Source organism: Hibiscus syriacus, unplaced genomic scaffold (genome assembly GCF_006381635.1).
Source record: "Hibiscus syriacus cultivar Baekdansim isolate YM2019G1 unplaced genomic scaffold, ASM638163v2 tig00007099_pilon, whole genome shotgun sequence".
Classification (NCBI taxonomy): domain Eukaryota; kingdom Viridiplantae; phylum Streptophyta; class Magnoliopsida; order Malvales; family Malvaceae; genus Hibiscus; species Hibiscus syriacus.
Genome location: NW_024062127.1, coordinates 131,966 through 195,279, shown reverse-complemented (window position 1 = coordinate 195,279; position 63,314 = coordinate 131,966). Strand labels below are relative to the sequence as shown.

Sequence of the window (63,314 nt, the reverse complement as noted above, 5' to 3'; positions counted from 1 at the left end):
CCGATCGACCCCGACTATACACCTCTAGAACGAGAGCTTCACCTATCCCGTCACATCATCGAGCCTCTTCTCCACCACCTCATGATAGGCGACCGGCAAAGATGCCACGACTCCTATCTCCCTGTTCTCCACCTCACCTCCACGGGATGAGTCAAGGGAGTTACGTGATGAGGTCAATGCCTTGCGTGAGGAGATCGGTAACTCTACGCGATAACGATGGTGCATGGCGTGGAGGTGTCAACTTTACGTGGTGAGGTTGCCGCTCTACGTGAGATGATAGTATCGTTGCAGAATGGTTCATACTCTACGCAACGAGGGTAAGTTTTAGATTTTCCATATTTAACTTAATGATAAATTTACTCGTATTTTCACTTAGATTAGCCATTTCACTTAGATTGCTTAGTAAATTTATTCGGTTGCTGCCAATTCTGCTAAACTGTGTATTCTTTAACACTGTGAAATAGTATTTGTCTTTGTTTTGTTTTGGTTGAAAGTAAATTTGTTCGGTTGCTGCCAATTCTGCTAACTGTGTATTCTTTAAACACTGTGAAATAGTATTTGTCTTTGTTTTGTCTTTGGTTGAAAGTAAATTTGTTCGGTTGCTGCCAATTCTGCTAAACTGTATTCTTTAACACTGTGAATAGTATTTGTCTTTGTTTTGTCTTTTGGTTGAAAGTAAATTTGTTCGGTTTGCCAATTCTGCTAATGTGTATTCTTTAACACTGTGAAATAGTATTTGTCTTTGTTTTTGTCTTTTGGTTGAAAGTAAATTTGTTCGGTTGCTGCCATTCTGCTAAACTGTGTATTCTTTAACACTGTGAAATAGTTTTGTCTTTGTTTTGTCTTTTGTTGTTGAAAGTAAATTTGTTCGTTGCTGCCAATTCTGCTAACGTGTATTCTTAACACTGTGAAATAGTATTTGTCTTTGTTTTGTCTTTTGGTTGAAGTAATGCAATCCATTCAAGTTTCAATTTGCAGAAGAAGAAATAGTTTACTTCGCAACACGAAACTTAAAATCGCAACGCGAAACCAAAATCGCAACGCGAAATGAAAATCGATAGAACAGAATCGCAACGCGAAACCAAAATCGCAACGACAAGATCGCAACGCGAAACCAAAATCGCATTGCGATTTTCATTTCGCGTTGCGATTCTTCGTTGCGATTTTCATTTCGCATTGCGATTCTGTCGTTGCGATTTTCATTTCGCGTTGCGATTTTGGTTTCGTGTTGCGAAAGTAACTATTTCTTCTTCTGCAAATTGAAACTTGAATGGATTGTATTACTTCAACCAATAGACAAAACAAAGACAATACTAACTTCAGGGTATTAGTTTGAAACATATTTTTTCTTTGTTATCTGATGCATTTTGTGAACTATGATAGAATAATGACTTGGTTGAATACAATGCAAGTTTGAAACATATTTGTCTTTGTTTCACTGTTTAAAATATCTGTATGTTTATTTACTGATTTTTGTATTTAATTATTTAGCGGCCCGATAGAGTGGATGCTTTACGTCGGGTTTGCTTGCACGACGGAGTTCACGCATCAGACAGCGTGCACGGCTATTAAGTCTCCGTACACCCAATAGTGCGAAGACACCGCAAGAAGAACCCGACTCGCCTGTCATCCCTCAAGAGTCCACTCCTATCGTTGAGAGGCCCCCCCTATCATTCCTCGAGAGTCCCCTCCCACCGATCAGAGGCCACTGTCATCATTGAAGAGGTCCCTCCCACCATTCAAGAGCCCGATTCACATGGCGTCATATGTAGGCTTCTTGAGAAACCCTCTGACGTGCCGGACATGATGGATTCAAGTTGGCTCTCGTATGAGTTACCGGCCAGTACCATACCGGTATCTGAAGAGGGAGGGAACAACTACCGGACACAATTGGATAACACCCTTTGGGCTAAGACCGCTGTTGATTTTTATCTACATGAGCGGAGCCAGGGGTGTTTCACTGACATATGCAAGCTCACCGATGATATCTATTTGTTGCTTGATCGGTCTTGGTGGGGTGTATTATTAGGGGTCGAAGACAATGGCTATTTCGATGGGGGTAAGTCTTATATTTTTCTTATATTTCAATTTGATTAATTTTTTTTTTAATTTATGTAAGTCCACTAATATATGTCTTTTTTTGTAAAACAGCATATCGATGCGGGGTGACACGTCTTCTAATAATAAGAAAACTAAGAAAAATAAAAATATACGATATACAATTATGCCGACGTCTTTTCACGCCGTTCACTTGAAGAATGCACGATAATCATTTGATTTGGGCAATGGACAAGCTAAACTTTATCCTGCATGGTGGGAGGTCGATAAGGTTAGTATTTATTTTAGATTGAGTTTAAAGGTTTTATGAAATAAGTGCGCAAATGAATGAATTATTACTTATGATTGCAGGTGTTTATCCCTGTTTTGGAACGTAAACATTGGATTCTCGTCGAGCTTCAGCTCCCATCCCTTAAGACAATAGTGTATACAACATGAATTACATATCATTGGCTGATTTAAGAGATGTTATTAAGGGATGGAGCTCTCATTTGGCTAAATTCTTGGATGCGATCATTATTGGACTCGTTCTGGAAACAAGAGCCAAAGAGCTCATATTACAGTATTAGAGACGAGACCGCGCCACAACAAACGAGCGAGCCAGAGGAGATTGTGGTCCTCTCGTATGCTTGGCGTTGGAGCGTTTGACGACGGGAAAGCATCAAGTATCTACCTCCCACCGATAGAGATAGAGCTGCAGTAGGCTTGTGGTTTCGGCATTATATGGCTAAATCGATATATACGACCTGCCTACCTGCATCCGCGTTATAAAAAGGTCCATAAACAATTGGTAAGTTTATATACTTTTGGTTTGAAAATGTTTGGTTAAGTACCTAGAATTCAATAATTTGCTGTTTGTAGGTTTTAGATGTAGAAAGTGTTGTTTGAGCAAATGTTTGGTTTCTGCAGGTTAATCTCAGAAGTGAACTGCGTGAAAATGATGTATGGCTGCAAAAGTTGATTCAATAGTTTAATTGATTGTTTTTTGATTGTTTAATTGATTTGTAAAAGTTGATTCAATAGTAGATGATCGGAAATAAGAATTATTGCTTATTTTTGATTGTTTAATTGATTTGTAAAAGATGATTTGTATAAGTTGATTTGTGTAATTGATGCGAACATAATTCTTATTTGTGCTTGTTTAATTGATTGAAATGTAATGGTTGATTTTGTTGATTTCAATCTGCATGTTGAAGGCAAAAATGACTATCGCAATGCGAAATGAAAATCGCAACGAGAGAATCGCAATGCGAAATGAAATCGCAATGCGGAAATGAAAATCGCAACGAGAGAATCGCAATGCGTTTATAATTTCGCATTGCGATTCTCTCGTTGCGATTTTCATTTCGCATTGCGATTTTCATTTCGCATGGCGATTCTCTCGTTGCGATTTTAATTTCGCATTGCGATTTTCATTTCGCATTGCGATTCTCTCGTTGCGATTTTCATTTCCGCATTGCGATTTTCATGTTGGGATTTTCATTTCGCATTGCGATTCTCTCGTTGCGATTGTAATTTCCGTGTTGCGATAGTCAATGCATGCCTAATAGTGATAACAACTGAATAACAAGAGTTGGTTAAGTCAAAATGGTTGACCTGAGTCATTAATTCAACTGAAAATGTTAAAAGTTCACACATAAAATCCACATAATACAACGTTTGCATTTAAAAATCACCTAAGTTAACAGTCCCAAAAGGTGAAGCCAATTGTGATTGGGATTTTAAAGATGATTGCCTTTTGCTTGACACCATATGAGCTTTGGATTTTGATGAGGATCCATATTTTGGTAGAGGAAAAGATGATTTTGATGGCACTGGTGATCCACATGTCAACCTTGTATGACCACTTTCCTTGCACCGACTACATGTCGATCTCTTCTTCTTCACCCTTAGACGGTATACGATCGTGACTTTTTGGTCGGCCAGGTAGCCTTCTGTCCATGGCTGGTGGCAAAACTGTTTGTAAGTCATCTGGTATGTCCCACTCAGAAGGATGTGGAATAGGGTAGACAATCTCGGCATAAGTCTGTCGATAAACTTCTGTATGTAGCAATCCATAGCGTATGCGCTTGAATCATCTTGGTTTAAATGAAGAGCAACTTTATAACATGGCCACACGGATAACCAGATGTTTGCCATTTCATACAACTACACGTCTTTGCATTTAGATCGACTAGCCCATTTAAGTTATTATCCAGTACTTGAAACAAAGTGTTTGAACATGGTTCAACTCTCCATGACGTTGACTTCACAACACGTTTCGTTATCTTTTTTTCAGTCCATGGTGTAACACGATGTTCCAATGTTCCTGTAATTTAAATAAACAATACTTAGTAAATATATAAATATGATAAGTTACGAATTCAAAGAAATAATACCTGCATGGTTTCTTTCTTGTAGTACCACTGTTGAATAGAGGCTCGAAAAAACTCCATTAACATAGTAATGGGTAATTTCCGGGAATGACGACTTAGAGCGTGATTGATTCTGCACTATTAGACGTCATGAAACCATATCTTGCTCCAAGTGATGTACTCTTGACCATCTTTCAAACCCGACATCTTCTAGTGTTGAGCACACTGAGGCAAAACACGTCTTAAACAATTTATATGCTTATTGAAATCCACTTCCCGATAAGCTTTTACAGCCTTCCAGTATGTCCATTTGTGCTTTTTATACCAGCAGACCTGATTTTAGATTTCTATACAAATGAACACCACAAAGTCCATGAAAGCATCTGGGAAACACCTTCTAACAGCGTTGTCAATTGAGTTTGCCCTATCGGATATGATGTCAGATTGCTAATAGGACCTATGCAATCCCTAAGATGCCCCATAAACCATGTCCATGAATCAGAGGTTTCAGATTTGCCAACCCCGTAAGCTATTGGCAATATCCCATTGTTAGCATCCATGGCTACTGCTAATAAGTTTACTCCAAGGTATCGACCTTTCAAATGTGCTCCGTCAACTATAATAACTGGGCGCATGCAAGTAATAAACGAACGAATCTACAAAATAATATACACAAGAAATATAATCATTTAAATGTGAAATGCATGTAACTAACAAAAATGAGTCAACAAAATTATATTGATTTACTAACCGTAGCACCAATGGCGATAAACAGCAACTCAAAGCGTCATCTCTATCTGTTTTGATATAAGTTACCGACCCAGGATTTTTCAGCTTTAAATTGTGACAATAAGCCGGCAGTTGGGCAAACGATGCTTCTGGCGACCCCCTCAACAATTCCAAGGCATAACATTTGGCTCTCCAAGCTTGAGAATATGATATACTAATCTTGAACCGAGCATTCATGTCAGTCATAATTTCATGTCCCCGATATACCCTGCCATTCAAAAACATTAACTCAGCCAGAAAACCACCCAACACCTTTTTGTTTGCCTGTCTATGGTGAGGAAAAACTTGGGTTCTTGAACATGTATGTTTATCAATAAAAGTCCTAACTTGAAACATTTCGCAATCTTTTATTCTCTTTGCAATCATACGCCACGTACAGTTTTTGTCAATCATACACCTTGTTTCGAAACGATCTTTGCTTGATTTGTTAACTTTTAGTTGATAGCCATCTTCCACACATTTCGTATACAAAGCTATCTTCAAGTCTTCCTTTGTATCAAAACAATCATCTTTCTTGATACGAATAACTTTTGTGTAACAATCAACTGCTTTCTTTACCAACTCTTCTTCCGGTATCTGAAGTAATTCTGGCATATTCCAGTTATACGCCCGTGGCATTTTCTTTTCTTCGGGGACTTTTTCTTCTTCTTTTTCTTCTTCAGGATTATATGAATTACAGAATGGATGTTCAACATGTTCATTCACAGTCGTAACTTCCTCCTCATTATCATCAACAATACATTCTTCGACAACGGCTGTTTCATCATCAAATTCGGGTATTGACCAATATCAAAATCATTACACGCAGGGTCTGTTTCTTCTTCTGAAACATCATCAAAATCCGTGTATGACCAATATCAAAGTCCGGATATTGACCAAGACCAAATTTCGAATACTGACTAGTACTCACAATTTTTTCTGTTGGCTCATCATCGTCTAACTGGTCATACGAAAACCGGAATTTGGTGCTGAAAGTTGATTGGGATTTGGATTAGAGAAAGGTTGTGGGTTTTGAGAAAACTTAGTTGATTACTACCCGCTACTGACCCAACAATACTACTTCTAGGTTCAACAACATACAATGTAACATCATCTTGTGAAACACTAATGTAAGCAATGAATCGTTCAACATCTTCATTGTCGGTTAACAAATAAACTTTACCATTTCTCTGATAAGATAGCCTAAATCCACTTAGGGGCTCTAAATTCAATTTATTTGAAACACGTAGCATTAGAGTTTCATAAGTTAACTTTTGTAAAGATAATTTTAGTTGAAGATTCATGGGTAAAGGCATATATTGTAAAACACCATGAACATTATCCCATGACCCTCCAAAACACAAATCTATCCAAACATGATCAACATTAGATGATTTCATGGTTGTAAATTAATTTACTAAACAGACGAGCTGCGAAACTAAAACCTGTTGCCGGATTGGGAAGGATGTCGTTGGATATAGGAACGGATGTCGCCGGAGAGAGTGATAGATGGAGATGGAATGAGTTGCGATTTAGGGATTTAGTTTATGATTTCAGTGTTATATACCCAAAATTTCAGTGTTGTGATTTACAGATTCTCGTTGCGATTTACGGATTATCGTTGCGATTTACAGATTCTCGTTGCGATTTACGGATACGCGTTGCGATATACGGATACGCATTGCGATTTACCCATACGCGTTGCGATTTACGGATACACGTTGCGATTTACGGATACGCGTTGCGATTTATGTGTTCGCGTTGCGATTTTCATATTCGCGTTGCGATTTTGGAAAATCGCAATGCGAATTTGTACTATCGCATTGCGATTTTCAAGAATCGCGTTGCGATTTTGGAAACTGATTTGCGATTCTGGGGATCGCGTTGCGATTTTTATTTCGCGTTGCGATTTTGTTGGTCATTTTGGCAAATCCAAAAAAAGTTGGTTAAAATCGTATATTATAACTTTTTTTTGGTCACTGAGGCGATTTTCTCTTGTTATAATGACGAGTTATTGCACTCTTACCCGAAACTAAACACTGTTTAAACAAATCTATCCATTGTACGGAATCAAAAATTTATACATCTTTCAATTATTAATAAAATTTATACAAAATTTTCTTTACCATTAGTGATTAAGTGATATTGATTATTATTTTATTTATACAAACTTTTAATTGTTCCAATTATTATAATTAAAATTTGACTTTATATGTCACTGGATTGTTAAAATTTAAACGGTACGAAGACATAGATAAAACAACCTTATTTTAGACATTAAAGTTTGGAGGTGTCTATTTTACCACTAAATTTCAAACTGTTCACTTTTAGGCACTACATTTATCATGGTAATGAATCATTATTGTTATATTCTAACAGTTATCATGGTAATGTCAATATCAAAATGTTTGTATTTCACTCATTTTTTTTCTTATAGGATTGCTTTTCCACGAACACACTCAAAATCGACGAGAATAAACAAAAAAAGATCCATCATTTTTAGGGGGTTTGGAGCTTTCTCAGATTTGAGACTTTGGATGTTTGTTCATAAATTCGAACGATAAGAAGCACTATTTTGAGAAGATGAACAACATACCACAAAACTAGCCTCACCAGACGACCATTTGAGGAGATCGAAGCATTAGTACATCAAATATTTATATGGATTTTTGTCAATTTTGAGTGGATTTCATGAAAATCTAATTCGTTGAGAAGAAATATGAACATTTGATGTTGATATTGTCACAAAAAGTGATCAGTGACTGACGACTATTAGCTTCCAACGATGGTCGAAAAAGTTTAATGCCTAAAATTGAATATTTTTAAAGTTTAGTGACAAAATTGATATATTTCTAGAGTTCAATGCCTAAAATAACATCATTTTAAACATCAATAACTGGCGCCAAAATGATGTTTTATCCACATCATCATAGTGACAGAGATATCCATCCATATCAAAATCGACGAGAATAAACAAAAAAATCCATCATTTTTAGGGGGTTTGGAGCTTTCTCAGATTTGAGACTTTGGATATTTGTTCATAAATTTGAACGATAAGAAGCACTATTTTGAGAAGATGACCAACATACCATAAAACTAGCCTCACCAGACGACCATTTGAGGAGATCGAAGCATTAATACATCAAATATTAATATGGATTTTTGTCAATTTTGAGTGGATTTCATGAAAATCTAATTCGTTGAGAAGAAATATGAACATTTTGATGTTGATATTGTCACAAAAAGTGATCAGTGACTGACGACTATTAGCTTCCAACGTTGGTCGAAAAAGTTTAATGCCTAAAATTGAATATTTTTTAAGTTTAGTGACAAAATTGATATACTTCTAGAGTTCAGTGCCTAAAATAACATCATTTTAAACATCAATAACTGGCGCCAAAATGATGTTTTGTCCACATCATCATAGTGACAGAGATATCCATCCACATCATTATGTCATTAAAACTTAACAATCCAATGGTATAATTGAAGACAAAGTCAAAGTTAAATGTTATAATTGAATTAAGGCTTAAGGATTACTGTTGCCCCTGTAGTAAACCCAATTTATCAATTTTGTCCCTATCGTTTTTGCATCAATTTAGCCCTCGAAGTTATTTAGGGTGTTCATCCTAACCCTCGAAGTTCGTTTTGAATAACAGAACTATTAGTCTTCTGTGTTTATCAACACCATCAATTTCCAGATCAACCAATATTATTGATGTGGCTTGATGATGATGTGACATGTATTAAAAATAAATAATGAAATATTTACTAAATACAACAGTTAGAAAAATATCCAAAATTTTTAACTAATCCCTTAATCTCACTGAAATAAATAATAAATTTTGAGAATTTGTTCTAATCATTGTGTTTAATAAATATTTTAACCTAATTACTTAGTCCACAAACGCATAAGCCTCACAGTTATGTTAGTCAAAACGGTCAACGAACTTTGAGAGCTATGATCAATACCCTAAACAACTTCAAGGGCTAAATCGATGCAAAAAAAAACGATAGGGGAGAAATTGATAAATTGAGTTTACTATAGGGGCAACAGTGATCCTTAAGCCTTGAATTAAATGAAAGTTTAGTGGTATAAACAAATACACTCTCTAAAGTTTGGTTGTATGTGATGTATTTTGTCCTTTTATATATTTATGGTTTGAACCTCCTTAATTATAAAAATAGGGGAAATTACATTGTTAGTCACCATACTATTATAATTTTCTACTTTTACTATCAAACTATTATGTTCCTCTTATTTAGTCACTAACATTAGATTTTTCTTTTCTATTTTGATCATTGATCGATAAACTTTTCTTAATACTTAATAGAGATAATGATGTGACATGATATAATAATAGTTTTAATCCTTAAAATTTGTACATTTTATTAATCTGATCAAAAACATTATTTTTATCAATCATCTAATACTTATTTAGCTTGATACGAATGGTCTTATCCTAAATTCCAAGTTTAATCCACTCCAAACTCAATTCACATTTTCCTTAAAAATTTTGTATCAACCACAACTTAACCTATTTTTTTTAACCATGAAAGAATTGGTTAGCTTGATATAATGGTTAATGTGTTGCTAATATTAGGTCCTATGTTCAATCCCCCTCTAAATCTAATTAAAGTTTCTTTATTTTCATCAATACGATAGTAACATATGTTAAATTTCTTAAAGGGTAAATTACACCGTTCCTCACTGAACTATTCACTCTCTCCTATTTTCTTCACCCAACTTTCAATTTGATCAATTTGCTCACTAAACTTTACAATCGAATAATTTTGCTCACTCGATCGTTTTCTCTCTAAAACCTAATGATGTGGCATTTTATTATTATTATTTAATATAAAATATTTTTTAAAAAAAAAATAAAATAGAAGGTGGTCGAATTCCACCACCGACCACCATCGACTGCTGTAGATGGTGGTCGTTCGGTCCTAAAATGGGATGGGTCGCTTCGACTCGACACCTTGAGTTCGAATCCGACCTTCATTTTGTCGGAACTTGCTCCGAAGTCCACAAATTTGAGATTGAAAGTGAGGAAACCAAAATGTTTTAGTCCAAATTCACGGGTTTTGGGACATTTTTCGGTGAAACAACCACCAGATTCAGACTCAGGGGGTCGAGATAAACTGACCCAAGAAATTTGGGAGACGGTGGCCGAAATGAAAATGACGTGGTGGCTGGCGGAGAGAAAATGAAGAAGAGAAGGGAAAAGGGTAAATTATACCATGAGTTACTTAACTTTACTCTATCTCCTATTTTACTCATCGAAAAACTTTACAATCGAATCATTTTGCTCAGTCGATCGTTTTCTCTCTAGCACCTGATGATATGTTATTTTTTATCATTATTTAATATAAAATAATTTAAAAAATGAAATTAAAACATAAGATGGTCGGATGCCACTGTCGGCCACCGTTGACTGTCGTATATGGTGGTTTCGGTCCTGAAATGGGATGGGTTAATTCATCTAGACACATTGAGTTCGAATCTGACCTCCATTTTGTCAGAACTTGTTTCGAAGTCCACAAATTTGAGATTGAAAGTGAGGAAACCGAAACGTTTCAGTCCAAATTCACGGGTTTGGGACATTTTCCAGTGAAACAACCACCAGATCCGGACTCAGGGGGTCGAGACAAACCGACCCATGAAATTTGGGACCGAATGACCACCATCTACGACGGTCGACGGTGGCCGAAATGAAAATGATATGGTGACTAGCGGAGAGAAAATGAAGAAGAGAATGAAAAAGGGTAAATTACACCATGAGTCAATTAACTTTACTCTCTCTCATATTTTACTCATCGAAACGACGTCGTTTTGGAGTATATTTGAGTTTTTCAACACGACGTCATTTTGATCCATGTGCCACGTGATAACGCCGTTAAATAGTTAACGACAGAGTGAGAAAAATGATTTTATATGTAAAGTTAAGTGAGCAAATTGATCAAATTGAAAGTTGGGTGAGGAAAATAGGAGAGAGAATAAAGTTCAGTGAAGAAAGGTGTAATTTACCCTTTATTGAATTATTTATGAATTAGGATCTAATTGATAAAGTTTATAGATTTTAAGGACTAAAATTATTATTATACCATATTATAATACTATATTTATTATTGGCCAATGATCAAAATAGGGAAAATACAAGTGTTGGAGAGCAAGTTCATCTAATTAAACACCCAAATGCACCGTAACAACAGAAGCTGTCCCCTACCAACTTTCTTATCTTAATAATTCAGGAACTTAATAAACCAGTTCGAAATCCACATTTATTATTAATTTAATATTATTTTTAACAACAATTTTTATATTAATTTTAAATAAAAGATTAATTAGTAAGTGGCGTTTAAGTCAAACCGAACTGATCCGATGTCAATTTTACTTTATTCAAGCCTAACTAGATTAAATCTATTGGTTGGGACAGCAGGTTTAGTTGATGGTTAGATCTAGTAATTTATGCATTTATTTATAATCAGATGTAACCTTGTTTAGTCCCTGTACTTCTGTCCTATGTGAAATTTAGTCTCTTTACTTTCAATTTTAAGAACTTAGCTTCTCTAATCTCTTGATTTAGTAATTAAACTCCAAACAATAATACGGTAAACTGGATACGTAACACTTTAGAATCATTCTACTGATTTAAAGCAGCGTAGAAGTCATGAAAATACGAAAGAAATGCGAGAATAGATAGGGTATCGTAGTCTAATTTAAGGTTAAAGAACGATAGAAAATCAACGCCGTTGAAAATATTATAAAAATCATAATATTTTCGATTATCAACCGAAAATGTTATGAAAAAAGTTTTCAATATAAAAATGTTAAGAAAAATTAACATTTTGGTTTGCGACAAACTTAAAATGTTATGATTTTTATAACAATTTTAGCAACGTTTTTTCTTAACCTGAAATTGGATTACCTTTCATTAGACTTCCACGCGTTAATCATGAATCATGTAGTCTACTTCCACGTGTTAATCGGAAAGCAAAAGCAAGACAATGCCATGTTTTTATTATTAATAAAGCTATTCCAATTGTTTGTGTTTTTTAGCGACAAATTAGTCATTAGCAGAGCATGCATGTATCGTGTAATGTTTTTATCCTTTCCCCAATAATAGCAGCTGCTTGTTTCTCCTATTCATTCATACATGTTAATCAATGTGTTTTTGTTTGAATTTCAGGCTCTAATGTTTTTCTTCGGTTCACATTCATATTTCTTTTATAATTATTAACATCTTCTCAATTAATCGATTAATATAACGTCGCATTAGAATCATGTAAACGATTTTCTTTACTAACTTTAAAATGTTAGGGTGTGAGCGTTTAATGTCGAGAGATTAAGAATTATCTTATAACAGATAAAAGAAATTCATGAACCAAGACTGGACTAGACAATCACAGATTAAAAGGACAATTAGGTTAAAACGTGGGTAAGAGAGGGATGGTTTGGTCGGGTCCTTTCCTAATGGTCTGTTTTTGTCTTTTTATGTCCTTGTTCTTCAATCATGCCTTTTTATTTAGAATCCAAGGAACGAATCTAATGCCATGATTCATTAAAGATTAGTAGAGTAGAGAGGCGTCAAGATGAAGTCTCTTAACTTGTACAACTTTGACATGATCACACTAATTAAATCCCCCAAGCCCCAGAGGATGCGAGTCTTAATCACGTTCACGGCACGAAAAATGACAAGACTTTAGTTCTAAATATGATTTCAATGTTCAGAGACACTAAGATTAAACGATGTCTGATCACAATCATGTCAGCCTCGACGGTTGGATTGAAACAAAAATTACCTTAAGTTACTCGGCGAACGTGTACTGATTCGATAAATTTCCTTTAAAGTACTTGGATTTGATTAGCTAAATAACTTGAACCGGATTAATTCGAATCAAATTAACCTTTTTTTCCTCCTTGAAGCAGCACCTGCAACTGGTGTTTATCAGAACAACCAACAAGAGGATTATTTGTTAAAATGTCCCAACTGGGGGGTTGGTTTTAAGTACTCAAAGTGCCCAAATTCAGTGCCCATGACAGCAAATGGAAGTAGGAGAAGGAGCCCTTAATTTCCTTGCAGAAACTCCTCGTGTTGTATCAATCATCACCACTCATTTTCAATCTATAGAACCAGATTCCATGGTCCACAGCCATTTATCTTTTTAAGTGATTGGGACGCCCCTGTTTTCTATTATGTATACTTATCATCACAATTTACAAAGTCTTTTATTTTGGGGATTCTGGGTGGTTCATCACCATCCACCTAATTGCATTTATGTACTTCTTTCGAATATTTGCATGCAAACATAAGTATTAGGTTAATAAGACATATATCTAATATAACATTATTGGTTAACTATTTTAATAAAATTATTCAATTAAATTAAGGTTAAAGTACACAAATGATCCCTCGACTATAACGTATTGCTTTATTGAGTCCTCCAAATATTAAAAGTTACAATTTGACCCCTGACTAAAAGTCGTTGCTTTTTTAACTTCTCCAACTATTAAAAATTACAAAATGATCATTGAACTATTCATTGTGATTCAAACTTGTCCTTTTTTCGTTAAAAAATTGATGGTAGTTTGAGTTGGACGTTAAAGTTGTTGACTGGGATATGATAGTCGGTTGAAATTCTGGATTCATATTATATCATATCTATGTCAGCAGGTTACCATCCAACTCAAACTGTCATCAACTTTTTAACAAGAAATGACTAGTTTGGAACATAATAAAAAGTTAATCGACCATTTTGTAACTTTTAATAGCAAGAGGACTTAAAAAATAGCGTTCTATAGTCAAATGACCATTTTGTAACTTTTAATAGTCAGAGAACTCAATAAAACATCACCCTATTGTTTGGGACCATTTATATACTTTACCCTTAAATTAATATTAGTTCAATGTTCTTGTAATATTGAAAAATAGCACTGATAGTCCTTTGATTTTTTAAAAAGATATTTTTCAACATTATTTAAATACGACTATAATACAATAATTTCAATTGCTAACATATGAGTTTTTCACTTATTCCTTTTTGTGAGTATCCTTATTAAATCAAAATTGAGAACGAATTCGAGTACATCCTACTAGGTTTCGGGCTTCGGGTTTCGGCGCCTCTACACACGCCCGTTGATGCAAACTCGACTCGAACTCACAAGTCATTCAATGGCTAGAGCTGAAGTACTGTGACAAGATGAAGCAAAATTTTACAACAACGCATTAAAACAGGAAATGGTAAAGCTCCAAATCATTCTCGACAATCTATTTGGGCATAACAAAAAAAGTATATAAAAGGAAATAAATTAACGGCTTTTACACAAGTTCTTTGATAGGGGGCAACTGTCCTCGTTTGCTCATAAACTATCAACGTAATATAATGTCAGTGCAGGACTTCATAGTGGTTTCCTGTAAGTTAAACGTTTTCCAGGTAGGGAGTCGCCGCAGGTCCCGGTGCTATGGCAAAATGCATGCCCCTACTTTGCCCAGATTGTAGTACAAAAGCGACCTGGGTTGCGGCCAACGCCGCTGCTTCCTGGTACGGATAACGTAGGAGTTTCGATAACAAGGTCCGAAGAAAAGCAAGAAGGATAGATGAAATTTTAAAAAAAAAGAGTCTTTGTGAAGTAATGGGATGATAACCTGTCTTTGCCTTCGTTGTTGTAATATACTGATCGCCCAAGCCATGATGTAGCATGGTAACAGAAAGCCGACGGCTCGAAGCAAGAAGAACTGTAAGAAACCAAGCAGTTTTAAGAAATAAATGTCTCTATGGTATGATAACGGTAAGCTAAATGCTTAAGAAGTACATAGGTGAAAATACAACTCTTTAAGTATAAACTTACAGAGAAAAATGAAGGCACGTTCTCATCCGAATCAGCATCGGGGACAGTCACTGCATGCCGCAACAGCAGAAGTGCCATTAACTGGAATAATGGAAAAAAAACAACTCTTAGTTTTAACTGGGTCTTGTCATGTAACAAATGAACTCTTTTTTTTTCCAATTATCTTTTAAGAAAGAACCAAAAGAAAGTTATTGACATGAAAATTTTCAAAGGAGAGTGCTTAAGGCTGAGGTAGAATCTGGATGGTTTTCCATCAGACAGCGAAGCAATGAAAAGGAAAGTTGTTGACATGAAAATCAACTAAGAATGCCACAGCCATTGTGGCCCAAGTGGAATAGCACCACCGCTGTTATGGCTCAAATTTACCATGATGAGAGGAGGGAAATTAGGAGCTAAATCCAAAAAATATACATAAAACTGTAATACTAAGTTTCCCCTCTGTTTCCAAACGGGGAAAAATGAGAGCAGAAATTTCTCCTAAGAACATAAAGATCTTCCAGTTAAAAGCTAATACACCTTAGCAGAGCTCTTTTCTCCAAATTAATTTATCAAAACGATTCCTTGAACATGATTATATGTATTTCTAAATTAAATTGATGGTGGTCCAACTTTACGCAAAAATGTTAAAACTCGCTTAAATGAGGTGTTTTAGAGTCCGTGCTAAACATGATTTGAATGAAATTCAGTATGTTCAGATGATTGATTTGTAACTAAATGCTTACAATTACAGCAGCTGAACGGCAGAAGGCAGCTCCAGTGGCACTTGATGCAGCATATTCATCATACCCGGTTTCCAAAAATTGGCGTTCTGCCTCCTCAATGGCCAAAATGCGAGGATCATGCAAATCCAGAGGGGTGCCAGAGATTGTCCAGCCTCTACAAGACAGATATGCAATCATTATGATGGAATCTTCCAAACAGATCATAGAAAATTGCTTTCTAACAAGTTTAGATCAAAATTTCTAGTGGACATCATACTTTGTAAATCGAATGGCATACACTCAATTTTACCAATAGGAAAGGTCCACCCAAAATCATTTCATAAAGAAACTGATACATGTGAGAAAATCAAACTTACCCAATATCAATAGCTGTTTCTTCAGTTCGGCGACAAGGTACAGCAGTGTAATCAGGTTGATAAGGCTGCACAGTAAATTAAAGGCAGACCATATCAACAAGGAGCCACAACAACCAAGTACCAACTATAGCATTTGTAAGTAATAGATAATCTCCTAAATACACAAGCTTAACTCACAACTCTTCCATTTTTTCCCGTCTATTATCATTCAAATTCGGAATGAATCATTTTTATGCATTAGGAGAAGAATAAATATCTTTCCTACAAAACACACTCCAAAATTCATATTCTTTGCCTTTTTTTTCACTCTGCCAGACTTCATCATAAAAGCAAACGATTCGCCCTCTTCGAGAGTCATTCACAACTACTTACTCAAAATTGGCGAACTTCCAATTCTTTAAGGAAAAGAGTAGCAAGTAAGCTCATGCGTATTTCTCATAGAATATGTATGTATGTATGTGTGTGCGTGTATATATATACATATAGGATTGACGGAAGTAGATACCTGATGACATATCTCGCAAACTATATCTCCTTTTTCGTTGCACCAATGCTGCACGCACTTCCTATGCGCATACTGCAATTCAGAACATATAAAACTGAGAAATTACCTTAAAGAAACGCTGATTGAGAAATTAGCATAATTTATAAGGTCTGCTAAACTGAGAGCCAAAAAACGATCAATTTAACAACAAAATAAAAGAAACGAATTACCTTGAGGCTGCCATTGCAGGCACAAGGAGTCTCAAGATTCTTAATGGAATCTTCCTCCTGACAAATGCGACACTCCACCGCCTGAATAAGCGGGTCCTCCTCCTCTCCCTCGTCCTCGTCATCTTCGCCTCCTTGGACAACTTCCTTATCTTTCTCCTTCTCCTTTTCCTCCGCCGAAATCTCCGTCGAGGGACCAGCCTCCGATTCCACTTGGTGCACGGGCACCGGCCTCACCAGACGATCCACATATAACACCAAGTGATCACTCATAATTTCTACAAATTTAACAAAAAAAAATATTTTTCCCAATTTCTTTCAGCTACTTCAACGATTCAACCAAAAATAAATCTTCAATATGATATGGAAAACATAATTGTAAAGGGAGACCCGGGATCGCACTGAGAAAGAGCGGCGGGTCGGAGGTTTCCGAACAAATGAGAGAATAGAAAGAAAAAGAAAGGAATCTGATAAGAGGGCAACAAAAAAATGAACCAAATCCTCAAAACATTTACCTTTCAGCTAAAAAATGGGGAATTCGCGTTTCCTAGAGGAACCAAGAAAAATAGGATAGAAAATTTTCTAATTAAGCTTCTTTCGACTGCAAACGCGTTTTTGCTTGAATTTTTTTATTTATTTATTATGATAAAGTAATATATATATATATATATATATATATATTTAAGAATAAACTAACTAGATTTTAGTCCTTACATCATTGACTTTCAATTGTTGTAATGATGACATTAAACTTTAATTTTAACTTTAATTATATTACGAGTTTTACTTTAATTATATTACATGATCGTTAAATTTTAACATTATAATGATGTAGATTAATCTTTTTATCACAATGATGATGTTGATAATAAAATATTATTTTAAAATTAAACTCTAAGAATGTATCAAGTTTGTCGTTAAACATTAAAATGATTCAATTTTAAGCAATTAATATTTTTAGCTTATTCTTGCATTCAATCTTTACCCATCATTGATCACCATTTGTGGTAAGGTAAATATCAAAATATTCATATTTCAGTCATTTTTCTTTTCATCGAAATATGTTTCTACAAAATTTATTTAAAATTGAAAAAAAATCATCTATAGGTTCGTAATGCTAATACTCTCATCTTTTTCGAGGACCTTCCAATTAATCTAGTTTTGAGATTTGTTTTTCTTCTCGAAATAATGCTTCTTATCATTTGAGTTTTTGAACGAATATTCTAATCCTCTCAAATTTGAGAAGTCTCTTAAACCTATAAAATGATTATATTTTGATTTAATTTTTTCAATTTTGAGTATGTTTCGTAGAAAATTAATTATAGGATAAAGAAAGGAAGTGAAATACAAAAATTTTAATATCAATCTTATTGTGAATAACAACTAGTGACGGACAATAATTCACTACTAGTGACAATAAAAAAAATATAGTGTCTAAAAATGAATTATTTAAAAGTTTAATGACAAAATTTATAGACACTTAAACTTTATGCTTAAAACAATATCGTCTTCAACATCAATAGTTTCACCAAAAACAATATTGTTTTGTCCATATTATTAGGCCATTTGGATTTTATAACCCTAATGATATAATTGAAGTCAAAACTAAAATTCATGCTATAATTAGAACAATTAAAAATTCAATAATATAAATGATACACCTAAAATTTAACAGTATATGATGTAGTTTATCGTATATTTAAATTTGAAGTTCACACCCGTATAGGTAAATATATTTTTTAATAATTTATGAGAAAAGGTTAAATTGCAATTAAATAAATAAGCTCATTTTGTTCAAATAAATTCTAACAAAAATTTATAAATACCATTAATCATGGGAGAAAGTTGATTATGAAAATAAATTCATATCCTATACATTAAACATTTAGGATAATCATCTATACTTTGGTGGGAATGTTATTTTTTTGGTCACATCTTAGCACATAAGTTGATGTTATTTTTCATGAATTAGCAATAAAAGAATTTTACTTAATAATGTAACATTTATTTGTGAAATATATTTAGACAGATAAGTTAGAATGTGATGGTTCAAATATATTAAAAATAAACATGCACTTACTTTGTCCACTTCGCCATATTCATCACTCACCTAAGTCGAGACAGCACAAGGAAACTCACCCTGCAACTGACCCATCATACTCCTTACAATTACATCTTCCTATAGAATAGGCAAGTGGTAATAAAATAAGGGTTTTGGTTCCGGTTGATACAAATTGGAAATCTAAAATAATCTTTTATCCTAGTTCCCCGGCCATGAATATGTTACAATAAAGTTTCATATGTTGGAACTCCATGGTATTGTGATCTTACATGTCCCACTGCCATGATGATGCCCTTAAGGTGGGGCAGAAACCAAGGAAGCGTAAAAAGTAATACCCTCAAAAAAGGAACTCTCCTCCTTGGATTCAAAAAATCATAGGGTTCAATCCTGTCCAGACTATGATAGATCAGCTTCGATTGATACGTGTAACTATATATCTTCCTTTCTCGAGATCATACACGGTCTTCAGCTGGGGTTTCCTCCATTTTGATATAGACCAAACACTGAACATCAATATTACGGAGATGGCAATGACAGAAAATATTGTCGAATCACTGTTGATAATATTCGTTATCCAGTTGGTGTGCAGCACATCCAAGTTGGTTGCGCTTTGCAATATGAAAGCTCCCAAGGCCCAATCTAATGGTATATCATTGACCTGATTAGCAAAGCTGAGCCTGTTCCAGATTGAATTTCTGTTCAGAGAACAAATAAAACTATAGACGGACTGCCAATTTAATATTTTCATATGGAGGAAAGCCATGGTTCCCGTTTCCTTTTGAGTACAGTTAACTAGCAGAGTAGAAAAGATACCTTTCATCATCCAAAGCAATTTCAAGGCTATCGTGAAGTAAAGCCACAATATATGCTGAAGAAAAACAGTAGCGCAACAGATCTTCCTCATCGAGTGATGGGTGTTTCTTCTTCAATTTTGACCAATCTTCTTCACAGAAACGTTGCCCGCCATTATTAGATCAGAAAGAGAGCCCTTTTGGTGCAACCTAAAGAACTACTCCAGCAGGAGGATACAAAGAAAGAAATATAAGGCATGCACCCCAAGCATATATTACACAGCTTTAGGATGTCATGTAAAATCATCCAAGTTCGGCATAAAAGAATTGGGAGAAAGGGAAAGAGGGGGAAGGTGGGGTCAAGAAGCATAACGCTGAAGAAAAGGACTGATTATAATCATACCTTTGAGGTATAGAAGAAATTTTCTGTAGCCAAAATTTGCCTTGAAGCTTGGGCATGAAAACTGATCCCAAGTAACACAGACCAGAGGAACATTTCTCTGCATGACAGAATATACATAGTGATTATTATCCAATGGCATAATGTAATGTAATAAATGTGGTGGTTCTAAGATAGTTTGTAACCTTTTCCTTTTTGTAATAGCATTAGTGCAGCAGATCTGCACTCAGAGAAGTTACCCCTAGCTTGAAATTCAGAAACATATTTACTTTTTTCAGCCTTAGAACCTAACGAAAGGTTTGATGAATCGGGCAAGTATCCTTTTGGTGTACAAGGATCTATATGTTTCCTTATGAATAGACTCGGCAGCTGCATAGAGGTAAGAATAACAAATGAACAATAAAGACATAATAACTTAACTAACTAGTAACTCCACACCATCTCTATAATGGCTAAATACTCAAAACTGTAATATACAAGCAGTGTCCATACTCAAATTTTGATCTCTTCCTCAAGCTTTAACATTGCGAGACTCGAAGAGATGATTTAAGAACAACTAGGTGATTAAAATTCCTAATTTGAGTTCAAAGCACAATTAAAAAACTCTAAGACTTCTTCGAGCACTTCTAAGCCCGCAAATTTTAAGAGAAAGCAAATTCCTTGAAACATACCTGGACTGAAATCTCCTTTAATAAGTGATTCCCTCAATGAATTGCGCGCAACATTCTGTAAAGATCACAAAAGTTAAAAACTCCTAGATTAACTTCGGATTTCTCACATAATCTGTAATGAGATACTGCAAAAATAAATTGTAAAACCATATTGAAATAGTATCAACATTAATTAGAAGTTAGATAATCTGCAAATTTTTTTAAGGATTGAAGAAAAACACTTGGCAGAAGGACAGTCAATCATTACTATCTACTTTCAGAAATATATATTCTCATTCCATTTAATTTTAACTAAGCCGTTCTTGTTGAATAAGATGCCTGCATATAGAAGACATGTGCATAGCAACCATAACCAGAAAAATAAATAAATAAAAGAATCTAATGCATGCTAAAGTTACCTGACCAAAGTGAAGAAAGCTGTGGCTATAGAGACTGTAAGTGAAATTCCCGAACTTGATGGAGCGTGAGAATTCAGAAGGCATAGGCTCAGTTGAGAAAAAGGTCACCTGAAATATAAGTCGAGCAGCTAATTCAATGATAATCTTAAGCAAAGGGCATATATGCCCTTAAATGCATTTGAAATTAATCAAAAAGTATTGCTTCTAGAATCTTTTAACCTTTTTTCCCTCTTCTTAATATTCGAATAATTTTGTTGTTTCAAGTATACACAAGAAATAGCTTCAAGGAACACTAGTAAGTAATGTCACTAATTAGAAGCTCGGATGACTTGCAAATTCTGGCATGGAAAAATTCATTTCAACTATATCCCAACAATAAAGAAAGATTCAAAAAAAAAAACTAGAAGCAATGAAGATTAAAGATTAAAAACAAACCTGAGCAGATGCCCCGCCAAGTTCAATTATTCCAGTAGTATGCTGAGGATTACCTCCAAGAGTACCAAAGACATAGTTTGCAACAACCCAAGCATACACTCCCTCATCAGAGCCTAAACCAATCAAACATCCAAACTTAGCTTCAAATATGGGTCAGAAACTACAACCATTTGGACTGTAAAAATTCCAGCATTGATACTACAAGAGCCGATTCAACGAGCAATTATACTACCTGAATCCGATTAGCATTTCTAGGCCTGTTCATACAACATGTAAGCTTCCAACTCCAAGTATACTACCTTTTACTACTTACCCACTGCTGTTCCATTCTGAATAATATCAAAATTTTCCCCACATTGTCTCAATAAAATAACTCAAAGCAAAGCACAATATATTACCTGTAATAACCGAAGCCCAGACGTCGCGAAACTTAAAACCAGACAGCCTAAGCACCTTCCTGCACTGCTCCAAAATCCTCTCCTGCACCTCATCGTCCAACAATCTCAACCCCGCCGTCGCCATTAACCTAATCTCCGTCTCTCCCCATTGGCTTTCCGGAACCTTACTTCTCCCGAACTCCAAAAGCTCTTTCAACAAATCCGCAGCTCCTTCCAGATCCTCAGAGTACGCCGACAATCCCGGATTGACCTTCAAGCTCTCCAATCCTTCTTTAAAATCGAAAACCGGGTTTCTGTCTCCGTCAATGTTGTACCTAAACACGTGAATCCTCGTCCCCGTGCTTCCCCCATCGATTATGATGCTGTACTTGACGGAATCCTTGGACGAGAAAAAGAATATGTAAACAAAAACAAACAACGCAATGGATATGGCGATTGAAACCGCGATGAAAGAAGGGAGTGGCTTGGTTTGACGAGGATTTCGGGAGAAGAGAGCAGTGGATCGGGAACTGGATCGGATTTGGAGCTTAATCGGGTCCATATTTTGGTAGCTGGTGGTCGATTTGGATGTGGATTTGGTTTCGGGCATGCGCTGGAGAAGGAGCATATGGTTATTAACACTGCGCAAACTCAGTTCTCTTGCAATAAAAACAAAATTGAAAATTTAATAGAAATTGCATAAAAGAAAGGGATATAATGGAAAGAATCATGAAAATTTTTAGGATTATTTTCCCTTCGAAATGGGGATGAACCTGTAGAGGGAGAGAGCAGGTTTGAGCCCTCTCTCTCCGATCTGAAAATTTCTTCTGATGTTTTTTTTTTTAGTTTTTGATTTTGTGTCTGTGTTTCAACACCTTTTACGCCTTGCAGGAGCAGGGAAACATCTTCTGTTCGGGCCAAAAATGGGCCCAACATTAATTATGTCTAAACTGACCCTAGTCTTATTTTAATATTAAGGCCCAAACCCATCGTAGTATGATACTGTTCTATTGAGTCTCTTGACTATTAAATGTTACAAATATAAAATAGTTCCTCGGGAATTTCTTTATTGAGTCCCACAATTATTAAATAAATGATCACTCGACTATTCATTATGTTTAAAACTCGTCCTTTTTCACTAAAAAATTAACGGTAGTCTGAGGTGGACGTTAACATAATGACTAAGATATGATAGTCATTTGAGATTATGAGATCATATTTATCATATCTCATTCAGTAGGTTAACGTACAACTCGGAATGTCGTAAAAAATTTAACAGAAAATGAAGAGTTTGGAACATAATTAATAGTCGAGTGATCATTTTATAACTTTGAATAGTCGAGGGACTCAACAAATCAACTTCTTATAGTCGGTGACCATTTTGTAACATTTAATAGTTAAGGCACTCAATAAAATAATATCTTATATTCAGGAGACTATTTGTGTACTTTACCCTAAATTCTAATATATTGTAATTAAAACTTTTTAATTATACCATAAATTGGAATGAAAAATAGATTATAAATATTAAAATTTATTAGGATGAACAAGTCTCTTTTATTGAGTTCTTGACTATGCTTGTCAAACAGGTCTGGCGCCTCATTACAAATCCTATTTGTCTGCTACGGGGGAAATATCATCCTGATGGCGACATCCTAAATGTATCTCGGGGGATAAAAACTCTTACGCTTGGAAAGGCATCCACAAAACAATTCAAGCCTTTGATGGAGTAATATATTAGAGAATTAGTGTGAATAGTAAGCTCAACTTAGTACATGACAAATGGAGCGACTCTAAATTAGTCATACTTCAAGGTGACTATTCCTCCCACCCTCCACAGCATTTAACTGCTTCGCTGTTTATGCATATAGGTTGTAACAGATGGAATGAAGCAAGGGTTCGTGCCAACTTTAATGTTGACGATGCGACACTGATCCTTGCAACCTCCATTGCACCTTGTCAGGAGGAGGTACTCTTGTGGGGCAACCACAATTCAGATACCTATTATGTTCGGTCTGGGTACTGGTGGCTCTGTCGAGCCAGCTTCTAGAGTTTGGCAATCTATACATAGAGGTCTTCCTGTCAGTAGTCGTCTTCGTGCGACAGGCATAAGTGATGGCGTCTGTCCAATGTGCCGTTTGGAGGAGGAGACTATTCTTCATTCACTGGGAGCTTCCTTTTTGCACGTTTGCTCTAGCAGGAGTAACAGGTACGTTCCTTTAAATAGTAGTACCATCCCAATACGCTGGCTTGAGACTGTGATATCTGCACTTGGTTTGAAAGGCTTTGCAGGTTTAATTGTTTTACTTTGGAACATATAAAACGGTCTTAATACAGAAGTTCATGATGATAAAGTTCAACCCGCTTGGCTTCTCGTCCATAATGCTCGGATGCTTCAAAAAGAATACTTGATGGCCAGGTCCCATACTGAGGGAAGGACACAACAGTTACGTCAACATCTAGCTTCCGCGGTTGACGTGAAGAAGGAAAGCTAGCATCCACTGGATCCGGGTTATATCAAAGTCAATGTTGATGGTGCCTTTGATCCTCAATGCTATTATTTTCGGTTTGAAGTTTGTTCAGGAGAACCGATGGCTCAAAGTGATTTTTGAGTCTGACTCTGCTTTGGTCATTAGTAAGTTAAACAACACCGTTCCTGACTTGTCCACTCTTGGTTTCTATTTATCAGAGGCTCGATCTATTTTTGCACTCTAATGTATTCTTTCATATTTTGTTTGCTCTCCAGGTTTATAATCAGGTAGCCCATAAGCTAGCTTCACGGGTCCTTCGTTTGGGAGTGTTTTGTTTTTTTGACTCGGTTAGTCCCGAGGTTATTGTCTCTGATATATTCAAAAATTTGGTGGGTGATTATATTTTTTTTCTTCAAAAATCAAAATTTAGACTTTAAATTAGAATAAAAATCAGAAACAAACCTAGAGAATGCTGACCACAGGCTCCCAGGAATTGCTTTGCGCCATTATAATTGGAGTTATGTACGTGGGGATGACTAGATACACACATGACGATCATAGTTGAGTTTACTTATATTCCTATAAATTTGAGTTTCCTTTTGATTTAATTCAAAAAAATTATTATAAAATTATATTTTTAAGTAAACAAAAAATTAGTGATTTGTATATAATATTTTTAAAATTGTTTTATTATTTTTAAGTATATTTTTATTATAAAATTAATATAAATTAAATAAAACATTTAATTTAATTTAAATAATTATAATTTTTAAATTTATAAGCTATGAATCATCTAAACCTTACTAATAGGTGGTTTTAGAAAGGATTTGTCCTCTCATGTTATTGAGTGCACCATACTTTTGTGGCATATCAATTCTACAGGCTTCTCTTAATTGTCAATTTAATTTAAAATACATTTAGTAAAGTTTTTTAAAAGAACATTTGGTTAAAAAAAATCGTTTTGATCGTGAAATCAATATCAAACGGGTAAAAGATAAAAAAAATTACGGCAGAAACGGTAATTTTAAATCAACCGTAAAAGTTGGTATTTATAGATTTTTCATTTTTAACTTTATGTTTAGAAATAAATTATAATTTTATTCATACAGATGCATGAGTTTCACTCAATTATGTATTTACATTTTATTTTAATAATTTAATATAATTTATTTTAATTATTTAAAAATAAATACAATTTATGATTTATATACTAAAATATGAATAATAAATTATATAAAAGAAATCCTTTTTATGAGAAAAAGAAATAGCCTGCTCAGCTTAAGCTTGGTTAATATGGTCCCTAGCTTCCTCATGTAGTAGATTGATTACTTCCTCCGGTGGATCGTAGTTTATATTAATATAATTCACGTATGATAATTATTTTTAAAATTTATTATAGTTTAAATTAATATAATTTATATATAAGTGTAAATATAACTTAAATATTATATTTTTAATTTATAACATAATATATAATAAATATTTTATCTTTTTAAACTCGATTTTTAATAACAATCTCAAACAATTAAATTTTAAATTGCGTTTTTGTATAAAACTTTTGAAAATTCGTTTCTACATTACTTTTAATTGGTTCAAGTGGTAAGCAGCTTGATTTCGCTTAAACAAGTCTCGAGTTCGAGTTCTTGTGAATACATAAAATCCTCATTAAGAGACTCACTTACCAAAATTAAGTGTATAACTCGAATTTATCTTAATTAATTGAGGTGAAACCTTATAAACCGGAATTTCAACCAAATAAAACTCACTTTTTAATGTTATACCGAACTTTTACCATGTCTTTTCATTGTATGGGTCCATCTGATTTTGCTTTATCAACGCAAATGTCGTTTAAAAAGGTGATTACTTAAATAATTTCATTCTTTATTTGATTTGAACGCGCCATTATAGTAAAGTTCTATATTTCCCTTAATCCATTTTTAGTGCTAAATCTAATTATATATACGGGTCGGGTTTGGGTCAGGTTTCGACCAACCCAGACCCGACCTAAAATGTTTATATCCTTCAACCGACCTGATTTGAGCTGAAAAATATATACCCTCCACCCGACCCAATTTTTTAGATAAAATCTGAAATCGATCCGATCGTACCCGAAATAATAAAAAATATTATTTTTATACAATAAAAACAGTGATTTAATTAAAAATAATAATATATAAAGGGATATTATTGTAATTATTCCTAAATATATAAGGTAAAATTATATTTTTTTCTGGGTCGAGTATTTTTCACCCTAAACCCAAATCTGACTCGATCTGAACATCACTTTTAAAAAACTTGACCCGAACCAGAACCCGAATTTTTTTAAAAACCCGACTTGGGTCGGATTCGGGTTTCATGCCCATCCCTAATATATATATATATATATATATATATAAAGGGTAGAATCAATTACATTTGATAAAATTATTTAATTTTATATTAATTTTAAAAATTAAATAAATATAAATAAATAGTAATTGAAATTAAAAATTAAATGGTAAAAAGAATTTATTGATAAAAAATCATCCACATATTCAATAATTTTAAATCGGAATAAAGTTTATAAATTGGGTAAAGTACATAAATAGTTTCCAACTATAGGATATTGTTTTATTGAGTCATCTGATTCTTAAAAGTTACAAAGTAGTCTCTTGACTACATGAGTTGCTTTGTTGAGTCCATCTACTATTGAAAGTTACAAATTACCACTCAACTATTCATTATGTTCCAAATTCGTCATTTTTCATTAAAAAATTAATATTCATCTGAGTTAGGCGTTAACATACTGATTAAGATATGATAGTCGTTTGAGATTATGAGATCAGATTTTATTATATCACAGTCAGTAGGTTAAAGTACAACTCAAACTGCAATCAATTTTTTAACGGAACTAGACGAGTTTGGAACATAATGAATAGTAGGATGACCATTTTGTAACTTTTAATAGTCAAGAGACTTAACAAAGCAACTCTTTATAGTCGGAGAACCATTTATGCATTTTACCCTTATAAATTTTACAACTTATAAATAGATCATACACACTTCAATATTCTAAGAGAGAAATGTGTATTTAGAAAGTATTTTTTTTACCAACAGACTGATTCAAGTGGTAAGTAGCTTGATGTCGCTTAAGCAAGGTCTCGAGCTCGAGTCCTTATGTATGTAGAAAATCTCACCAAAGTCAGATGTGTGATGCAGGTTGATCTGGATAAGTCACTCACCAAAGCCATATGTGCGACGCGGGTCGATCTGGATAAGTTAAGGGGAAACCTTGAAACCGAGATGACAATAAAAGAAAAGTCTTTTTTTTATTAATTAAGGATAAGTACAAGATAACATTAGTTCAAAAATAACCTCTAATATCTATGGTGTTTAAACTTATATCCTTAAAAATAACGACAATTTTACCACAAAATTTATTTGTTTCACGCTGTATTATTTAGAAAGTAGTTTACTAGTTTTAGCCTCGTAACATGAAGAGAGAGAGAACATTGAAATAAATGTGAAAAAACATGGCACCAGGGTTGACATCTCCACTAACGTAGTGGCGAGCGAGTTGGGAAAACATGCACTTGCTTTCCTTCACAGTTAGGGATGGTAATGGGTCGGCTCGGGTTTTTGGTCCACTAGACCCGACACTCGACCAGATTTGAGAATAAGAGAATTTTCACTCGAGACCAGACTCGTCCCGATCAAAACAAGGTCTCACCCGATCCTACCCAAATATATGATTTAGAAATCCGACCTAAAATAATAAAAAATATTTTTAGTCAATAAAAATAGTGACTTAATTGAAAAATATATATATATATATATAGAGGGGTATTAATATAATTATTCCTAAATATATAAGATAAAATTATATATTTTTTCGGGTTGGGTCGGGTCGGAAATTTATCACCCTAAACCCGACCCGAATATTACATTAAAAAAACTCAACCCGATCTAAACCCAATTTTTTTATAAAATCTAATCCGATCAAATCGGATTAAATCGAAATCTGTCGGATTCGAAGCGGCCATCCCTATTCACAATAGATACTTATATTTGTGGATTCGATGGTTGATGGATCACTAATATTTTCATGTATAAAAATAGTGCAGAAAGCAAGCATGTTATTGGTCGATAAATCTTTTTTACCCTAAACCCAAAAACCGAAACTCCTCGTGTTAGAATTCCAAATTTGCTCTCTTTTCTTTGTTTCATCATCTTCCCAGTGCTGCTCTGCATACCTTGAGGTCATAAAAATTCACCAATAAGATGAGAGAGATGATCCAGCAAGATTCTACTTTCTTTTTCCTCTTTCCTTAAAGCTCCAATTATCTTGTCGATACTGGGAAAGGGACGACCTTCACTTTCATATCACATCACACCAAGAGTACTGATAAAAAAGATGAAAGAATTTTCCTTCTCAGAAATGAACGTTGCCTTTGAATGGTACAGTCGATTTTCACAGCAAAAGAGACCGACCCTTCTTTTCTTTCCCCTTTTGGAAATATCAGTTGATCCATTTGGAGCTTCCATGTTTTCCAAACAGTCTAATGGAGCAGCTTCATTCAGTACTTGAACACGCTAAGTTACCAGTGCTTATCTAAATCACTTGCTTTTTTTTTCTTTGCATGTCATTTCTGTTGCTTTTGGAATCTTGCTTTTATGGAGAAAAAGTAGTCAAACAATTATATAAAAATGGTCGTTCATGGGCAGCGATCCAAAGAAAATACAGAAAACAACAGGGATTTAAAGTGAATGGGTTTGGGGATAATGTTTTAGTGGTTAATGCTGAAATATAGACCAATTCATGCCAGCATCGGTTCTTTAACAGTGTGGTTTCTGCTCTTGAGCAACTTCAAGAGACACCCTTAGACACAACTTTGAGAGTATGTGGGTCGACCCCTTCACGTAAAAACAAGAACAAAAATGGATATCTCTTCTCCATTATGATAACTTATAACTTTTGAACACCCAGTTTTGGCTTCAATTTTCTGATGGGAAATGTTACAATTTAACTGTACCGTTAAATTCTTTTTTTTTTGTCATAAATATTAGGCGAAAATGAAAAGAAGAGCTGCTTTTGCATTAAATGAGAATACCTACCATTTCACATATAGGTAGGTTTGCATGAACTGCATGTCAAAAATGAAAAAAGCTTAATCTTATTAAACTACCTTGGAGGGAAAATAAGGGGAACTGTTCCATCAAATGACAAATGGTTTCATGTGAGTGGGTTTCCCTTTTGAAAGCTGAAATGTATTTTTCACCTTAATGCAAGGAACTGCTTTTTTCCGTCAGAAGTTGAATGGCCGTCTACGTATCTTCACTTTCTTTTCATCGACCAAGAGATTTATTTTAATGGAAGGAAAAATAATGCAGGTGCATATACATGTCACCATCCACAAGGTAGACATCACCAGCTTGTTGCTCTTATATTTTTTGTTGTCCTGTGTGGGTACATGAGTGGCACAAGATGGACTTATCAGGAACAGAGAAATTGGAGAGCCAAAATGAGGTTCAACAGCAACCAAACAAAGGCACCAGCTTCCTTAGAACTTGTTTCAATGGCCTCAATGCCTTATCAGGTCCTTCTCATCTCTTCCTATTGTGTTTTAAAGTTTTACTCTTCGTAGAACATTAAGAAACTAAAGAAATTGTATAACCAATCTTTCAGGTGTTGGGATACTGTCAATCCCATATGCACTTGCTCAAGGAGGATGGTTAAGTATAGTGCTCCTTTTCCTAGTTGCTGTTCTCTGTTGGTACACGGGATTACTTCTACGAAGTTGCATGAACACTCATCCGCTCATCAAAACCTATCCCGATATCGGTGAGCATGCTTTCGGATACAAGGGCAGAGCTATCGTGTCCGTGTTCATGTACGTCGAGTTGTATCTGGTTGCAGTCGAGTTTCTGATATTAGAAGGTGACAACCTGGACAAGCTGTTTCCGAACACAGCGTTCAAACTGGCCGGGATGAAAATCGGAGGAAAGCAAGCGTTTATCGTACTGACTTCCCTCGTAGTTTTGCCAACCACATGGTTGAAGAGCTTGGGGCTACTTGCCTATGTCTCTGCTGGTGGGGTGTTAGCTTCTTTTATTCTTGTTATTTGCATCTTTTGGATTGGAGCAGTTGATAAAGTGGGGTTCAATGAAAGTGGTGTGGCTTTAAATTGGAGTGGCATGCCTATTGCCGTAAGCATGTTTGCCTTTTGTTATTGTGGCCATACATGTTTCCCTACATTATGCAACTCAATGAAAGACAGAAGCAAATTCTCCAAGGTAAGATACCGATATCTTCCCTAATTATCTTCTAGTCCCTGAGGGAAACAAACTCATTTCATGCACATCTAAGCTTTCTATTTCTTGTTGCAGGTTTTACTTGTCTGCTTCGTCACAAGCACCATCAGCTACGGATCGATGGCGGTTCTGGGCTACCTGATGTATGGAGAACATCTCAAGTCTCAAGTGACATTAAATCTTCCCATAAAAAAGATGAGCACAAAAATAGCAATCTACACTACTCTAATCAACCCCCTCACGAAATATGCTGTTATAACCGCTCCGATCGCGACTGCTATTGAGGAAAAACCGGTCTTTCGCAACAGCAGGTCTCTAAGCATCTTCATTAGAACTACACTTGTGATCAGCACAGTGATTGTTGCCTTATCCATCCCGTTTTTTGGCTACGTGATGGCCTTTATAGGATCGTTTTTAAGTGTCACCGCGTCTATGTTACTGCCATGCCTGTGTTATCTTAAGCTTAACAAAGCTGCTAGAAAATTCGGATTGGAATTGATAATAATAGTTTCGATTTTGGTGGCAGGATTGTTCATAGGTGTAGTCGGAACCTTTACTTCCATAAGACAAATTGTTAACCATCTGTGAATTATCAATGTAGTTATTGACCCCCAAGCTTTATTGTAAGATGTTAACTCTTAAAAGAGGGGGAAAACAGTATGATCAGCAATATCGAGTAAATAAAGATTACTTTTAAAGATTACGAGTTCAAGTAGCTATGACTATAGGGATCAATCATCGTGAAATGTTAGAGAATTAGCCTATGTTTGGCTAGAGTTAACAATTACTTGTATCAAAAGAATGTACAGTTCATTTACGTGGCATCATATTAATGGTTGTTTCTTTTAGATAAGTATACTTGAATTCATATAGTTACTGTTTCTCATTAGAAAAGGGTAATTAACACAAAATGACATCCAATTATAAAATATCACTTTATTGAGTTCATTTATGATTAAAAGTTATAAAATAATCTCCCAATTATAGGAAGTTGCTTTGTTGAGTCCTTTAACTAAAAGTTACAAAATCGTCCCGACTATTCATTGTGTTCCAAACTCGTCATTGTCCATTAAAATTTTGACAACAATCTGAATTATACGCTAACCTGCTAACTGAACTATGATAAAATTTGATCTCATAATCTAAAAAAACTATCATATCTCAGTTGATATGTTAACGTTCAGCTCAGACAACCGATAATTTTTTAATGGAAAATGACACGTTTGAAACATAATAATAGTCAAGTGACCATTTTGTAACTTTTAATATTTGAGACTCGAGAAACTCAACAAAACAACTCTCTATAATCGAGAGATCATTTTATAACTTGTAATAATTAAGAAACTCAATAAAATAATATCTTATAATGAGGATACAATATCCTTTACCCTAAGTTAAAGCTCTTACCTCTATTTGTTTTGGTTTCCCTCCACAAATCTTTGAAGCAAAAATATTCCACCTTCTGCCATTTATTTGCTGCAATGGCCATCTCCAGTAATTTCAATTACTCTTCCAAAATTAAAATTCAATGAGAAATTCTCAAGAACTGAACCGTTAAATCCACCACAAAATCCTCTATCTCTTCTGCCCCAATGCACCTCGTTGAAAGAACTAAGGCAAATCCAAGCCCTTGCAATCAAAACCCATCTCCAAAATGACCTCACATTCCTCACCAAGTTCATCAATTTCTGCAATAAGAACCCAACTTCTGCCTCCATGGAATACGCCCACAAACTGTTTGACAATATATCCCAACCTGATGGTGTCCTTTTCAATACCATGGTCCGTGGGTATTCACGTTCCAATACCCCAATCCAAGCCATTCCTCTCTTTTCTCAGCTTCTAGCCTTTCGCTTCCTGCCTGATGACTACATCTTCCCTTCTGTTCTTAAAGCTTGTTCAAGTGCTAAAGCCTTGGAAGAAGGTAAACAAATTCATTGCCTTGCCATTAAACTTGGGCTTAGTCATAACATCTACATATGTCCCAGCCTTATTAGTATGTATACTGAGTGTAATGATGTGGATTCAGCTCGCAGTCTTTGATAAGATGTTGGATCCTTGTGTTATTTCTTACAATGCTATTTTTACTGGTTATGCAAAATGTAGCAGACCGAATGAGGCGTTGTCGTTGTTTCGTGAATTGCAAGTTAAAAGTTTGAAGCCTACTGATGTTGCTATGTTAAGTGTTCTCTCTTGTTGTGCCTTGTTAGGAGCGTTGGATTTGGGGAAGTGGATACATGAATATGTTAAAAAATATGGGTTTGATAAGTTATTAAAGAAAGCACCGCACTTATTGATATGTATGCAAAGTGTGGGAACTTGGAGGAAGCAATTTGTGTTTTTAAGAACATGAGTATCAGGGATACAGCAGCTTGGTCAGCAATGATTGTGGCATATGCAACTCACGGGAAGGGTTATAAAGCCATTGAAACGTTTGAAGAGATGAGAAAGGAAGGAGTGCAACCTGATGAGATCACGTTTTTAGGTCTATTATATGCTTGTAGTCATAATGGACTTCTGGACGAAGGTTGGAGGTTTTTTCATAGTATGAGTGATAAACATAGGATTATTCTGGGGATCAAGCATTATTGATGCATGGTTGATTTACTTGCTCGAACAGGACACTTAGATGAGGCTTATAAGTTCATTGATGAATTGCCAATCAAGCCTACCCCGATATTTTGGCAAACATTATTAGCTGCTTGTATTAGTCACTGTGATGTGGAATGTTAAAGAGGGTGATTAAACGAATTTTTGGGCTAGATGACTCTCATGGTGGAGATTATGTAATCTTATCAAACTTGTGTGCAAGAGCTGGGAGATGGGAAGATGTGGATTTCCTAAGGAAATTGATGAAAGATAAAGGGGTAGTAAAAGTTCCTGGTTGTAGCTCCATAGAGGTGGACAACGTAGTGCATGAATTCTTCTCTGGGGATGGGGTGAATACTGTTTCAACATCTCTTCATAAGGCGCTTGATGAGTTAATGAAGGAATTGAAGATGGTTGGTTATGTACCTGATACTTCCCTAGTTTTTCGTGCGGAAATGGGAGAAGAAGAGAAAGAAATTCACTTCGTTATCATAGTGAGAAATTGGCCATTGCTTTTGGACTCCTAAACACTCCCCCTGGATCAACAATCCGTGTAGTGAAAAGCCTACGAGTCTGTGGGGATTGCCATGATGCTGCTAAGCTTATATCACATATCTTTGATGGGCAGATAATACTAAGAGATGTCCAACGATTCCATCACTTTAGTGATGGAAAGTGCTCTTGTGGTGATTTCTGGTGATAATTTTGGTCTTTGCAAAACGCTATGGTTATGCAGCATTACTGAAGTCTGAAGCTCAAGGAAGGTAGAAAACATGTACTTGCAAATTTTTATTTTTATGCGATGAATTAATATCACTTCTATGCATAGTGTAAGTATTTAATTGATTACAAAGCATGTTGTTTCATAAATAAAGAAATAAAAATCGAGTAAAAACTTTTATAGAGGACGGCAATTGGATCCGAATACTTTCACTTCTTGGACTTGGCAATGACAGCTTCATTTCAGAAGTTGAGGACAGTGTAGAAGTTCCCATTGTATGGACTCCTTAATATAGTTGCTAATTAAAAGGCTTATGTTTCATTCATTGTAATTCCTTCATTCCATGAATAAAATCATACTGGAGTCTGTGAATTACAATGGAGAATTCCTTAATTCCCTTAATATTGTTGCTACAATTTTAACATGCATGAACCCTGATATGCCTTTGAACTTATTGAAAGTCATGTAAAACAAGTGAGTGGTTTTGTATGTTATGTTTAACATAGCCTCATATCATATTTGCTCCCAGGTGTCGCATCTCACTTGGTTTTGCAGGCAAGATAATATAAAGAAATTAAATAAAAAAAACTTGTATTTTGTCTATAATGAAACCAATGCATTAATATTGCCTATTTTTTTGCAGCAATTCAAACACATTTTCTAAGAAGATAAAACAAAAAAGGGGATTGAGCCGATGCATTGCAATTATGGGAAAACATTAAAGACAAAAACATCTTGTTGTATTTATTAAGGGTCTGCCAGAAACTTAGCATATCGGATTCTTTGACCAACAATCTTCTATCTTTACCTATAAAACCAGCTTATCAATGTTATAACGTTTTCAAACTCTTCAACCTTTAATTAGTTGAGACAAAGGTAAAGCAGGGTGAGAGGAGAAAAAGAAAATGAAGTTCAAGTGTTTAGCCTTGATTAATCTTTTAGCCTTACAGTATCAGGCAATTCTTGGTATTTCAAAGGGTTTTGATTTCTTCTACTTTGTTCAACAGGTGAGTCGTTTTATTTTTAATAAGAGGTCATTTATTTTCTGGGATTCTTTTGATTTTCTTTGTTCATGTCTCATTTGAATCACTCTGTTGTTGCAGTGGCCGGGATCCTACTGCGATTCAGACAAGTTTAGTTGTTGCTACCCTCCAACAGGGAAACCCGTCGCTGATTTCAGCATTCATGGACTTTGGCCTAATTACATAAATGGTTCATACCCTCAAAATTGTGATCCTAACAACCCTTTTAATGAATCCGAGGTACAACATGCTAGCAATCTTGATTTTCTGGTTCTAATGAGATGTAGAAGATGATGTTAATGTTCTAGCTGTACTTATAGTCGATAGCCATTACATTGTTTTTGTCGTCCCAGATGAATTGTTATAACACCAAGAACCTAGGCCGGCTATTAATTTGTGACCAAGTCTGCAACATATTTATTTTACAAAAGAAGTTATCGTATATTTGGAGGATTTTATCTTCTTCCTCATCCAAATATGTCCGGATGAAATGTTTGGATAATATAACATAATAGTATTTCTTCATGCCTCCTCAAGTATCAACTTCTTAAATATTATGAGATTGCAGATTTCAGACCTCATCAGTAGCATGAGGACGAATTGGCCATCACTAGCTTGTCCAAGCAGCAGTGGAGAAAGTTTCTGGTCTCATGAATGGGAAAAACACGGTACCTGCTCGGAGTCCATCCTTGATCAACACAGCTACTTCAGAACAGCTCTCAGCTTAAGGAAACAAAAAAAAATCCTTCAGTCTTACAGGTGCAGGTAAATCCATAAAATTAACACTTCTCACAGTAAGTTTCACTTGCCGCAGTATTTATTCCCTCACTAGTTTATTGAAAAATAACAAAATGACGGCATTGCAGGAATCAATCCAGATGGAGGATCTTATAGCGTGGTGAATATTAAAGATGCTATAAAAGAAGGAACTGGTTACACTCCATGGATAGAGTGCAATGATGACTCATCAGGGAACAGCCAACTTTACCAGGTATATTTGTGCTTGGACAGCTCGGGGTCAAACCTCATGGAATGCCCTGTTTTCCCCCGAGGGGAATGTAGTTCAGAGATTGAATTTCCTACCTTTTAAACTCTTTTGATATGTATTTCAAACAACTGCATTTTATCATGTAAAGGCCCTGTGATTACATTCAGGTGGACCAACATTTTCTCCAATCATGGTTTAAATCACCTTTATATAATTACTAAAGTCTTATGATTAATCATGGTCTAAAACATTGAAAAGTCTAGGAAATAAACCGAGTACGAGTAATTTCCCTATAACCAGATTAGTGAGAATGCGAAATAAAAGTGGAAAAATAATACTCGAAATTGATAACATAGTTTAATCAATTATGCCTACGTTTCCGGATTGTTGCAAATATTTTACTAAGAAAGAAAATTTACAAGTGTTTACAAAACACTCACTACTCACAAGAAATCTCTCTAGTATTGGGAAAAAGAAATGATTTGGGATGATTTTGAAGCTAAATGGGTTTGGGTATTTATAGTTGAAGCTTAAGGACTAATCTTGTAAATATCCTAAAGTGTGCAGTGGCTAAAATGTAATTAATCCTATTACAAAATAAAAAAAATTGATTGCACCGAATTCGGTGGAATTCGATGCCCCCATGCGCCCACAATTATTGACTTTACAATCTCCCACTTGAAGATTGATTTTAATTTTTCTTCACACCTTGATCAATGCAGCAACATTTCTAGTCTTGTTATTCTAGCATGCCAACTGAAGTTGAACATAACTTCAGTTTGTCGTTGTCACCGTATTTGTTAACATGTCTGCCGGATTTTGAGCTCCACTAATATTTTCAAGTTTCAAAATCCCATCTTCTAAAAGAGACCAAATAAAATGATACTATAATTGTATGTGTTTCGTCATGGAATGAAAAGATGGATTCTTTGCTAGATGGATAGCACTTTGACTGTCGCAATACAAGATATTGTTCTCTTGTTTCTTGCCTAACTCTTCCAAGAAACTTTGGAGCCAAACCATCTCCTTGCTGGCTTCCGTAACAACGACATATTTTGCTTCAGTTGTGGAGAGAGCAACTATCTTCTGTAGTTGAGAAACCCAACTCACTGCAGTACCTCCTAGAGTATAGACATACCTTGTAGTGCTCCTTCTGATGTCAATATTTCCGGCTAAGTCAGTATCTACATAGCCTGTCAGTATCGTATCTCCACCTTTGAAACAAAGTGTTTTGTTTGTGGTACCTCACAGATATCTGAGGATCCATTTGAATGCTTCCCAGTGTACCTTGCCCGGATTATTCATGTACCTGCTAACAACTCTCACTGCATGAGCAATATCTGGTCTGGTACAAACCATGGCATACATCAGATTTCCAATTGCTGAGGCATACGACACCTTCACCATGTGTGCACGTTCTTCCTCCGTCTTTGGTGACTGTTTTTTGGAGAGTCTAAAATGAACACCTAAAGGTGTACTTACTGGTTTAGCATCTTGCATGTTGAACCTGGAGAGTACTTTGTTGATGTACTCAGCCTGTGATAACATCAAAGTCCCCGACTTTGTGTCTCTCTTAATCCTCATCCCAAGAATCTGCTTTGTAGCGCCCAGATCCTTCATAGCAAACTGCTTCGACAATTTTTGCTTCAAGTTTATAATCTCTTGCATGTCTGAGCCTGCAACGAGCATGTCATCAACATACAATAATAAAATAATAAAGCTGTTGTCGAACCTCTTAATGTAGCAACAATGATATGCTTGACATCTGGTAAAACCACTACTACTCATGAAACTATCGAACTTCTTGTACCACTGTCTAGGAGTTTGTTTTAAACCATACAAGCTCTTCTTCAACCTGCATACCAGGTTTTTCTTTCCTGCCTCTATGAAGCCTTCTGGCTGCCTCATATAGATTTCTTCCTCCAAATCACCATGAAGGAAAGCTGTCTTTACATCTAACTGCTCAAGATGTAGATTTTCTACATCTACAATTTTTAACACTAGTGTGATTGTAGACAGCTTCACGACTGGAGAGAAAATTTCATTGTAGTCAATACATTCTTTTTGCTGAAAGCCTTTGACAACCAATCTTGCTTTATAGTGTTTGCTCCCATCGTGTTCGTCTTTGATCTTGTAAATCCACTTGTTATGAAGCGCTTTCTTGCTTAGTGGTAATTCAGCTAATTCCCACGTCTGATTTGACATAAACGAGTCCATCTCATTTTTCATGGAAGACTCCCACTTGACTGAATCCTCCACTTTCATTGCTTCATCATAACACTTTGGTTTACCATTGTCAATCAGCAACAAGTAGTGCAAAGAAGACAAATAACGCTGGGTTGGTTTAGGAATTCTGGAGGAGCGTCTCAGTTCTGGTGTGCATGGTTCTTCTTGAACTGCTTCAGGAATGATGAACATTGTTTCTAGAAATCTCCTCAAACTCAGCAAATTCATTTGTTTCAGCTTCGGTATTGGAGCTACTTGATTTTATGGTTGACCTGTCTTTGTTCATCACATTCTCATTGAAAATGACGTCTTTGCTTCTGATGATCTTTCGATTTTCATAGTCTCAAAATCGGTAACCGAACTCATCACCACCATAACCAACAAAGACGCATTTGTTGGACTTGACATCAAGTTTGCTTCTTTCAGTAGAATTTATGTGTACATAAGAAATACAACCAAACACTCTTAAGTGTGAGTGGTTTATTTCTTTCTTGCTTCAAGCTTACTCTGGTATTCCACTATCCAAAGGAACTGAGGGCCCACGGTTGATCAGGTAAGTTGCAGTGTTGATAGCTTCAGCCCATAGAAATTTGGGCAATTCGGCATGTATCCTCATGCTTCTGGCACGTTCATTTAGAGTTCTGTTCATGCGCTCTGCTACGCCATTCTATTGCGTCATTCTGTTGCGGTGTCATGGGAACTATTGTCTCCATCTTGATCCCATTGCTTGCGCAAAAATCTCTGAATCTACTATTTCTGTACTCTCCTCCATTGTCAGACCTCAACCGCTTGACTTTCAAACCAGTCTCATTTTCCACCACGGCCTTCCATTTTCTGAAGGTATCAAAGACTTCTGATTTCTTCTTCAGAAAATAAACCCACACATTCCTTGTTGAATCATCGATGAAGGTGACATAATATAATGAGCCTGCAAGAGATGGAACTGGAGATGGTCCCCATACATCAGTATGGACCAACTCTAACTTTTTTGCCTTGGGTGTCTTGCCAATCTTTGCAAAACTGACTTTTTTTGTTTACCAAAGATACAATCTTCACATAGTCTGACATCTACATTCTTTAGATCCGACAGCTTCCTTTTTGACAAAAGTGTCTTCATTCATTTCTCGCTCATATGGCCAAGCCTTTGGTGCCATAGGTTTGATTTTCCATCAGCATCTGCTACTACAATGATATTATCTAAATTTGAGGTTACATAGAGAGTATCGGTCTTCTTATCACGAGCAATGCTCCTTTTGTAATCTTCCATTCACAGCATGAAAAGGTTGTACTATAACATTCTCCATCAAACTGTCCTACAGAAATCAAATTTCTTTTAAGGCCAGGAATATGTCTCACTCCTTTCAGCGTCCAAGTGGTCTGGTTTGGCAGCTTTAATATGATGTCTCATTTTCCGACGATCTTCAATGTTTCATCATCAGCTAAATGAACCTTCTCAAAATCACCACTGACATAGTTCTCCATGATTTCTCGGCATGGGGTGGAGTGGAAAGATGCCCCTGAATCTAAGATCCATGATTCAATCGGACTGTTGACGCTTAGAATCATGGCATCACATGTCTTCTCTGTCACGTTGGCATATTCCTGTGCGCCAGTATTTTTCTTCGGTGCTCGGCAATCTCTTTTAAAGTGACCATTCTTGTCGCAATTATAACAGGTAAAATCTTTATTTCTCGTTCTTGATTTCCCCCTTCTGGATTTGGATATGCCACGATTTGAATTTCTTTCTGAAGTTCTCCCTATGGACTCCGTGTACAAAGCTGAGGAGGTTGATGCTTCACCCGATTCTCTCCGTCGAATTTCTTCGCTTAGTACCAGATCCCGAACATCGTCGAATTTCAATTTACTATTTCTCGACCAGCTGCTAACTGCTGTAACAGTAGCATTCCAACTGTCTGGTAGAGATGATAAGAGAATTAAAGCTCGAACTTCATCATCGAATTCAATTTTCACGGAACTCAACTAGGTAGTAATTGTGTTGAGTTCATTTAGGTGTTGAGCCACTGATGCCCCTTCTGACATCCGCAAATTGAATAATTGCCTCATCAAATGAATTTGTTTGAGGCTGATGGCTTCTCATGCATACTAGAGAGAGTCGCCATAAGCCTGCCGTGGTCTTTTCCTTTGCTATGTTAAAAGCAACATTTCGGGACAATGTCAGTCAGATAACTCCGAGGGCTTGTCTGTCGAGAATAGCTCATTTTTCATTCTTCATACCCTCTGGTTGCTTTCCTGATAGAGGTTGATATAGATTTTTAAAGCTAAAGTTTGCACCATCGAACTTTTCAATTTTCACATTCTCTTCGTCTGCATCCATCGCTCCCACTCGAATCTGACTTTGTTTGGATCGTTTCTGACAATTCTTGCGAACCACCGTGTATTAGAACACCTACATCGACAAATTCGTATCACCGACAAAATTTACTAATCACGAAATTCGCTATTCACGTGAATAGTAATCTCACAAAAAATTGACAAAATTCACAACCAAAAGCTCTGATTACCAGTTGTTAGGAAATAAACCGAGTACGAGTAATTTCCTTATAACCAGATTAGTGAGAATGCGAAATAAAAGCGAAAAAATAATACCCGAAAATGATAACGGAGTTCAGCCAATTATGTCTACGTCTCCAGATTGCTGTAGATTTTTTACTAAGAGAGAAAATTTACAAATGTTTAAAAAACACTCGATACTCACAAAAAAACTCTCTAATATTGAGAGAAAAAATGATTTGGGATGATTTTGAAGCTAAATGATTTAAGGTATTTATTGTTGAAGCTTAAGAATTAATCTTATAAAAATCCTAAAATATACTATGATTAAAATATAATTAATCCTATTATAAAATAAAAAAAAATTGCATCGAATTCGATGCCCACTCCACCCCATTCGGTGCCCCCATACACCCACAATTATTGACTTTACACATGCCCAGAGCTTAAAGTCCAGATGATTCAAGAAGAACCTTTACCCAACTAGCATAAAAAAAAACTCTTTTTGCTAGTCTTATTAGGTTAAATAAATGTCGGGGGGAAATATCAAAGAGAAGACAAGTCGCACTCAAACATAAACTGGCCTCAGCGTTGAATTCTACGCGCTCCTTAAAATATCTCTTCTTAACATGTTTGAAGGGATAAACATTGTTAAAAATGAGAAAAAATATTGATACACGGTAATCAACATTCCAGATCTTTCCACAACCTTCCCCAATCTCAATTCTGTGGGCTCTCCGGTTCTTCACTTCCACTAATTCCCCTATTATAATTATCTCCCAAAGATCTTTTCTTTTCATTCACTGATTCATTCCAAGACTTCAGAAGGTATTTCCTTTGTCCATCGAATTCGTTTTCTTCCTCCAAAGTCTCTCTTTTTGTCCTCAGATTCATAAGTTCTCATGGCTTCTGAAACTGAAGCACCCGAAATTTCTTCTTTGTTTGAAAGGTTGTTGAGGCAAAGAGACCTCTATTTCTTTCTACCTTTTATCTTGGGTGTCTCCAACAATGTTTCAAGAGAAAACAGTGAAGACCCAGATCAAGAAACATCACAGGAAACAACTTCCCGACGTGAAAGAATAGTTCTCATCAACCCATTTACTCAAAGCATGGTGGTGATCGAAGGAGACTCCAATTTGGAGGCTTTGTTACGTGGTCAGGCTAACAAAGATGGCCAGCCGCCTGCTTCCAAGGCATCCATAGAAGCCATGCCAAGTGTGGAAGTCGATGAAAGTGAATATGGGGAGTGTGTTGTTTGCTTGGAAGAGTGGAAGCCTGGTGAGGTGGCAAAGGAGATGTCTTGCAAGCACAAGTTTCATGATAGGTGCATAGAGAAGTGGCTTGGAATTCATGGGACATGCCCTGTTTGCAGGTATAAGATGCCTGTTGATGAAGAAGAGATGGGCAAGAAGAGAGATGAGCATAGGAGGGAGATTTGGGTTAGTTTTTCGTTAAACGATAGTAGGAGAAGCGAGGATTCAAATCAACTTCCCTCAACCGATTCTAGTAATGTCTCTTCTATAAGTCCTAGGCCTGATGGCAATCATGAAATGGAGAGTTAGAAGGATTGTGTTAGATACTTGTTTTTCCTTTTGTTTCCCTTCATTTCAATTTTCTTTTGATTTACCCCCATCTTTGTGGGAAAATCATGCTCAAAGAGATACTTGTCTTCTCCAAATATGTGATTATAAATAAATTCATGTTTCTGTTAGTGCAAACTATTTGTACCTTCTTTCTGGGTAAGAATATTCCAGGAAAATTTATGATCCAAGGTGATTCTGTGAAGAACGAAGCACCCTGAAAAACATGGTAATTAGTTATATTTAGTTTAAGTATGAATTTGTCGTCGGCAACTCGAGTTAAGAGGGAGAGAGTAAAGGGCGAGATATTTTTGCAGAATATAACATTATACCTTCTTTTCATATCAATATTCTGCAGAAGCTCATGAAGTTAAATACATATAACAATATAGTTGGTTTATGGACATAAGGGATTGGTTCTAAATAATCAAGTTCATTGCTTACACTATATTACTAACAGCAACCAAGCATTGTAAAAGTTCGACCGTGCCCATTGAATGGATCTATTCGCTGCAGTTCAAGTCTATTGCATTCGGACCTGGTTTGGTATCATTGTGGCATTGACTGTTGAGATCAAATGAACCCAAGTATCTGGGCTTCCTCGAACGGCTACCGGTTTCCTCCTCGCATAGCTCCAATCTTATAGGTAGTGATTGCTCAGCACATATACCATCAGAATTGTTGGTCATATTTCTTTTCTTTCCATTAGCTTGTTTGCTTGAACCTCTCAAAGGCTTCCCTTTCTGGTTGAAGTCCAAGGAAAGTTCAACATTTGGGGTACAAATATTCTCATTTTTTAGTGTCCTGTTGTCCTCTTGCCCCGAGTTCTCGGAAGATGTCAATGAGCTCTCCATTGAACACATAGTACTTGTAGCCTTTCTTTCTCTTCCGATTGAGCCTGAACCTCCTACATCGGTTAGTTCCGAAAACGAAGAACTTGTGCAGCCGGTGTTAACCATTGAGACTAGTTGAAAGAGTTCAGCTCTGGCAATCACTACACCAACAGAAGATCTATATTCAGCCAATGTTTCTTGTGCTTTCTTTAATACTGATTGCAAGTACTTCCCTTGAGCTTCAATTCTAAGATGTAAATGTCTCTGGACCTGAAAAATGGTGAAATTAGCTTGATTGGTATGCATTGATGCATAAGCAGAAAACCAGATATTCAAACTGAAATAAGTATGATATGGTTTATATATGCGTACCTCAATTTGTTCATGAAGCTTTCTTTGTGCTTCCATCTGCATTTGGAGAGCCTGAGAAATCCGCATGCTTCTGATGAACACAAAAATAAGACTGTCAATCTGCTTTATCACCATTTTCATCCAAAATTCACCAAAAGACATAGGAATTAGATCCATATTATTACTCATTCATTTGCTTGTGAATTCCACTTGTGTCACTACTGAAATTCCCATTCCTGCTCTGCATTTCTTCGTAATCTGTATCACAACAGTAAAATGAAAAGAGAATTAATATACCGTTCTACAACTCAATATATGAATATAGATGCAACAAACAATGAATTCTTAGTCCCACCATTTGGTTTATCATTTCCAAGGCAGATTTCTGTGCGCTGGGATTTCCCCAGCCTGTATTTCTGCAAGAAAAATGTAGTTAAAACCTTCTTCTTCCTATTACAAAAAGAGTATTGGTATGATTATATGATGAAAGAGTACATTGCCTGTAAATGGCTTTTAAGATGATATAAAGTGAGTCCAGAAACCCCCATGACCCTCATCACACTCTTTGGTGTTGCTTCTGTCAAGTAATAAACACAAAGAAAAACATGAACAAAAAATATTCTCACGGATCATATTGTTATTCAGACAGATGATCGTATTATTAAGGTTGTCCAGAAGTGTTCTACTTAACTGTCTGCCCCTCCGAGTTGATTGACGGCTTCGATAAATCTTTGATGAAGTTCAGGAGTCCACTTCAGCCTAGGCTTTGAATCAGTTGAGAGAACCGAATTCATTCTCTAAATTTTGAGTATTTTGCAGCAGACCAGATCAAATGAGACTGGACCAATGTTTATGCAAGAGAGACAGGCAGAAAACTGAAGCTCCAATGGTGGGTTTTTCTTCTTCTTTTTTATCCTTCTTTTAGTAGAAACTATGTTTTCAATATGCGGCAGATGGGAGTCTCTCTTTATAAATATTGGAGTTGTTGGGCTGTCCTATGATCTCACTCCATATCTGGAAGCATTTGATGGGGTTGCATGAGGGAAGGAATATATGCCATGAGCTGTGCCCTTTCCCATTTCACACCAACTTCCTTTTTTTTAACACAAATAGAAAAAAGAATCTTTTTTATTTGACTTGTGTCTATGTTAGAGGGCACAAGGGCTTCGCCTCGGGACATATTCGAGACATCCCAAGGCTTAAGTCAATGAATGGTAAAAAAAATTATCGGTTTCAGTGTTCACTTATTCCGGACCATCTTAGGTTCTTCATGGGGTGGTGGATGGAGTGAACTCTCTGATGTAGCAAGGACAGAGGAAACAGCAGAGTTAAATTTTGAGTCTCAAAAGGAGAGAAAAATAAAGAAAGTGCATGATTTGTTTTGTTCCTGTTTCCCCTTATTCATGCTTTTATTCTTTTACCTGCTTGATTCCCTTGCCGAGTTAGGCTAGCTCCACCATGATGCATGATGGAATTCAACTTTCCTAACACTATGAGGAGCTTTCAAAGGAAAAAGAAAGAGAGAAAATTACATTTGACAGAAATGTTATATAATGAGTACTTTTTAAAGGGGAAAAAACCAGTAGAATAATGTATCAAAGAATCTAATATTAGATTTTGGACCCCACTCATCCTGTTCTTTCTTTCTTCATATAAAGAAAATATTCAAAATACAGGTCACTTTATAGGTATCCAAAACACAATTGATAAATTATTCCTACACCAATAAGGTCCATTTCTTTTTCTTATGCATATTGCCATTGGATCCAAACAGGTTAATGTATAAGAAAATACAATGATTGAACACCAAAGTATTTGCCATCTCAGTGCCATACATTCATTTGGTCTGTTGAATGATGTGTGATTTCATTGCTTCAGTTACCTTGAATAGATGCCTTTTGAAGTTGACTCACAGTTGGATACAATTCAGTGAGCTTAGAGTGGAAGGTCCACTGGTGAGATTGTCTCTATCAACAACAACAACAACAACAAAAAAGGTTAAACAATGAGATAAGCATGGTGAACCTACAAAGTGGCGGGTCCATGTTCACCACCCATGGCTATGAACCTGTAGTTTCCTCAATGGCAAGGTCTTATACTGTGTGGCCCTGAGTGTTTGAAAAACAAGAAAAAGAGGAGTTATTGATACACCTTTCTCTTTAACAAGCCGCTGCACTTGAAACCCTCCTTTCTGCTTTAATATATTCCATATCCATGTAAAAGGAGATTCTGGGATGATGCCGTTGCCAACCAGTGAATCAAAAGTCATACAATTACTATGGTGGACTATCAATTATTGTTTTTCTAAGGGACCCCATTAGAAGAAGATGAGAAGAATATGGCCTAAGGAATCTACAAGAAAAAGGGGGAACCATCGGAACTAGTCGCCATCCAACTAAAGAATATTGGAAATTTTATATAAAATATTGTGTTTGTGTCAAGGCATAGTTACCCCAACAGTGAAAATGATGTTAGCAATATGTCACAAGTCAAACTTAAACTGTAAGAAAATTACAAGCATGAAGTAACTCGTGTTCAAATGAAAAAAGCTGAATGTGGTTGCCATTGCATTGATAGGAATTGTACATAAAAGTTACAGAAAAAAACAAAGAAAGAAAGAAGAAAGCAAAAGCATGAAAACGCCTGCAAAAATGGGGGAAAGAAGTTTTCATTCATTGTAAAAGGAAAAGTAAAAGCTCTGTCTTATGCAGTGAACTGAAGTTGAATGATAAATTTCATATTGCAAAGCATATACAATAATGCAGCACAATGATATAAGTGGTAGACAATGATTGTTTTCTGCAGACCAAGACAGTAAATTTCGAAATTGCTTCACTAAGTGAAGCCCAAGTTCTAGAAATCTATGTCATGTTTATGTTAGGCATAACATCTTTGTCCTAAGACCCCACAAACACATATGGTTGGTAGATACAAAGTAAAATCATGCAGAAATATTCCTTCAAATAATTCAAACCAAAGTCATTTCTGATGAAATGGTACAACCCCACATCGAGTGATGCTTCCCACTTGGTGCCATTACTTTACCCATTTGCATACCGTGCAAACTCAAGACACGAGGACTCAAACTAGCAGTAAAAAACAGACTATGAACATAGGGTATATGCATATGCCATAGGGTTCAGTTGTCACAGAGATGAATGGGGAAAAGATAATCCAAAGGAAAAGAAAGTCCTTTGTATTTGTGCTCTTTCCTTCATCTTCTTAGCTACCGGATGGAACTGAAACAAACACATTTTTTTTATTGAAAAACATAACCAAACAACTGAAGTTTAAAGTTGTAAATAAGGATAATAAGGGTGGTTAATGATGATGACCTATTTGCATTGGATCAAGTGAAAAACCCGAACTGAACAGACAATTCATGACAACAATATTATTGGCTTATTGCTCAAGAGGTCTTCGGCCACATCTTCTCTTATATGCTATGGATATATTGTCTATAAAGGTCGATGGCCAAACACAAGCACTTCATTTGAGTGGTCTACGTTTAATAATTACTGTCCTATTGTTTCTCATTTGTTTTTGCAGATGATTCATTGTGTTTTATTGAAGCTAATGTGGGCAATTGTAGAAAGTTGTTGGCAATCATTGAAGAATTTTGTATAGCTTTCAGGGCGGCAAGTGCATTTGAGAAAATCAAGTTTGGTTTTCAGTTCTAATGCTATTGAGTGGAAAAAAAAAGATGGGAGAAGTATTGGGTATCCCTTTTGCTGATAGTCCTGGTTTGTACCTTGGTGTTCCTGCATATTGATATTGGGGGAAAACAAGTGAGTTGATGAGAAATGTAAGGAGGCTACAAGGCAGGTTCCTAAATGTCAGTCTGGGGTGGTTATAGGTTGATTTGACCTTAAAATAAAGGAACTTATAGTGTTAAATCTTGTTGCCAAAACAGATGTCAATCTGCTGCTTCTACGTCTTCCACTATTGATCTTGAACCTAATTAGTTTTTGACTTATGGTGCCGTGAGATTCATCAGATAAAAATGCTCTCTCTGTTCAGTACCATGTGTCTACTGCTTGTAATTGCTTTGTTCTTCCGTGCCAGTGTTTTTATACAGGTGTTGTTGCTTAACACCCTTTGCTGTACAAGGTAGAAGTGTGGGGGAAGTATAGCTATCATGAAGATGAAGATGCACGTGTAGCCCACATTGAAGCCCAATACAAGAAAAACAAGGAAAAAGAGAGACAAATATCTAGCTCACAACAAAACAGGCCAGCCTGCTACAAGTGAAATCCCTTGCAGTTGCTGTTTTCCTCCTCCTTGTTCTGTTGAACACATTATGGTAGAGTTGTTCATTGTCAGCCTGATTTTTTTAATAAGAACCCCAAATTTTAACTGTTATGTGAAAGTAACCATATTTTAAAGGAATATCAGGATTACTAGCAGTTCATGGTCAACATTTAACATGTATAAATTGCCCTTTCTCTCTTCCAAAGGTTTTAGTGTATATTCCCATGAGGATGCAATGGAGAAACAAAGGTTGGTGAAGTTTGTTCTGTTTGCATCATCCGTGCCTGAATTTTGCAGTCCCATGACAAAAGGATGCGTCTTTATTCCATGTTTCAGTTTCTTGCTTTGTCTTTCTTTGCCTCATCATCATATGCTCACCATCATACACAAAAACACAAATTCATGCCACTCGTATATGTTCCTCTTATTTTACGAAGTGCCCCGCTCATACTTTTGTAATGATTTTATTCTCTAAGAAAAAAATAAAACAAACCTTAAATTAAGGAACATAGTTAGTAATAACATGTTCCATTGCAGGTAAAAACTTCTTGCAGTACACTTCCACACCTCATATGTTCTATTATAGCCATCATCATCGTGCATGCATATCTGGCTTTCTAATTATATTTTTACTTTAGTTTGTCGAAGGACCTTTTGATTGTATGATTAATTAGAATTCTCAACAATCAAATATTGTATCTCTCGAAGATATTATCGTGAAATATTTAAAATTTTATCTTCTAATTCTTAGTGGATCTTGATGGTTCATTCTTTGCACGTGTGTGGAGACATGCATGGATCTCTCTTGGAAGAGGAGGGTTTTTCAAATGTGAAGTGGCAAACATGAAAACATGGGATACTTGGGTTTGGTCTCGTTCTTTTGTCTCGGTGTCAGTGATGTCACACCGGTTTTATATTTAAATATAATATCAAAATATATTTTAATTTAATTTAAATTTATTGAATATCCTTAATAATAAAAAGAAAGATTGTCTTCACTAGAGCAATTTTATAGTCTCCTGGGTTTGCGGCTGAACCCTGGGAAGACTGAAATTTTCTCATCAGATATGGATGGTGTTGTGTTGGCGGCGATTTGTGATGAGATTGGTATTAGGAAGGCTACTTTACATGTGAGTTACCTTGGTGTTCCCCTTGTCCCCAAGAAGCTTTTAGTGAGGGAATGTGGCTAGATAGCTCTCATATGTTGGCAGGTTGCAATCGATTCAGTCAAGTATTTTTGGCATTCAAAGCTTTTGGTGTGGACAGTTGGTTTTACCGAACGCTGCTCTTGACAGGGTCACTTAGCTTTGTGCTCGGTTTTTCTGGAAATGGGAGGACGGGTGAGGGGGGCTCGTGTTAGTTGGCCGAAGATTTGTTGTCCAAAAAGCGAGGACGGTTTGGGGTTGAAGAGTATCCGAAGTTGGAACCAAGCTTGTCTCTTTCATTTGATTAGGAGGCTGCTTCTTAAGGAAGGCTCTATTTGGATTGCTTGGGTCGATCAATATGTCTGGAAGGGCGTCTCCTTCTGGCAGGTGGAGAGCTCTTCTAGGGGCGATTGGGTTTGGAGTAGGTTGCTCCTGCTCAGGCTGGCTGTCGTCGTAGTTGGGGATCTCCTGGATAGTTCGGCAAGTTTTGTTTCCACTATATGGAACTCTGCTCGTATCCAAGGGGATAAGGTCGAATGGGAGAGGTTGATTTGTCACTTGGTGCATATCTCAAAATTCTCTGTTATTGCTTAGATGTCGAAGTTGGATAAGCTCCTTACCAAAAAGTCGTTTATCTCTCTTGGTTTGGCTGTTGATAGTTGTTGGCGTTGCGTCTTGTGTTTGTGTGAGCCTATAACGCAAAACCACTTATGATTTGAGTGCTTCTACTCTAGACTGGTCCGGGGCAGTGTGTTGGAGGCTTGTGGTGTTAATCGCCCGGTCATGTCCTGGGCATGGGAGGTTGAATGGGTGTGTTGGAACGCAAGTGGTAAGTCTTTTCTTTTCTCTATGTTTAGACTTGCTTGGAATTGTTATGTGGTGCTATTGTGGAAAGAAAGGAACTTCGAGGTCTTCATACGCCTGAAGTTCGGTTGTTACGTTGCCTTTAAGGACCTGGTTTGGTTGAAAGGGGAGGTCATGAGTTATGCGAGAGTGGGGGGCTTCTTAGCCATCCTTGCCTTAAGAATAAGGGAATGAGTATTGTAAGCAGTTGTGAAACACAGAGAGCTTTAAAAAGATTTGAAACTGAGTCATTGTCAAAGAAATTAATACCACATTTAGTAATTATAGGTTTGTTTTTGCTTTAACGATTTGCAGAATGAAAACAGGTCATTGTAACAAAGGCATGGGGTTTGAGGATGAGACAACAGCTTTCCAAAGGACCTGAATAGTTGGGTTTTGGGCCAGTAACATAACTGGTTTACAACAGAGTGTAGCAAAGGCTTCATGGAGATGTGCATGATGTTGTGACACTTCATTATGACATTCGGCTGGCTGTAGCTAAGGCTCTTTAGCCATTCTTGTTTGAGCAATGAATCCAAACCAACCCCACTTTCAATGAAATGTCATTTTCTTTTCTACTGTTTTCCCATGGGGGAAAATATGGCATTAAATCTGTGAAGATACATTGTTTAGAGATTTAGAGGCAATCATAATCATAGTAGATAGATGCTGATTTTAATCCTTGGGGCTATCACAGGAGAAAATGGTGATGTACCAAGGGGGACTGTTTACTGTTTAGTCCTCACGCTCGCATTTCAATCTTGGTGAAAAAGCAAGAACTAGGTGGCATCCGTAAAAAAAAATTATTATTATTATTCTTTGAGAATTCGGGTTCGAACACCATAGATGTGAGGGTGTAAGTATTCAATATCTAAAGGTTGTGAGTTATCGTTGATGGTGGCCGTTCGATCCTAAATTTCATGGGTCTATTCATCTCGACCCCTTAAGTCTGAATCAGGTGGTTGTTTCATCGGAAAATGTCACAAAACACGTGAATTTTGACTGAAACGTTTTGACTTCCTTACTTTCAATCTCAAATTCGTGGATTTCGGAGCAACTTCCGACAAAATGGTCGGATTCGGACTCATGATGTCGAGGCGAAACGACCCATGAAATTTGATATCGAATGACTATCATGAAATTTGATATCGAATGACGGCCATGAAATTTAAACCCTAAACCACCTTCTACTTTTATTTAATATTTTAATTCTTTTATATTAAAAAAAAATACAACGTCATCCAAATGTTAGAGAGAAAAGGGGAACGAACAAAATGATTTAATGTGTAAGTTTAGTAAAGAAATTAAGTAAATTAATAGTTGAGTGAGAAAAATAGAAGAGAAAATATAATTTAGTAGGCAAAATTTTCGAGATAATGTTCTGGAAAAAATTAATTCACGAGATAAAGCACTCCCAAGATTAATTGCTCAAATAAGGTGAAATCCACATTGTTGGCCGTGTTGGTAATGCTCAATCCCACGTAGTGTTGGAAACACTATTGGGAATGGTATTTAAGGCTTGACATTCCACTTCTTTGTTGAGTGATAGAGAACAAGGGGGGCTCTTGCGCACCGCCGCCGTCGTCCGTCCGTCTCGTCTCGACTCGGCACGGCACGGCTCGGCTCGTGGTCGTGGTAATACGTATCTTCGACACGTCCGCGCGGATATTATCTTTTTAGAGAAAATTCTTGAGGAATTTCTCTTTGAAAGAAACAAATGGAAAATGTGAAAGATATCAACTAATATTTATCGGTTGCTGAGGACTGTTTGAATTTCAAATAATAACAGCTGAATTATTTGTTATCAGAAATTAAACAGTTTATTCCTAAATTAAATCAGAAACGTTAAGATGTACCTGGACTGATTTACAGCTTTGTACAGAGGAGACAAGCTGTTAATATCAGGAGTTACAGGAGTTATTTGATTTAATTCCAGAGGTTACATGATATAATTTCGGGAGTTATAACAGCTGAATAATGATACAATGAACCTGGACTATTTCTGAGTCAGGTTCATCTAGACGTTTCAGCTGTTACAAATAAGAGATTTAATCCTGAAATTTTATAGACGATTTTAACCCTATTTCTAGCCTATAAATAGAGAGTTATATTCAGCTTCTCAACTCATTCAAAAAACATTCACAATTCACTTACAAAGTGTCTTCTAAAGTTCTCTCTGTGAGTTCTCTCTGAGTGCTTTCCGATCAGAAGTACAATACCACCAGCAGTCCACTCCGGTTTCGGGTGTACGGAATTCGGAGCGATCGTCTTAACCTCGAGGGACGGTCCGCCTACTGCAACGATTACACACATCGGGGCGAATTCGTTTCTAAGGCAGTGGTTCTTACCACGACACGATTTACGAATTTGTTCTTCTTAATTACTGTTTATATTTCCAGTCAGTGCTAACGGTGTAGTTTTGCAGTTCATATATCCAATAGGTCGTAGGTCGCCATGTCTTCTCGGCAAGCTACAAGAGATTGCATGTGCCATGCACGTCCCAACACGCTGGGCATCCGAGGCCATCCGAAAGCATCCGAGAGCATCCGAGGCCATCCAACCGAGGCCATCCGAACGAGCTATGCGAGGGCAACCGAGCGAGCTATGCGAGGGAATCCGAGGGCAACCAAGCGAGGGTAGGTTGCCCGGAGTGCATGGCGACCTACATCGGTTGCCCTCGGATGCCCTCGCATAGCTCGTTCGGATGGCCTCGGTCGGATGGCCTCGGATGCTCTCGGATGGCCTCGGATTCTTTCGGATGGCCTCGGTCGGATGGCCTCGGATGCCCAGCGTGTTGGGACGTGCATGGAACATACAATCTCTTGTAGGTCGCCGGGAAGACATGGCGACCTAGTAGGTCGCCCGGAAGGCACGGCGACCTACGACCAACACTGTGGATTTCACCCTATTTGAGCAATTAATTTTGGGAGTGCATTAGCTCGTGAATTAATTTCTTTCAGAACATTATCTCGAAAGTTTTGCCAATTTAGTAAGTTATTAAAAATGGCTTCCATGTCAGCATAAAAACAGGCTACATCGTTTTGTTGTTTTCTATTCAATGCCGGAACGACAACAAATAGAGCAATTCGAAAAGATGGCGATGAAAATTAAAATAAAATAAAATAAATGTAGTGAGTAAAACAAAAATATGATCAATGTTAAGTGATAAAAAAACGTAGTTTACCGATATATGAGTATATTTGTTTCCTTATGGTTGACAGTTTATTCAACAATAATTTTTCAGTATGTGTGTTCTGTTTCGCCATGGCCATCCATGGCTGGCTCTATACAAAGATTCTCCTGACACCAAGAAAAATATACCCATCGATGCCCAATGAAAGGGATGACAAAGGTTTCAGGGATGCCAAGCAATGTATTTCAGGACAGGACACTAGAAAGAGAAACCCATTGTTACAGTTGATTGGCAGCACAGTTACAGAAGAAACAACAAAAAACCAACAGGGAAAGGAAAGAACACGACAAGGTTCATGCAAACAGAGATTCATGTGGCTTCAAAACCGGTTATCATAATGTACTAATACCAATCTCTGCGATCATCATTTTGCTTATCAGAAAAATTAGAGCGTTAACGTTTTCACGCATCAAAGCTCGTCTGTTAGTCAATGACGCATAGTCAAGCAACAGCTGAAAAGAAGGGTTCTGAAATCAAAAGCTAAAAAGAAGAAAGAAGCGAGCGATCATCAAACATTGTCAGCTTTAAAATCAACTGTTAACACATGAAAATCACCCAAGTGTTGAAAGATGGGATTTGCAACACTTTGGCAAACTAGTTTTACACTGTCTGAATATTAATTATGTGTTGCTGTTCCTATCACCCAAGTGATGTTAATAGCAGTGTCTTCGAGAGTCACATGACTGTCGCAATTTGTGCTGATAAGGTATCTGTGAGACATTATCAAATGAAGCAATGCAGATCCATACGCGAACCAAGGCAGTTGGGCCTCTACTTCTGGCCCTTGCGCAGTAATAATTTATCTGATTGACAACATTTCAAGTATTTATATACCTTATTTTAAGGTCTCACAGTAGAATGTATATATCATATTGTATTGTATTGTATTATATCCGTATGGTTTCCCAATACAATGGGAAGACAGAGACAAGGGAAGTGCAACCGTAGGAAAACCAAACCTCAGTAGACACAGTCTGAAAAATAGTGCGGATAAAATAAAGCGATAAACTTTCACATGGCTCGAGATCATGTCAGTTCACCCTCACATTATGCACCAGAGTTGACCTTTCAATCACCAATGTCGGACATTTAATCAAAACGGACCGTAAAGAATAAAATATTTAGTAATTTCTATATATTTTTCGTGGGTGACGTTATGCAGAAGATATGAACAATGGAAGCAAATCTCTTAGTGAAAGAGACGGGGAGCTAAGGGACAAACAACCACTGATATGATATACCATCCATTTCCTTTTCCTCCAATCCACTGTTTTCCGTGAATTTTGTTCTCTGAGAACTCAGGTTAGAGTAGTGTAGACTTAGGAATACGAGTATTTAATGTTAAATAATTAAAAATTTATTTTTAAACATATATTATTTTTTTTGTTATCTCATATTAATAAAAAAAAATCTCAAGCGGGTGTGATTTATTAATGCAGCTTAGAACTGGGGTCTTGATGGCTTTGCAGCCTAGAAACGAGAGGAGATAATGTATGTCACTTTCCCCTAGAAAATGGCAAGAAAATTGATTAGTATATGAGAATTTAACCAGACAGTAGACGAGACAGATTTTAAACTGTCATTGGAATTACCTGATTCCCTCTTAGACATGTCAGCCGAATTATATTCCCCCTGGTTTCAATTTTTCTCTCTTAGAATTTATGGTAATCATACGTTTGGGTATTTTAATATGTAAGTATTAATTTAGATAAAAAAATATTAAATTGAGATATTAATTTAAATCATGAAATCAAGTTTAAGTATATAAATTAGATAAAACAATTAGATATTATTGATATAAAATTAAAAAAATAAAATTATATTTAAAAAACACAAAAATTTCAAAATAACCCAAAAACTTTAAAAATCTTCATTTCAACCCCTAAACCCGTCGACGAAGCTCCAACCGAACACACATCCCCAGCTGCCAAAACCCCTGTGAAATAGTTACCAATCAACGATGAAACTACATTTTATATCCGACAAACCTTAAGATGAAAATCATGATCCCAAACGATGCCGACGATCAATCGACGATAATTATGATGACATATGACTAGAGAATAACAAAGACTACGTTGGCGATGGTGATAGTGGTAGGAAAGTGTGACAATGGCTAGTTAGGATTTTAGAGTTTTTTTTGTAATTTAAAATAAATTATGATTTTTTTATAAATAAATAATATTTTTAATATAAAAAATAAATTTCAAGATAACTAATAACACCTAAAATGATAACATTTATAACATTATATATCGAGATCATTTAAAAATAATTTACACAGATATTCGTATGCACTTATTTTATATTTAAGCCGAATAGAAATGTGGTTTTTGTTGGATGGAATTTCATCGTTTGAATTGAGTTAGAATCCTCAACTCTGCTTTAGGGTTTACATTAAGAATTAAAAGCCCTTAGCTGAGATCGGACATTTAGGTGACCCAATTGGCATATTTGGCAGCTTGAAAATTGGTCTAAATTACATACTTTTTAGAAGAGATAATAGTAACCGGAGTTTAACCTTCCCATTACCGGTGGAAATTGCAGATATACAAATTAACTCTTGGTACAAATGAAAGCCAACAACAAACAATTTCAGCCAAGCTGCTCAAAAATCACAACCTTACAAGGAACCAAAACAAGCCAAAACAATGCTTAGCGGCGGGTGGTAAAAGTCCACCTCTGCCCGGTCCCCCCCTGCTCTATAAGCAGCAGAAGAAAAATTGACTCGAATGACCTGAGTATTTGGTCACATTAACATAGTATTGTAATCTACTAGCTAGATATACTAAAACCTCAAGCTAGCTAATACTACTTTCCATGGTGTGTAAATATAGTGTCCAATTGAACAAGAAAGATGGTTTCTTCTTCTTTTCTCTAGCGGAATTGGCTGCCGGAGAAGGTCTGGCCAAAGGACCAGCCGGCCGGGGCAACATTGTAGGAGACCACAGTACGGCCGTCACTCGTTGTGACCTTAAACGAGAGGCTTTGTCCGTTGAGATAGCTGTTGCTCTGCCAGTTCTGACCCCAGTTTCTCGACATCGGCTGCCAACCGGTCCTGGAACCTTTGATGGCCACCGCATGAACGTCGCCGGCTCCTCCGACGTTGCTGATGAGAACTAGGTTGAAGTAGGAGTGCCCGTTTATTGTGAACCTTATGCCTCCCTTTCTTCTGCATGGTACCCTACAGACATAACAAAAAAAACCCACCAAATGCAAGTGATGTTACTAAACAGTTGACTACATATTAAATGATAAATGACACTCTTTTTTACCTTCTGTAAGAAACAGGGACAATCCCAGCTCTGTACTGAGCAATGTGTTGGAAAACAGGCTGAGAAAGGTCGAAGTGTTCCAGAGGAGGGTTGCACCAGCCGCCGGCATTGTTGGGGAGAGCGTTGTTTGGTGGGCAGAAATTGGTGGCCGTGACCAGAATCGAGCCGGGCAAACACCATTTGCCGTCGTTGACACACTTGATCTCGTAGCAAGAACCACAGCTTAGCCCATTATTGAACAGAGCAGTGCTCAAAGCAGCAGTGTTCGTCCCATAACCCTGGCTATACAGGTTACCATAACCACAAGCTCCACCTGCAACAAAAAACAAAGTCAAATAAGCCATTATTGTACTCCCCATGATTTGCTTCCATTTATGGCACATACCCATTGTTCCTGAAGCATCACTTCCACCGTAGAAGGTAGCATGAGCATTGGTCCAACCACCACCATATCCATGAACAGCTGAGGCCATTAAAAGTAAAGCCATGAAGAAAGCCCCAGCAAGAGCCATTTTCCCCAGAGGTTTCAAAATATGAGATTTGATAATGTGAGGCGGTCGAGTGATTAAATGACGGAGGGGGAAGGGGGATTTTATAGAATTTTTTGGGGACGAGGCCACCGTTAACTTGCACAACTAAAATTAACTACCACTTGAGACCAAAACGCAAAAGGCCAACTTTTCTTATAAACAAGGAAAAATAATTAATAAAACACCATCGAAAAGCTCTATTTCAATTGCTTGATCTCCAATATACTTACGTCCTTAATCATAAAATATGTTTACTATTATTATTGTTAATAAATAAATATTTTAATCTGAATTAATTAATTAATAGATCAAATATCGGTGATTATGATAACGAGTGTTGGTATAATATTATTTTTTTGAATTGTCTCAAATGATTACAACTTACAAGGTAATATATATGTTCAAATTTTTGGGTAAAGAACGCAAATGGTCCTCCGATTATAAGATATTGCGTTATTAAATTTTTCGACTATTAAAAGTTACAAAATAGTTCTTTGATTATAGAATGTTGTTTTGTCGAGTCCATCGACTATTAAAAATTATAAAAAATCACTCGATTATTCGTTATGTTTCAAACTCGTCATTCTCTATTAAAAAATAGATGATATTCTGAGCTGAACGTTAATTTGCTGACTGTGATATGATAAAATTTGATCCCAAAATATCAAACGACTATTATATCTCAGTCATCATGTTAACATCCAGTTTAAATAACATTCATTGTTTAAACGGAAAAGGGCGAATCTAGAATATAATGAATAGTCTGGTGACCATTTTATAACTTTTAATAATCGAAGTACTTGACAAAACAACACTCCATAATCGAATGACTATTTTATAACTTTATCCCCATTTTTTGAATTTGGTATAGACGGGACTACTCAAACTCTAGATAGAGGACACATTCATATTTGCTAGCTGTCCTCCCGGCAAAAGCACATGGGTCGATCTGGAAAACATCAAAATTTGAAAAGGGGTTGAAGAAATTTAATTTGGTTGAACAATGAATCTGTGGTTCCAATGGCACTGGGCTACTGCCCACTGGCTGCGGCCGTTAACTAGGACTCAAATTAGGGTGGGACAATTTAAATCCCAAAATCTATTCTGGGTACACCTATTTAATTCCATTTATTGACTTCATGTTTTCCCTTATTTTTTCATTACTTTTTTTGTAATTTATTAAATATTTAATTAAATAAGGGCCTAATTAAGGAATGATGAATTCACATTCTCAAATTTTTTATATAATTATAATTTAAGTCATTATAAATTTAAATATTACACAAATAAGGAGCTATCTTGTAAATTTTGAGTTTTTTTAAAGTGAATACAAGGTAATATACGTAAAGATTTATAACTATTTATGAATCTCATATCTCTCTATATACACAGTATTCGAACACGAGTTCTCAAAGATAACAACAACCCCTAATTAGTAAGGTCACTTATTTCATGCTGATTTTTGATTTTAAATACCTAATAAGTCTATATATTTTTCTTAAAGAGTCTAATATTTTACCCATGTCATTATTTAATTCTGACTACGTCTCTACACACTTGACTTTGATAGATTATTCTTCTAGTAGAGATTTGTTGTGCGTACAAAAACTCAACACTCGAAATTTTATTTAAACGATATCAAACTGTTAACGCTTAATTAAGTCGATAATCAAATCATGATCTTTGGATGTTGACAAAACAGGATTAAAACCTTGATTCTCTCAATCGGATTGCGGGATAAAAGGGCCGTGATTCTCGCCGTATATACATTTGTTGAATCAAATCAATCGCCAAGTGTATACATACAAGTGGTTACAAGCATCAAGAGATAAGCTGGTGTAGCTTCACCATGTTCCTCCACCTCTCACTTTCAACGTAAATCCCCTTTTTTAATTCAATTACTGTCGGGTTTGTTTGGTTTATTCAATGGAGCCGATAGTGCCTTAAAAGTAAATGGGGTAGTTTTGGGGTTGGTTGAAATCATAAAATAGGTAATTTAATATTCAAATGCCAAGAGTTTATCGTATATATTTCCAGCTGGACATTACATTAAGATTGAAATAAGATAGTTATTTGGGATTTTAGGATTAGATTTTATCATATCACAATCAACAGGTTAACATTCCGTTCATAATACCATCAATTTTTTTTATAAAAAATGATTAATTTAGAACATAATGAATAATCAGATAATCATTTTTACTTTAAATAATCTATAGACTAAATAAAATAATATTCTATAGTCAAAAAACTATTTTAGAAAGTTAATAACTAAACGACTTAATAAAATATTATCTTATAATCGAAGACTATCTAAATATTTATCTTATTTTTAAATAGTCTAGGATTTAATGTTCTTAAATTTATATGTATTAAAGATATTTTTTTGTGCCATTGATTAATATTTGGGTTAACCAACATTCAAAAAGTTCCCTATTCCCGTCATGATTAAAGGAGAATTGAAGCTCACATCAAAATCAAATCTTTCTTGGCTGGAGAATTGAAATAAATATAAAACCAAATCTTCTTAAACAAACTCCGATTCCCTCTTTTTTTTCTCCCATTTGTAATTAGTTTTAGCTGTCTCATCAACCCCATGTGGTATGTTGTTGTCTTTGCCTAATCACATCTTGTTATGATCCTAAACCAACTCCAAAACACCCCATTTTGCAATTTACCTTTGTTTTCCAACTTAGACTATCCTTTCAAAAAAAAGTATATTTAATAGTTAGTGATGAGCATGAGATCCGAATCTGATGAGCTTCAACTCACCTCGATCCGACCGAGTTAAATTATTTTTAAAAATTCGGGTTTGGGTCGGGTCGGGTTGTGTTTGTTAAGTTATGTTCAAGTCGGGTCGGGTTCAGGTTTTTTTGTGAAAAATACTCGACCCCACCCGATTTAAAAATATATAATTTTACCTTATATATTTAATGATAATTACAATAATATCCCTCTATATATTATTTTATTCAATTAAATCCTTTATTTTTATTGAATAAAAATAATATTTTTTAATAAATATATTATTTCGGGTCAGATCAAGTCGGTTCAGATTTTATCTAAAAAAAATTAGGTCGGGTGAAAGGGGTATAATTTTCAAATCGGGTTCGAGTCGAGTGGAACGAAAATTTGACCTGGCCCATGCCCATCTTTACTAATAGTTACATTGAATATGATAATATATTGTCAATCAGTGTTGGTACAAGTGGTTGTAATTCATGTCAAGTTAAAATCCTACTACCGTCATTTTTAGTAGTTAATCTGTAAATTCTTATGTAAAATCTAATTGAGTATTAGTATGCCTTGACTGGACTAGGGAACGAACCTTGACCTAAACTTTAATTGACCAGAGAATATGATAATATTTCTCATAAATTAGTATTTTTTTTATTTAAATACTTTTATGGTTTCGTTTGTCACAATCTATTTTCATAAACAAGGGCAGCAAAGAGTTAAAAATGAATATAGAAAACTGTGTTCCATACTTAGAGCTGTCCTTTTCAAGGGATGATAATTCAAAAAATTTTGACACACACAATAAATAAAGTTTTGGAATTGTTTAATGGAAGAAAAAGGTAAAAAAAAAAAACGCCATGCAAAAAGCTGTGAAGAATCGGACAGGAACACTCCAAAATGAATACGCTAACAGCTTTTCACTCAATGTCTTCAACTCCTTTTAACGGCCTTTAATGGTAGGTAACCTACCTACCTTGTGGCTCTTTAAACATGAGAAGATCTCCATCAACCGCCCAATGGATTCGGTGAAAAACAATTTGAAAACTCACAACTCCTGCTCTGTAATAATTAGGGCATTAGATGGTTACTGTGATGCGTAATCAGATTTTGGGTAAATTATATTAAAATAAGTTTACGATACATTAAAAACTTATAACCGTTCATTTTATATTATCCATTTATAATAAAAAAAGTCATTATATCATTCATTGGGTAATAGACTCGATAATATATGTATACTTTATCGACACATCTATTTGAACTAAGAGTACTACGAAGAATAACATTTGTTTATCATTAAGGTCATTTGGTGGGTAAAATGACCCGGTTGTAAATTTTTAAAGTACAATGATTAAATGTAAACTCATTCATAGTTTAGTGACTTCTTGTGTAGTTCACCTTTACGTTTATGTCAAATTAATTTAGATTGAATTAATTTAAGTATTCAAATTTTCATGCAAAATTTGATTTTATATAATTTTGAGTCATTATAAATTTCTATTACTTCAAGTTTAAATTATTTATTTGAGAAATTTCATATTTGAATCGTTTTTATATGTGTCATTTTGATTAAGTTTTTCACGAGAATTCAAATGATCTTCTTCATTAAAGATTCGAGTCACTTGAAATTCAAGTAATTTATTTTTTAGTATAATGGTATAATCATATATACTCAATTCATCACTAAACTATTAAAAACCGAGTACCGTAAAGATCTATAATGAACGATATTTTCAATCTAATTTACTACAAGCCTGTGATGTACTGACAAGAAACGTTACATTAAGTTTAATTGACGTTGATTACTCGATTCAATTACGGACAATATTTCTCACTTTCTCTTATAAAATCAAACTTTAGAGATACATTATCTAGTCATCTAAATAAGGGGTCGAGAACATAGGAAGGGCTGTTGTGTATATGGCTGAATCAAGACCGTTTGATAATTGAATCCATCATTGTGTTCTCCATGTATTACTTTTGAAGAACGTACCGGCCGACACCATCATCAGTACTGCTCAAGGATTTCTCCATTGTATTTACTTTTGTGTTTCCCCCCCCCCCCCTTCTCACATCCCACCATTCGATTTTTAAAATTCACATTCGTGATGTAAAAAGCAATATTGATAAGATATGTGCACGTTATCGTGTGTAGACTTCAATTTTTTTTAAATAAAAAGGTATAAAATTCATTAATCATAGTCAACAAATCCCACTATCACCATGATTAGAACAACTTTTCCTTTTAATATGCATGTAAATCTAGGTCAAGTGCATGAAACCCATATTTTTGTTTCACATTTCTTTTATTTGATTCCATTTATATGATAGCGATCACAATGATAAATGAATTATTCTTATTTCTTAAGATCTCGGGTTTGAGCATCAAAGATTATTAAAGGTGTGAGCTTTTAATGTTAAATATGTTAGAGTTATCTTTGAATATATATTAACTTGTACTTATCTCATATTAATAAAAAAATATGGTTTAAAAATGGAATTGTAGTTTGCATAGAAATCCCATAATATCAGCATACGTTATGAGTTCGTACAATCATTGTACGGTGAAAAATGATATTCACAAAACTTGATTAAGAAGTGTGAACATAGTCTGAAAATAATTATGAAATTGTTTAGAGAAAATAACTTCAGTGACAAAAATCTAGGTAATATACGATTTTGACCAATTTTTTTTGAATTTGTGAGAATGACCAAAAAATCGTAATGCGATCTCTAATTCGCATTGCGATCTCCACTATCGCAAATTCGCGTTGCATTTCGCGTTGCGATACGCGTTGCGATTTTCCATTTCGCGTTGCGATTTTCTACAGTTGTCGTTGCGATTTTCCAAATTCGTTGCGATAGTCTACAGTTGTCGTTGCGATTTTCCAAAATCGTTGCGAAAATTCGTTGTGATAGTTAAAAAAAAGATTTTGTTTCTTAAGAATTTTCTCTAAAAAGATAGTATCCGCGCGGACGTGTCGAAGACACGCATTACCATTACCACGACCACGACCACGAGACGAGACGGCGGCGGCGGCGGCGCGTGAGAGTCACCCTTGTTTTCTATCACTTAACAAGGAAGTGGAAAAGCCAAGCCTTAAATACCATTCCCAATAGAGTTTCCAATACTATGTGGGATTGAGCATTACCAACACTTGTTTCCAATACAATGTGATTATGCAGGAAACAATTAACAATCATGCACCTTAAAACAACTGAATCAACAACCAATTGCATTAGTATTATACGATTAAATATGTCATAATTAAAAGTCAATCTACAATCAATCGCGATTATTGCAATTTTAAGCAAAACATTCGAAAATAATATAACTATTTAAGGCTCAATCCCACATAGTATTGGGAACAAGTGTTGGTAATGCTCAAATCCACATAGTATTGGAAACACTATTGGGAATGGTATTTAAGGCTTGACTTTCCCACTTCCTTGTTGAGTGATAGAGAACAAGGGGGACTCTCGCGCGCCGCCGCCGTCCTTCTCGTCTCGGGTCGGGTCGTGGTCGCGGATACTATCTTTTTAGAGAAAATTCTTAAGAAACAAAATCTTTTTTTTAACTATCACAACGAATTTGAAAATAGCAACGACAACTGTAGACTATCGCAACAACAACTGTAGACTATCGCAACGCGATTTTCAACTATCGCAACGCGAAATGCAACGCGAATTTGCGATAGTGGAGATCGCAATGCGAATTAGAGATCGCATTGCGATTTTTTTGGTCATTTTCGCAAATCTAAAAAAAGTTGATCAAAATCGTATATTATCTGGATTTTTG

At 35.8% G+C, this 63,314-nt stretch overlaps 7 protein-coding genes and 2 pseudogenes across 9 annotated transcripts; 5 read left to right on the top strand and 4 right to left on the bottom strand.

Annotated features, from left to right (window-relative positions):
* Window positions 1-14,486: 14,486 nt before the first annotated feature.
* On the bottom strand, window positions 14,487-17,422 carry LOC120201286. 2 transcript variants are annotated; one of them, XM_039201926.1, is made up of 8 exons: window positions 17,338-17,422; window positions 16,826-17,100; window positions 16,617-16,688; window positions 16,112-16,176; window positions 15,756-15,912; window positions 15,034-15,114; window positions 14,831-14,920; window positions 14,487-14,723 (listed from the first exon to the last, which is right to left on the bottom strand). In XM_039201926.1, the coding sequence occupies exons 2-8, from the start codon at window positions 17,093-17,095 to the stop codon at window positions 14,604-14,606; spliced, it is 855 nt and encodes a 284-aa protein (XP_039057857.1). In that variant the 5' UTR covers window positions 17,096-17,100; window positions 17,338-17,422; the 3' UTR covers window positions 14,487-14,603. The 2 variants fall into 2 exon arrangements, with proteins under 2 accessions (XP_039057857.1, XP_039057858.1); XM_039201927.1 differs by lacking the exon at window positions 17,338-17,422 and adding an exon at window positions 17,213-17,325.
* Window positions 17,423-19,075: 1,653 nt separating this feature from the next.
* LOC120201285 lies at window positions 19,076-22,808 on the bottom strand (annotated as a pseudogene).
* A 7,041-nt stretch (window positions 22,809-29,849) lies between these two features.
* On the top strand, window positions 29,850-31,314 carry LOC120201284 (amino acid transporter AVT1I-like). Its single transcript, XM_039201925.1, has 3 exons — window positions 29,850-30,003; window positions 30,093-30,700; window positions 30,794-31,314. Exons 1-3 carry the CDS (start codon window positions 29,892-29,894, stop codon window positions 31,304-31,306), a joined length of 1,233 nt encoding a protein of 410 aa, XP_039057856.1. The 5' UTR covers window positions 29,850-29,891; the 3' UTR covers window positions 31,307-31,314.
* Window positions 31,315-32,497: 1,183 nt separating this feature from the next.
* On the top strand, window positions 32,498-33,310 carry LOC120201267 (pentatricopeptide repeat-containing protein At2g02980, chloroplastic-like). Its single transcript, XM_039201907.1, has 3 exons — window positions 32,498-32,642; window positions 32,755-32,901; window positions 32,988-33,310. Exons 1-3 carry the CDS (start codon window positions 32,498-32,500, stop codon window positions 33,308-33,310), a joined length of 615 nt encoding a protein of 204 aa, XP_039057838.1.
* A 119-nt stretch (window positions 33,311-33,429) lies between these two features.
* On the top strand, window positions 33,430-33,849 carry LOC120201283 (pentatricopeptide repeat-containing protein At2g02980, chloroplastic-like). Its single transcript, XM_039201924.1, has one exon. The coding sequence runs from the start codon at window positions 33,445-33,447 to the stop codon at window positions 33,832-33,834; it is 390 nt and encodes a 129-aa protein (XP_039057855.1). The 5' UTR covers window positions 33,430-33,444; the 3' UTR covers window positions 33,835-33,849.
* Window positions 33,850-34,776: 927 nt separating this feature from the next.
* On the top strand, window positions 34,777-36,214 carry LOC120201281 (annotated as a pseudogene).
* Window positions 36,215-41,560: 5,346 nt separating this feature from the next.
* Window positions 41,561-42,493, top strand: LOC120201282 (E3 ubiquitin-protein ligase MPSR1-like). The gene has a single exon (XM_039201923.1). The coding sequence runs from the start codon at window positions 41,678-41,680 to the stop codon at window positions 42,335-42,337; it is 660 nt and encodes a 219-aa protein (XP_039057854.1). The 5' UTR covers window positions 41,561-41,677; the 3' UTR covers window positions 42,338-42,493.
* A 218-nt stretch (window positions 42,494-42,711) lies between these two features.
* LOC120201280 (myb family transcription factor PHL8-like) lies at window positions 42,712-44,882 on the bottom strand. 2 transcript variants are annotated; one of them, XM_039201921.1, is made up of 6 exons: window positions 44,231-44,882; window positions 44,040-44,116; window positions 43,895-43,955; window positions 43,725-43,797; window positions 43,561-43,627; window positions 42,712-43,458 (listed from the first exon to the last, which is right to left on the bottom strand). In XM_039201921.1, exons 1-6 carry the CDS (start codon window positions 44,331-44,333, stop codon window positions 42,859-42,861), a joined length of 981 nt encoding a protein of 326 aa, XP_039057852.1. In that variant the 5' UTR covers window positions 44,334-44,882; the 3' UTR covers window positions 42,712-42,858. The 2 variants fall into 2 exon arrangements, with proteins under 2 accessions (XP_039057852.1, XP_039057851.1); XM_039201920.1 differs by having other exon boundaries at window positions 43,561-43,630; window positions 44,231-44,878.
* A 10,962-nt stretch (window positions 44,883-55,844) lies between these two features.
* Window positions 55,845-56,811, bottom strand: LOC120201279 (expansin-A10-like). The gene is made up of 3 exons (XM_039201919.1): window positions 56,632-56,811; window positions 56,247-56,559; window positions 55,845-56,155 (listed from the first exon to the last, which is right to left on the bottom strand). Exons 1-3 carry the CDS (start codon window positions 56,756-56,758, stop codon window positions 55,849-55,851), a joined length of 747 nt encoding a protein of 248 aa, XP_039057850.1. The 5' UTR covers window positions 56,759-56,811; the 3' UTR covers window positions 55,845-55,848.
* Between the last annotated feature and the right edge of the window lie 6,503 nt (window positions 56,812-63,314).

Excerpts from the sequence above, each read along its gene's own strand:
- LOC120201282 (XM_039201923.1), top strand. The coding sequence starts at position 41,678 with ATGGCTTCTGAAACTGAAGCACCCGAAATTTCTTCTTTGTTTGAAAGG.
- LOC120201279 (XM_039201919.1), bottom strand. The coding sequence starts at position 56,758 with ATGGCTCTTGCTGGGGCTTTCTTCATGGCTTTACTTTTAATGGCCTCA. Across the intron at positions 56,560-56,631 it reads TGATGCTTCAGGAACAATGG|GTGGAGCTTGTGGTTATGGT; the intron begins GTATGTGCCATA and ends TTTTTGTTGCAG. Across the intron at positions 56,156-56,246 it reads GTCCCTGTTTCTTACAGAAG|GGTACCATGCAGAAGAAAGG; the intron begins GTAAAAAAGAGT and ends TTATGTCTGTAG.
- LOC120201280 (XM_039201920.1), bottom strand. The coding sequence starts at position 44,333 with ATGAATTCGGTTCTCTCAACTGATTCAAAGCCTAGGCTGAAGTGGACT. Across the intron at positions 43,631-43,724 it reads ATTCACAAGCAAATGAATGA|AAGCATGCGGATTTCTCAGG; the intron begins GTAATAATATGG and ends TGTGTTCATCAG. Across the intron at positions 43,459-43,560 it reads AGCTTCATGAACAAATTGAG|GTCCAGAGACATTTACATCT; the intron begins GTACGCATATAT and ends ACCATTTTTCAG.
- LOC120201284 (XM_039201925.1), top strand. The coding sequence starts at position 29,892 with ATGGACTTATCAGGAACAGAGAAATTGGAGAGCCAAAATGAGGTTCAA. Across the intron at positions 30,004-30,092 it reads TGGCCTCAATGCCTTATCAG|GTGTTGGGATACTGTCAATC; the intron begins GTCCTTCTCATC and ends CCAATCTTTCAG. Across the intron at positions 30,701-30,793 it reads ACAGAAGCAAATTCTCCAAG|GTTTTACTTGTCTGCTTCGT; the intron begins GTAAGATACCGA and ends TTCTTGTTGCAG.
- LOC120201286 (XM_039201926.1), bottom strand. The coding sequence starts at position 17,095 with ATGAGTGATCACTTGGTGTTATATGTGGATCGTCTGGTGAGGCCGGTG. Across the intron at positions 16,689-16,825 it reads CCTGCAATGGCAGCCTCAAG|TATGCGCATAGGAAGTGCGT; the intron begins GTAATTCGTTTC and ends TCTGAATTGCAG. Across the intron at positions 15,115-15,755 it reads GCCGTTCAGCTGCTGTAATT|TTAATGGCACTTCTGCTGTT; the intron begins GTAAGCATTTAG and ends CCATTATTCCAG.
- LOC120201283 (XM_039201924.1), top strand. The coding sequence starts at position 33,445 with ATGTTAAAGAGGGTGATTAAACGAATTTTTGGGCTAGATGACTCTCAT.
- LOC120201267 (XM_039201907.1), top strand. The coding sequence starts at position 32,498 with ATGGTCCGTGGGTATTCACGTTCCAATACCCCAATCCAAGCCATTCCT. Across the intron at positions 32,643-32,754 it reads TGCTAAAGCCTTGGAAGAAG|TCTTTGATAAGATGTTGGAT; the intron begins GTAAACAAATTC and ends TTCAGCTCGCAG. Across the intron at positions 32,902-32,987 it reads TACTGATGTTGCTATGTTAA|TTATTAAAGAAAGCACCGCA; the intron begins GTGTTCTCTCTT and ends GGGTTTGATAAG.